The 63464-nt window shown below is 42.4% G+C and overlaps 1 long non-coding RNA gene across 1 annotated transcript; it reads right to left on the bottom strand.

Annotated features, from left to right (window-relative positions):
* Window positions 1–27311: 27311 nt before the first annotated feature.
* On the bottom strand, window positions 27312–31067 carry LOC113745014 (uncharacterized). The gene is made up of 3 exons (XR_003461944.1): window positions 31037–31067; window positions 27475–27546; window positions 27312–27372 (listed from the first exon to the last, which is right to left on the bottom strand). It is a non-coding gene; the product is annotated as an uncharacterized LOC113745014 (long non-coding RNA).
* Window positions 31068–63464: the final 32397 nt, after the last annotated feature.

Below are 63464 nucleotides of genomic sequence, written 5' to 3'. Positions count from 1 at the left end.
AAAAAAGAAATCTTTTTTTTGACTGGAATTTTGACATTGCTAAAAAAATAAGATCAGATTTACCACGTTCTCTCCATGCAGACATTCAGTTTAAATATCTTAACCGCAGGATTGCTTTTTTTTTAAAAACAAAAACAAAAAAAAAAAAAAAAAAAAAAAAAAAAAAAAACAAAGAAACTACTGAAATTGAATGAAACACTAAATAAAGAAAAAAACACTAAAAAAAAAAAAAAAAAAAAAAAACTAATAGACATCAAGTTAAAATTAAGAGATCTTAAAAAAAAAACGAGCTGTTCTGTTCACACTTTTCTTTATTGTCATTTCAATGTAATTTTATCTATGAATCAAATTGATAGTTGTTTTTTTTTGCCGAGATTTTCTCAAGTTTACTCAAATAATTAACCCTCTACAGAACTTCAGTACGTCTTCTTCTTCTTCTGTAACCAGTTTCGATTTTATCTTTACTTTTATGTTTGAAATGTCACCAAATCCTGATGAGTATTGTTTTCTATAGTTTTAGGTGTGTTTTATTAGCCTATATTCATGCCTGAATGTTAATTCAGAGCAAAAGTGTAATAACTGAACTCTTGCCTTCATCCCGGTGCTTCTCTCAGTTCGCGTCGTCAGACTATGAGTATTATTTTGCTCTCACTTTTAACATTTATCTGGTTTTTGGACAATGCAAAACCTTGTTTATGCATGTATAATGTTGTTTTTAGGTTGTGAACTGCAGTTTAATGTAGAGATTTGAAGATAAACGAACTTTTTGCCAAGTTAAAGTAGACAAGGAAAAAACGCTTTGATGACGAATGACTATGACCAGACTTGGCGCATTTCAAAAACAGTATGTTCAAATAGAGCCCAAATCCTTTGTGATATTATATAGTAATCAAGTCAATCAATCCATTTTATTTTAGGATGCAGAAGCGTTCTGTTATGTATTATTTAGCCCTCACTACACTAATATGAGAAAAGATGAAACTATAACAGTATTTAACATCTGGTGATTGTAATGTTTCTTTTGCCTTGTTGGTTATATTCATTCACCACATCACATCAATGGTTTTCCATTTTTCTATGTGCTGAAGCAACAATAACAGAGGCCAAGCAATAACCATGAGAGGAGTCTAGTTTTAAGTTACAACTCCTGCGACCTCATAGTTGAACTATTTTCATTCAAAACACGTAATTTAAGGTCGTATCAAATTTCTACACATGTTTTCATCAAAACAATAGATCTTTCACGCAGGGGAGCTGTTGCATATCACCAGTGAAACTTTCCCCACAGTTTGAGGAGCAGTGATCATTTGACTGAGGGTTGAATGTGCAGCAGCTGGAGCACGAAAATATTTTCTCCATTATCGATCCAGTTTCATCTAACAAATAACCGAAATATTGGGTGAGGTGCTACTTAGTGCTGTAATTAGGAATTCATTTAATTATTATGTGTATTTTATGATATAGTGTGCTGTTATACGGAGTACATTACATTGAAAGGTGTTTCTAATATTATCGCCCTCGCATGTATGTAAATGGATAATTTGGGTGGCCACATATTAGAAACACCTCTCATTAGCACTATTATAGAACACACTACAAACTAAACCTCAATAATAAAACAGAATAGTGAAATTAATACCTCTCTGGACAGTGGACAACACAACCTGAAAACATTACAGCACTTTTCATGCAAAACGGTGTAACCACAAAGTGCTCACACAATAAAACTGGACCACTCCACCCGCCCACCCCGACCCTCCACTCAACACCCACCCTGACCCTATCCTATAAACAAAGCACTGTATGCAAACGGGGGAAGCCCATGTCATCATGTTCAGAGTAGGAAACATCGGAGGCAGGTTGTTAAAAAACACACTAACTGAAAAAATAAAAATAGAATAGAACAAAAATAAATGAATAAAATAAAATCCATTAAAGGATAATGTAAGATGTAAAAACTCATTCAAATGTAAAAGATAGCTAGTAAAACAGATAAAAGTTAAAGTGCAATAAAAAAAAATATGCCTATACACAAAATCAAGCAAAAAACTGACGTGGGCTAGTCATTTTGCCAAAATGTCTTTGTAGCAACTAATAATGGTACTCAGTAGTTTGTATGCCTCCACTGCTTGTATGCATGCCTGACAACGTCGGGGCATGCTCCCAATGAGACTACGGATGGTTGTCCTGGGGGATCTCCTCCCAGATCTGGACCAGGGCATCACTGAGCTCTTGGACAGCTGAAGTGCAACCCGGCAGCATCAGATGGACCAAAACATAATGACCAGAGGTGTTCTATTGGGATTTAGGTCATCGTTGCATGTTTGCAGGCCGCATACCGTTCTCCACGGCATCTCCAGACCTGTTCACGTTCTATTACCTGTGCTCAGGTTGAACCTGCTCTCATCTGTGAATACAGAGCACCAGTGGCAGACCTGCCAATTGTGTGTGATCTGTGGCCAAATCACATGCCAGTCGGCTCCATGGTAAGGGCAGTGAGACAGGGTCCAGTACAGGACATCGGGCCCTCAGGCCACCCTCATGAAGTCTGTTTCTGATTGTTTGTCAGAGACATTCACACCAGTGGCCTCCTGGAGCCCTAGAAAGGGCTCTGGCAGTGCTCATCCTACCTGTTTCCTCCTTGTACAAAGGAGCAGATACTGTCCTGCTGATGGTTTTAAGGACCTTCTACGGCCCTGTCCCGGTCTCCTAGATTAACTGACCATCTCCTCTACACTCTTGATGTCCACCCTGGAGGAGTTAGGACTACCTGTGCAACCTCTGTAGGTCCAGGTACTGCACCTGCTACCCGTGTGATACTGACTCTAGCCTAATTCAAAACTAATGTCGCAGCCTCCACCTGTAAAACATTCCTGTTTTGGGGTTGTCTCATTGTTGCCCCTCTAGTGTACCTGTTATTATTCATAACACCCAAAACAGATGAAAATGTTAACAACCCCCCAGCTACTTACCAGACCAGAGAAGAGAGGAAGTAAGACTTCTCTAAGAGAAGTAGAGAAGTAAGACTTCTCTCCGAGAAGTAAGGGAAGTACGACGCGTAACGGAAAGTACGACGTGTAAGAGAAGTAGAGACTTCCTTACTTCTCGCGTAAAAGTAACACGTTTGCTTCAGAAGCATCATCTAGGCATAATCCAGTCGTTATCTATCCTATCTCTAGTTTACTGCCGTAAACTGCGATCATCATCCTAGCAGACGGGACTTGGTACTTTAACACTCTCTTCAGGTTAGGTTAGTCTGGTGTCAGTCATGGTCATGGATGCCCCTATGTTGGCAGTTGGGGCTTGGTACCCAACAAAACTCTTGGCAGGGATGATGTCATCCCCCGACTCTGACCTGTCATCCTGGCTCCCCCTCATTGTAGCACATTTATTGTACACTGTGATTGTGAAGCATATGATATCAGTTTCTCACACATATTTAGGAACACTAGGCTGTTATAGGTTAGCCCAGACCTTGTTCCATGTTCGAACAGCCTACCCCATGTGGGATACATGGGGTAGGCTGGTTCTGAGGACCTTGCCTAAGGGTCACCTGGATTTGAACACAATCCTCCCAAGTCAAAAGCCAGCATGTCATTACACTGAGCTATACAGTCAACTATTGTAGGGTTAGAGCTTTTTCATATGGATTTGAATAAATTCAATGGGCTATCAAGCTAGTGGGACATGAGCCGGTGAATAGATATAGTGTGCATACACTATCTACCACACCACTCCCCACCACCACCACCACAACTCCAGGTACCGACTGGGATTCGAACCAGCACATTTACACTGTACCTTGCAGTTGTGAAAACAAACCCACCACGCCCCAGGTATCCTTTGCGGTCAACCTTCACTGTGAGGCACTCTTAAGTCTAAACTTTGGGTGTTGGCCTTCAAACCAATGCACCTCATAAGACTCAAAACCCACGACTTCAGAACCTCAAGCAGCGCTCTATCCAATCTGAGTATTGGCCCACATATGTGTGATGTTTTTTCTCGTGGGTTTACACTCTTCCTTTTGGCGCAGCCCACAAAACCCACTGCACCTCATGAGTTCAAAACCCGACTTCACTGCTTCAAGCAGCGCTCTATCAGTCTGAGCTATAGGTCCACATAGCTTGATCACCTGAGTTTCCCACTCTTTCTTTGGATCCAATCCCAACCCCCACTTGTTACCCTCCCTTCACTCACATCCCCCGCCTGCACTATGATGTAACGCACGCCTTGATATACAACTGTCAACATGCAGGCCTACGACACCTAAAAGTCAACCGCTGAGTTTCCTGAACGAACACCAAACCCTTCTCATTTTTACACACGGCTGTATGGAAGCTCATTTCTGCAAAGAAGAAACAAAAACCATAGGATTCTGACTTTACTTTGCAATCGTCACAGCAATTTAGATTTCAGAATCAGCCTTTATGAGATAGTATTTTAGAATTTTGAGCCATCTCGCCACTGCTAGTTGCTGATTTCAACCCACCCGAGCCTCAACTATGAAGACGTGCAAAAGAGCCGGCGTGTGTAAACGGCTTGTAATATGACTGTTTTTATTTTCAGGTGATTCTGTAAATTGAGACCCTAAATCTGACACACTGGATCTTTAAGTAACAAAAAAAAAAAAGGAAGTGCAAAAGTTCCTGGTTAACTGTGGTTAAAAGTGTTGCCTACCGGCCGACCTGGTAGTACTCGGATGGGGGACTACCTGGGAAGACCAGTACTACAAGTGTTTTGTCAATTCTTACCCAGACAGCAGAGGGCGCTGCTGGACAACTCTGATACAACCATGTGGCTTTTTGATGGGCTGATGCAGCTTGACCTCATTTAGGTAACGGGCTGTATTGAAATATGACAATTAGTGGATTACTAAAAATCTTTGCCAATATATTAGTATATTATTAAAGAATTATATTTAGAATAGCATTAGACATCTAATAAGATGGAAGGTTCATGCTTGATGTTAGAGAGCTGTACATTTCTTGCCTCCACTTCTTTTCCTACCACATTTCTTGCCAGAGTTTTTGATACATATATTACACTGGATCTGAACACAAAAAGACACACAAACACAGCATGGTCAAATCTTTATTTAATGATAACTCAATAATGTTTTTTTTTTTTTGTTTGTTTGTTTTCAAGATAAATGAACTTAATAACCCGTAGTAAAAAAGTAGCTAAACTGACAGGGAGCTTATGCACCTCCAGTCCTCTAATGTGGGACAGACGAGCTTTCTGACCTACTGGCAGTGCGTCACATGCTTCACAGTGCTGCTTCCACAAGCTAATGTTCTTCGCGTCACCTGAACGCGAGCTCAAGAGATCCCCAAGAGTAAAAAACAAAACAAAAACAGAGCAGGAACCTGTAGCAACTGATAACTACAAATAAGTCATGTTTCACCACACTAATTCCAACCATTATTACATGTACAGGATGTATCTGTTGAGCGCGTAGAACTCTTGAAGATGCTGTATCTACATCAATAACAGTTTTTACTCGTCATTATCTGATCTGTTATAAGTTGCTACTGCGAGTCTCAAAATTACAAATTTACAGCTTCCTCAAGTCCAAGACGACGACAGACAATACTGGCCACAGAGAAAGAAAAAAAGCCATGTTAATGCACATGCGTGTGGTTTCTCATTCATACCAACAGTTATGTCAAGTGATGAGTTGGATGAGGATTGTCCTGCTAGTACCTTTTGTGTAATTCTATTATTACCCCGCCTGGTTATGAATGCATCTGTTGTCTCAACAGTCCTGATCAGTTTCAGTATGTCAGGGCCCTCAGAGAAACTTCACAACTCTGAGGCACCGCAGAAGAAACTGACTGAAAATGTAGAAATTAAAGTTCATCACTTTTTTTTGTTTTTTTGAGGTGACAGTTGTAGTTAAGACTGAACTCTTGTTAAGATTTAGCTCGAAAGCTAATAAGCGACAGAATGGGGAGAATACAGAATGCAGAAGAGCCAGAAAAGCTAATTGCAAAATGCAAATACATTAATCACCATACACCACACACACACATCTGTTAACACTGGGCTTCAGAGGTGTGTGTTTCACCAAATAAAGTTCAGTTTATACAGTTTTTAAAAAGCAAAGTGGTGGTAACAACATCATAATGTAAACATTAATGAGCAGTTCATGACAGTATTACCTGTCAGGACAAAAAAAGAGACTCACATACGTACAAGTGTTAAACCAGCTAACAGCCTGATGAATACAAGAAGACATGACAGGCGACACCCTATCTCCTTAAACTACACGGCAACTCTTATTGAAGGGACCCACCGGATAAGGCCTGAGTCATAGGTTAAATAACAGTTGCTTCAGTTGATTTTCCTCTGTTCAATAGCCCAAGTAGTTAGCCCTGTTTTGTTTTTTTTCATATTTTTTTTTTTTTTTTTTTTTTTTTTTACAAGCCAACTTACATGATGGTGGAAGATGAAGACCCTCAGATTACCCACGGGGCCAGAGTGTGTGTTCTACAATCAGATGAAGAAGCATTTATTTGCTTCAGTAAAATGTCAAACAACAACAGTTCTTAGCTACACTACAAACGCAGACGAGCAGGCAGAGTACAAAAACTGAAAGAATCCCGGTACAACACTGTTAGAAGTTACAGGAACGACACTGTTGCGACGCCTCATCTCCCAATGTAAGCAGTACACACCAGGCTCGCCTGTGAAAACGCGAGTTAAGGCGAGCGTTGACTTGGCTACATGAAACAGCAGTTGAGCCAATGAGGAGCCACGGCGTCAAAATGACCACGGGACCGAGTACACGCCGCGGTGTGTGTGAACTTACAGCTGACAGACAGGACAGACGGATGTCAGCACCCTCGCAAAAATGAACAGTTGGAAACTTCCGACAAATGGATTTTTAAAAGTCGTTTTCCCTTCCAGTCCGTTCCTCTGCGGGAGGAAACACAACATGACGGTAAGAATGATGCTGCATTCATGTCAGTGGGAGACTAATCGCATCTAATCACTCCTGAACAGGATTTTTATCGCGCCTGATCAGCTTCATCTTACAGAATACACGAAACTACGTTCAAAAAAAATGAAACAGACCACAAGTCTCCTTCGCTGCACAAAAACACGACATTTCATTTCTTACACTTCAAAATAATATTTCCTTCAATTCCCTCTTCCAAATTCACGAGCCATATCATTTAATGGATAATCTGAACAGCAGGAAGTTCATATCTCCTGTCTTTTCCCACGGACACGAATGCCCATTCAACACTTTTGTTTCTCTCTCCGTCTTAGAAATGCTCTTCTCAGGTCATCGCAGCACCCTCGGTTGCTTGCCTTCCCAAGTCCCCATAACCTTCTCCAAAATCCCTGAGAGCGGTTGAAGCTCTTGATCAATATCACTTCGGGATGAATGTACGAGCTTCGAAACACGCTTGCGGTGGTCGCTCACATGCTACCACTCCGGGTTGTAGTCGTTGGCGACCGTCTGAGATGATCTCGTGGCCGGGCCGGGCGGGGGCTTGTCGTCTGGTCGTGTCATCGGGGGCCGAGCTGTTTGCCTTCGCTCATCCCTCGCAGACGTGGACGACCACGCCTGGGGTGGTGGGCGTGGCCGGGTGGAAAGCTCATACTTCTCTCCTGGGAATGGAAACAATAAGAGCGGTGCGTCAGGTGATTTCACATGATGGCTTTCTGTATAATTATCAAGCCTCCGACGTCACGAAGCGGTGTGCGTCGCTGTGCTCCTTAAGCTGGGATGCAGCTGTGACCGCGCCACTGGAGACCTGATATTGACTGATTTCATGGGCACACATAATTGAAGTCTTTCTCTTACATCAGTGAGGAGTCACTGCTGACGAATCACACTTTGCCTATGAAAAGAGGTATTTTTTTAGCTTTCTTAAACAAAGCTCAACGCCCGGTTGGTTGTTACTTACCGGCTAGCTCCTATTTGTTTCCACTACTCGTGTTCATGGATGACCTTGTGTCAGGACGTACAGGCCCCCCCCCCCACGATGAATGACGCACAGCTACGTGCCCCCCAGGTAGCTTTGATGCTAATATCTTAGACTCAAGCCTAACATTCAGATGCCACAACCAAGCACAGGCCAGAGGGATTAACTTTTGGATGTCTGTGTCTGTGCAGACAAATCCTGGGCGGGTCTGGACGGGTTGCCTTGGAGGACAGAGTGAGATTTTTTTTTTTTGATCGCTTCATTAAAGAAATGGAGATAAATAAAGCTAAAAAGAAGTGGAGTAATCCTTTATCAATTTTCACTTTGGAAACTGACGGGCTGTGCACATCAGACGCACAGAGCGCACATCTTTTACAATGTAAGGATGCTGTGTGTGTGTGTGTCAGACTCCGTAAACATACAGTCCCAGCTTAGCGATGCGCACCACAGCCGGTCGTAGTTGATGACCGGGTGGGTCCGAGACTGTTCCCAGCCGACTGGAGGGGATGGCGGGGAGCGAGATCAGGAACTGCTTGTCTAGGTTTCGGGGGGCTCCTAAGCGAGGACTCCATATGTGGACAGACTGCAGACAAGAAGGAAGGCGTGATTTGAATGTAAGGTGTCTCAAAAATACCAAAGCTATCAATATTCATTAAATAATCTATAAATCAAACATATCTGAGCAAGGTTCTGAACCCGAACTGATCCCAGGGGCTGCCCATCACTCCACCAACTGTTACTTTAACCTACTTTAGTTACTGTATCTACTGTATATATTTTATACAAACCTGTTCATGTAATAATTTCATAAATGCCACAGAATACTGAAAACTTGGGACTTCCATACAGACTGGTGTGTGTGAGACACAAGGAGGAAGGAGACGTCACCTGGGCGAAAGTACAGTCTTCATCTCTTTGCCGTTGGAAGTCGTCTTGTGGAGTCGGGAGTCTCGCCTCGGCAGCAGCCAGAGCATCGCTGAAACTGCCCTGACCCGCCGGAAAACGACTTGACGTACTGAACTGCACCTCCGGTCGAATGAGCGGCGGCCACAAAGGCTTCAAAATGGCCTGGAGGAAACACAGAGAGGGAGGAGAGAGGGGGCAGGAGTGATGATTTATTAATTAAAAGCGGACAATGGAGAGCCGTTTCTGCACCATCTCCTCCAGTCCACTCCCATTTGCTCCCTTCTGCTCTTCTTCCTTTTCTTATCTATACATACAAACATGTGGGCCAGAGGTCAGGCCATGAATACAGATATGAGACTTGAAAGTTGCTTGAATAAAATTTTTAAAAAATAGCTTCTATACCCAGACTACTATTCTGTCCCTCGCCTTCGCTCAAGCAGCCTGCCAGCCTGTGTGTTGTGCGTCAGCGCAGCATAGCTCTGGCCTCAATTTCAGATGACCAATTCTTGTCACCGACGCTAATTAAGAGAGTAAAATAATAGACGGTGCGGGACCTTGGCCACTATTTCCAGCGGACCCACACACACAACACCCACACACACACAACACACACGGCTGACAGAAGTCCATTAACACAGACCACACACTGTTTGTTTAATCCAAACGGTCGCCCTTTGTGGAAACCATCTATCAAAAGGCAGGACCACTTAGCTGCTCAATGTGAGGCCTGTGAGGTTAGTGTGTGCACACACCAAGGGACTGAATGATGAGCTGCCAACGCGCCCCGGCAGCCTCGTGCCTGAGTGCAGGGTTCCCCGCATTAATGACCACGTCTACATGGCCTCGGTTACCTCTGTTTCTGTTCTGTGCTTCAGCTGCTGTGACGCAAAAAGCCTTTGTTAACCCCCGCAATTAACATCAGGGTCCCGAGTCAGGTTGGACATGCCGTCCAATGTCATTTTTGTCTCTGGCCATAAAGGTGTTATTAGTGCAGAGACTGGAGGAGTGGAGGGTGAACCTGTTCCTCATACGTCCACTAGAGGCTGGCTCCAGAAGGAGTCAGTCTCCATAAGTCCCCATGTTTCACCGCAGAAAAAACTGTTTACAGCTGGTACAATAAAACTGTTTGGTTCTGTAGCTAAATTTCCCCGTTCATGACAAACTGTACTGAGGGTGAATTTATAGAAACTCACCGGTTCAGGTTATATTAAGTCTTAGAGTTATGCAGGATTACGAGCATGGATGTCAGTGTGATGTAGGCAACATGGCGTACGGATACATTCTTCTTCCTGCCAGGGGTTGATTTATGATTAGTGCATTGAAATATTAGGATATAAATTGATAACCCATAATAGAGATATTTGACCTCATATTTCATATAGACATGTATCACATTGTTCTAGAATGTTATTTGAATTAATTATAGATAATGTTATCAAGCATTTGGTCTCCCTTTTTTTTTTGATTGGATCACCTCCACATTTCTTTCTGCTTATGAGTAAAAGAGATTACTAACTTGATATGTGGTCACAATTAAGCCTGGGTTTTTTTGTCTGTACTCTGCCAAAGATTGAGGTTCTTTAGTCCCAACAACAACAACCACTACCGATTCCATGTCTTCCGTCTCTCAGCTCAGGTCACATTCAAAAACCAACTGTTGCACTCATCACAGTTTGACATGCTCAGATCAAATCGCATTTCACGAGTCATTCTTCTTTCCTGCAGTGAAACAGGCAGCGTATTGTACCCACTGGACTGCACTGCAGCACAGGAGCAATCAGTGGCTGTGGACTAGTGCAGTGAAGTCATGATGAAGTCAAACGGAGGGAAGAGTTACTCAGCTTGGCCTTAGGAGGTCTTCAAACTGTTCTTATTGGCACAAAAACCCACAACACGGCAACTCACCTCACCCCCTGTGGTTCTGTTCTCTCTGAGAAAATTCTGCAATTCGTGTTTGTCCAATCACGGTTTCCCTTCCCAGAATCCTTGAGAAGGGGACTTCCGGCAGGGCGTCAAAGAAAAAATCCACAAGACGTTTAACATGCAGAGCTGACTGATGTTTGTATTATGAATGTACCCAAAATCAAGTGGTGGAAACAATTCCAACATTGTTTTCCCTTAAAAGTTTTCATGGGACTGATTTACTGCACATGATGACCCCAAGTATGTGACATCATCTTGTGTTACCCACAAATTCACTACAAGTTTGATAGAGACGTGTATTGTTGATCATGTATGGTCCAACGTGGGAGGTTTTGTTCTGCTTCAAGCGAAACGATGACATTGGCATCAATTAATCTGCAAACTTTGCCTCTTCTAAAAAAGGTGTTACATGTTCTGTTCAGCTTCTCAAATGTCTGAACATACACTCGGTATATTTGGACTTGAACTCATTTCCTAAATTCTGCCAGAGTCTCAAGAGGGAGACATTTTTAAAGAAGAGGGCTCACATTTGAGGGCCGCCGAAGCCTTGAATATCCTGACTTTTAGTCCAAATAGTGTCCAGGTTCCAAGCAAAAACCCTGGATCCTACATTCCCCCTACGCAACCCAATAGGCAATATTCTCGTCATTAAACCCTCCCCTGCCTGTTGAACGCCCACGTCTTTCAAAACTCCATTGCCCCGGTTTTATGGTTGCAGCTTATTGTTGTAAATTCTTCAGCCTCCAACCTCAAGCGTTACATCACTATGGACATCATCAGGGCTTTATTTGCTATATTCAATGTAACCCACAGTGCGACGTAGGTTTCTGCGTTTAAGGACCCGGTTTGCAAAAAGCAGCAATAGAACTAGGACCGCCGTCTTACCTGAGCCTCAGCGGCCTGCTCACCTTCCTGGTGGTCACCGCGGCGACCAGGCAGAAGTCCGGTTCCACTTGGTGGTTTGCTGTGCATGACGGGCGACTTCCGAAGAGCCGAAGCCTTTTCCCTGATACGAGTTCAGAGCGCAACGGGATGTCGAAGACGGTCCTCCGCGGCGGTGGGGATGACGATGGCGATGATGTGAAGCGGAAGGGGGAATCGGGGGATCGGAGGAGCGTTGCCCTTCCCCCTGGTTGAAAGACGGGAAGAAATAATCATAGATGGTCCTTAACAGGAAACAGGTCAGTTTTTAGTGGGACACGTGATCTTCTCTGTGGTGAACCGGTTTCTCTTCTTTGCCCTACAGTCGTCTCGGTCAACCACATATAACCTCCTAACCCCATTCCAAGGTTATCTATCCGGATCCTCCTGCTGCAACACTTGCAAACGAGAGACAAAATCCCTGCGCTCAGCGTGTGGAGCACTTAATATTCGGTGCTGGAGTCGGTGTCGGCGCTCAGCCTGCAGCAACCTGAAGCGAAACTGAAGGGAATTTTCCAGAGCTTTTGGGGTGGAGGCTGAAAATGTTCATTCAGCCTCTTTTTAAGCTCATCTCTCTCCCTCTTCTTCTGCTCCACAGCCTCTAAATGAGCCCCTGCCAGCGAGACGCATTTACCAACAATCTCCTCCCTCTCCCCGTGCTGCTCTCATTCATTCGTTCTGTTCCTGCCCACGCCAATTGAGCTGTGTGGCGAGGGAGGGACAGCTTCCTTTTTTATTTTTTTCCTCCTTCCTATCCCGATTAAGATACTAGGGCAATGCTGACTAATCAGGGACGGAAGAAAGGCAGCGTGTTGTGTGTGTGTGTGTGTGGCAGAGAGAGGATGTTGAGTGAGAGACACTGAGAACATGGCAAGTAATTGACCATTACCACTGAGCAACCTGACGCATTAATCTGCTTTCTGTTGACAGTTCACAGCTCGAGACAAAAATCCTTTGTTGTTGAATGGAAAATATGTGTGTGACAATGAGCCTTTCACCTCCTGATTCTCTGCCACATGCCAAAAGCGGATCACCTGACTCTCGTGGGTTGCACAGAGACGCCGTGGAAACAGGAAGGAAGGGGAAGGAACCACACATTTCACTCTTAGTAAATTAGGAATGTTAATGAAGGAGACAGGACCCAGCAGACAAAGGGAGGAGGAGCGAGGGAGGGAGAGAGAGTCCGGGAGATAGGAGGACATCTGGACAGCAGACAAAAAAGAGGGGAGATAGGAGATAGGCAGGGAATAGGAGGTACATAGAAACGGACAAAGAAAAAAAAAAAAAAAAAAAAAAAAAGATGAGAGAGAAGAAAAAAAAAAAGAGAGAGACATGACTGGTAGGAAGCATGAGGGATGGAGGGATGAGGGAATGGAAAAGCAAGAGGTTGGAGAGGTTCCGGGCTGGTGTGCTCCTGGAAGTCTTGCAGTTTGATTAACATGCTTTTATGAGGATAAATAGCCAGGCGCGCTTGAAGTGGAAGGGGGAAGTGTTGGAGAGAGCGGTGGTGTTTCAACGATTTCTTTTTTTTTTTTTACCTATCCCTGACTTGTGATGTTTTTTCGAACAGCAGTGGGCGGGGCATTCTACATCGAAGGCCAGGTATGACGTCATCAGAGAGTTTATAAGTAGTGAAGCATTCTTCACTTTGCTGAGGTTGTTTGCCAGATTTTGAACAGGTGATTCAGCATCGTGAGCGAAAGAGGACAGTGCACCATGTCTTGGACTGATACAATTCGGACACACATTGCAAATATCACGGGCCGGACAGAGGAAGAGGACTTCGCAGACAAGTGGAGAAGCTGCAGGGTCAGCTCCAAACAGTCAACTCCAATTTAGCACATGTGTTCACAAACCTGGAGTCAAAGGAAATCTTCAACAATAAGCTCAAGGAACAGCTTGTGTCTGTTACAAAGGAGCTTTTTGAGGATAAAGAACGGAGTCGGCAACAAGAAAAGTTGTTACCGCGAAGAAGAAGAGCCCACACAGATTTGAACATCAAAATAAAGACAGAACAAGAAATTACAGGACGAGTTAGAGGATGCACAGAAAGAGATTAGGAGCATGCAAGATAACCACATCATAATGACACAGCTGTTCGCAGAAGTTATGGAAAAATACTCTGCAGAACGAGAGAAAAATTCTGAACTAGAGGAGGCGCTGAAGCAGAAAGACCTCCAGCTGAAAAGTGTCCCTGAAAAATTAGAAGAGGTAAAACAGCCTTCACTTAGCCCAGGAGAGGATGCAGAGGAGCAGCCTCCTGTTTCAGATGAAACAGATGTGGACCGGTCCACATCTGTTTCACCAATCCCAGAAGAGAAAGCAGAGGAGCAGCCTTCTGTTTCAGATGATGTCGAGACATTTTCAGAGGACACAGACACTGACGACAGACGGCCCCTTCTACCTGAACCGGATTTTGACCAGCACCTAACTGTTAGGATAAGGAAAAGGGTTCGAGACTTTTTCAGAGGTCTGTTGTAACCGGTGTCCCCAGGTAAGTGGGACCGATAACTAATTTAGTCAATTACTTAAAACTGGGCAATATCAGAATTCTAGGTACGACTACGGAGCCTGAAGTAATAAAAGGTCAGCAGAGAACACAAAACAGGTAAGTTTAACATGTGTATATATATATATATTGTACAAAATCATAAACAAACATTTACACTCCCTGCCTATCTAAGCCGGCTTCCTAAGTGCACAGGTGCACGATACTGGGCCCAAAATAAATAATTTTCAAATTGTCCCTCAGCAGAATTTAAAGAAAATAAAGCTGCTTCCTTGAGTCCATGAAAGTTGGTGATGTGTGTGTATGTTAAAGTATGTATGTTCTCTTCACTACCCGGGTAGGTTTACGTATGATCTTATCTGGATTTTAAACAGGGAAATGGGATGGTGATGGGTCGAAAGATGCCACGGCTGGCCACACCAGGCTCTCCGTCCGGTCACCGCCTCGCCACTGACCGTCAGGATCAGGCTCAGAAGATCTCTCTCTAAAAAACCAATCTATGCATACAGTACAGAATGCATTAGTCGCTATTACCTCATTTATGTTTAGATCCAATTAATGTATCTCTATCATTTAAATGTCAAATCAAGTAATAACCATTTGTAAAGGATATAAATATTCTAATCATTATGTAAATGAATAGATACACATCACATCACTTAAGATACGTCACTTCCAATGGACAATTATTCAATCAGTCAATCATGTACTTCCATCTCACAGCATAGAAATGAGATTATGAAAGTTATATAGAATTAATATATCTAATTATGTTTTTAACCTTTAAGCCTATTTATGCATCTTAATAACATTTTAACCATCACATTTTAATATATTCATTCTATTAACAGTTAAGATGAACTTCTATTTCTATATTTATATTAAACATATATTGGCAATTAAATGAAACTAAATCACCATCGTCTTAACTGTGATAAACAAAAGGGTAATTACTGTTACAGAGGTGACTTAGCTGAGTTAGCAGCAGAGGTAACCAAAGCAAATCACATTTACATAGCTAGCGATTAGCATGTGGCTAGCGCTGATTAGCATGCGGCTAGCGCGATTGCAATCTTTTATAAACATTTAAAACACATGAAACAATCTGAATCCGTGTCTATATGATACCAAACACTAAACTTAGGGTCACAACTCTGATTGGTTTTATAAGAATTTAAATAAGAAAGTACAATACGGTATAATGACGCTAGCACAGTTAGCATGACACAGCATTAGCATCCTTACCGGAGCTATCTTGGTGAACACGCACAATTTGTGCAGCTCTGCTCTCTCTTTCTCACAGCTTTTCAACCAAACAAACAATATACATATTTAAATGTATTATTTATTAATTCACTTGGTATGGGATTTTTTGTTTTCTATCCCTCAGAGGTATTTTCATACCAGTCTTTGGCAATGTCTCCAGCGGAAGAAAGAAAGCGCGAGTGTCTCTTAATGATTCACAGTGGCGTATGCGCCACCCTCTGGTGGAGTAGAGGACTGCACTCCACACTTATGCTGTATTATTTATTGACGCTTGGCCAAGGAGAACTAGAGACACTCTCAAAGTACACCTGAAGTGCTTGAGTCGGCTCGTCGATTCTGACAACTCGTGATGGTGGAATACTTTAAACCCAAGATCACCCACCCAAATACTATACGCCCCAGAATTAGTCAAAGAGAATGTCTTTACTCTTGGAGGTGTTATTGTCAAATATTCTAGTCTGGGGACACAGATGTCCTTACGCAGATTGGAACGTCAACAACAAGCTATCTATTATGCTAGGAAAAGCAACAGGCCTCTTCGACCCTGGCCACCACAGTGTTGAGATATGGTGGCACCTAGTCAAAGACAAACAATTAATACTGCCGAGGACCACAAGGCTCACACGTGACATCAAGTAACCTAAGAATCAACGTAATAAACTTTCGCCCCCTTTCAAAATAAAACACAATACGCAGTTCATGTAGCTTTTTACAACTTCACATCAACGTTCGTCATGACCGGTGGCACCAGGTGATAAAGATCGATCAAGGGTCTCAACGAGAGACTATTGTTGAAGTGGAACAACACACCAATCATTTATGACACAACAGATGCTTTTTATAAATCTCCTCCACGTCGGAGAAGCAAATCAGCTGTTTGTTGTTGTTGGTTTCTTTATACAAAGTTTATCGCGGGGTCTCGGTTATGTCCAGGATTCTCGCGCTGATCTCGTGATCTCGCGTGAATATGGCCGGCTCACTCCGCTGCCGTTCCGCTGCCGTTTCGCCTCCTGTGTGAGCTCTGCAGGTTAGACAATGGAACCCTGACTGCTATTAGGTATCAGAATGAAATCCTTGGACCCATTGTCAGACTCTACGCTGGTGCAGTGGGTCCTGGGTTCCTCCTGGTGCACGACAATGCCCAGCCTAATGTGGCGAGAGTATGCAGGCAGTTCCTAGAGGGACGGCAATTGATACATTGACTGGCCCCTGTGCTCGCGTGACTAAAATCCAATAAAACACCTCTTGGTCATTATGTTTTGGTCCATCCGATGCTGCCTGGTTGCACTTCAGACTGTCCAAGAGCTCATGATGCCCTGGTCCATCTGGGAGAGATCCCCCAGGACACCATCCGTGTCTCATGGGAGCATGCCCCGACGGTTGTCAGCATGCATACAAGCACGTGGAGGCCATACAAACTACGGTCCATATGAGTTGCTACAAAGACATTTTGGCAAATGGACTAGCCTGCCACGTCATTTTTTTGCTTTGATTTTGTGTATATATTTTTTTTTTGCATTAACTTTTATTCTTTTTATCTAGCTATTCTTTTACATTTGAATGAGTTTTACTATCTTACATTATTCCTTTTAATGGATTTTATTTTTATTCATTTATTTTTTGTTCTATTCTATTTTTATTTTTTACTTTAGTGTTTTTTTAACCTGCCTCCATGTTTCCTCACTGCAACATGATGACATGGGCTTCCCCAGTTTTGCATACAGTGCTTTGTTTATGATGGGTAGGGTGGGTGTTGAGGTGGAGGGTCGGGGTGGGCGTGGGAGGTGTCAGAGTTTTATTGTGTGAAGCACTTTGTGTGTACACGTTTTGCATGAAAAGTGCTGTAATGTTTCAGGTTGTGTTTGTCACTGTCAGAGAGGTATTATTTCACTATTCTGTTTATTATTGAGGTTATAGTTTGTAGTGGTGTTCTTATCTATAGTGCTACTGAGAGTGTTTTTCAAATTTGTGGCCACCCATATTATCCATTTACATACATGAGGAGGCGCGATAATTTAGAAACACCTTTCAATGTAATGTACTCCTGTATAACAGCACACTATGATCATAATAATACACATAATAATTAAATGAATTCCTATTACAGCACTAAGTAGCACCTCACCCAATATTTCGGTTATTTTAGTGAAACTGGATCAGATATGGAGAAATATTTTCTGCTCCAGCTGCTGCACATCAACCCTCAGTCAAAATGATCACTGCTCCTCAAACGTGGGGACAAGTTTCAACTGGTGATATGCAACAAGCTCCCCTGCGGAAAGATCTATTGTTTTGATGAATACTGGATGTAGAAATATTTGATACGACCTTAATACTTAGTTTTGATGAAAATAGTTCAACTATGAGGTCGCAGGAGTGTAACTTAAAACTAGACTCCTACTCATGTTATTGCTTGGCCTCTGTTATTGTTGCTTCAGACATAGAAAAAGAAACCAATTGATGTGATGTGTGATAATGATATACCAACAAGGCAAAAGAAACATTTACATCATACACAGATGTTAATACTGTTATAGTTTCATCTTTTCTCCATATTAAGTGTAGTGAGGGCTAAATAATACATAACAGAACGCTTCTGCATCCTATAAATAAAATGGATTGATTGACTATAAATATCACAAAGGATTTGTGCTTATTTGAAACATACTGTTTTTGAAATGCTTCAGTCTGGTCATAGTCCATTCTTCATTCAAAGCTGTTTTCCTTCTACTTCCATTCTGATATGCTGCACGACTCATGTGCACATGTCTACTTAACTTGCAAAAAGTCGTTTATCTTCAATTGCACATTAACTGCATGTTCACAACTACTCATTTTTGCACAAAACAGGTTTTGCATTGTCCAAACCCAAATAAATGTTTAAAAGTGACGAGCAAATAAATACATCATAGTCTGGGCGAACTGGAGAGAAGCACCGGGATGAAGGCAAGAGTTCAGTATTAACACTTTGCTCTGAACTTAACATTCAGGCATGAATTAGGCAAAACAACCTAAACATATAGAAAAACAATACTCATCAGGATTTGGTGACATTTCAAACATAAAAGTAAAGATAAATTTAAACCTGGTTACAAGAAGAAGAAGAAGACGTACTGAAGTTCTGTAGATGGTTAATTATTTGAGTAAAACTTGAGAAAATCTTGGCAAAAAAAAACAACTATCAATTTGATTTCATAGATTAAAAATTACATTGAAATGACAATAAAGAAAAGTGTGAACAGAACAGCTCGTTAAAGCATCCTGCTGTAAGATATTTAAACTTGATGTCTGCATTAGAGACCGTGGTAAATCTTATCTTATTTTTTTAGCACATGTCAAAATTCCAGTCAAAAGATTTCTTTTTTTTTTTTACCTATCCATGACTTGTGATGTTTTTTCGTGCCTTCCAGGGGGACAACTCCAAGGGCCTTAACATCACGGAGGAATGGATGATGTTTATTTATTTATTTATTTTTATTATAAAGTAAAGGTTAATTTTTACATTATTTTTTAAGATTTAACAGAAAAAAAAGCAAAAATTCTCACATTTTATGAACCGATAACATTGGGAGATCTTAACAATTTCCCGTATTAATTTCATGAAACTTTTTTAGAGTATTCATTTTCTTAAGCAATAATTAAAGCGCGAGAATGGCAGGCAGCCATAGCAACAGTAACCAAGAACAGCAGTGGGCGGGGCATTCTACATCGAAGGCCAGGTATGATGTCATCAGAGAGTTTATAAGTAGTGAAGCATTCTTCACTTTGCTGAGTTGTTTGGCAGATTTTGAACAGGTGATTCAGCATCGTGAGCGAAAGAGGACAGTGCACCATGTCTTGGACTGATACAATTCGGACACACATTGCAAATATCACGGGCCGGACAGAAAGGAAGAGACTTCGCAGACAAGTGGAGGAGCTGCAGGGTCAGCTCCAAACAGTCAACTCCAATTTAGCACGTGTTCACAAACCTGGAGTCAAAGGAAATCTTCAACAATAGCTCAGGAACAGCTTGTGTCTGTTACAAAGGAGCTTTTTGAGGATAAAGAACGGAGTCGGCAACAAGAAAAGTTGTACCGCGAAGAAAGAGCCCAACACAGATTTGAAAACATACAAATAAATGACAGGAACAAGAAATTACAGGACGAGTTAGAGGATGCACAGAAAGAGATTAGGAGCATGCAAGATAACCACACATATGACACAGCTGTTTCGCAGAAGTTATGGAAAATACTCGCAGAACGAGAGAAATTCTGAACTAGGGAGGCGCTGAAGCAGAAAGACCTCCCGTTTTTTTTTTTACACACACACATAAACAGGAGGAAATTGGCTGGGGCAGCTGCTGCTGTTGGGGCGGCTGCTGCTGCTGCTGCTGGGAAAAACAAACATCAAGAGAAAACAGGGCTGCAAATTAATGGCAATGTAATGATTTAGTTATTCAAAGAAATTGATTATGGACAGATTGTATATTTGCTATTTATTTTTCATTCACTCACCTTAAGGCCAGCAATACGTCTTTTCAGACACTTTATTTTGGCCGCTTCCTCCTTCCTCTCCCTTCTGCAGCCGGGGTTTTGCTGGGGGTGGGAGGTGGAGGACCCCTCTCCTGGGTCCTCCACATCGAGGTGAGTGGCCATCGGTGGCTGAGGGTTGCTGGCCCTCAGGCTAGCCAGGGCGGCAATGGCCGCGGCCTTTTTGGCCTTGGCAAGCTCCGCCTGAATGCGCTGGACTGTGATGTCCGTATGGGCTTTTAGGTGTTTTGCCACATGCAGGACATGGGGAGTGCAGCCAGCGATGGGGCAGGGTCCCGGGGGGATCACGGTTCGCCCCGTGGCCATAGAATTCAAAATGGCCCTTTCTCTAGGGTTTCGCACCATGTGGGTTTCACGAATGTGCTTTGCAACCATCTGCAAAGCCTTGCCACAGATGGGGCACACTCCGTTCTGCTTTGTTTTCGTCATCTTTGAAATTAAAGAAAGAAAAACTAGGTCCACTGAACAGGAAACTGTCTAGCAAATTACAGATGGTAATTACAGATGAATTTAGGCAAAGCTTCGGCAAATACTGCATATTAAAGTCACGTTTTTACTCACAACTACTGCCTCAAGATGTTACTACGCCCGTAATAACGGTAAAATAGTCCGTCATCCGACAGTCATAAGTAGTAAGTAAGTAAGTTCAGCCTCAGAAAACATTAAAACAGTTAATAATTACAATATTTTCGGCAAATACTCACTTTCACTTGCTCTCAAAATCGCTGTCGGACACTCTTCAATCTTCTCCGGTCCTTAGGGGCGTAGTAAATTGCCGTTACACGGGACTCACACAGGATTCTCCGGTTCGCACACATTTATTCCCTGTCAAAAAGATTAGGGATGAAGGCCAACCAGTGAAATGGTGATTTGTACAAGACCTACAAGCTGTGAATGCTGCAGTACAGCCACATGCTCCCAATGTTCCAAATCCCTACAATATTTTATCACAAGTGCCTGCAGATGCTAAGTTTTTCTCAGTGGTTGATCTCTCAAATGCCTTTTTCAGTGTGCCAGTGCACCCTGATAGTCAGTTTTGGTTCGCTTTCACCTTTAATGGCAAACCATACACATTCACTCGTTTGTGTCAAGGTTATTGTGAGAGTCCAACTATTTACAATGCAGCTCTTAAGGACAGCTTAGAGCCTTTAGTCCTGACTCCCGGGACAGCATTGTTGCAGTATGTTGATGATTTGATGATTTGTAGCCCCACTAAAGAGCAGTGTGAGGCTGATACAGTGACTCTGTTAAGGCATTTGGCTGATCATGGGCATAAGGCCAGTTTGTCTAAACTTCAATTTGTACAGCAGGAAGTTGTTTTTCTGGGTCATGTGATCACAGCAGAGGGCAAATCCCTCTCACCCAAACGTGTAGAAGCTATTCAAAAATTGCCCAAACCTCTGACAAAAAAACAACTAATGTCTTTTTTGGGAATGTGCTCTTATTGTCGACAATTTATCCCTAACTATGCTGAGTTAGAGGCCCCATTGGGAGCCCTAATTTATGGTAAAGGTCTACAATCTTCAGACCGTTTGACCTGGACTCATGATGCAACACAGGCATTCACTGATTTGAAGCTTTTATTGCAGTCAACTCCTACATTAGGCCTCCCAGACCCACTCAGGCCTTTTACTCAGACTGTGGATGAAAAGAATGGTTGTATGACATCAGTTCTTTTGCAGGAACATGGAGGGCGGCTGAGACCAGTGGCCTATTTCTCTTCTAAGTTAGAGCCAGTGGCTGCTGGACTGCCCCGCTGCCTCAGGGCAGTAGCGGCTCCCCTTCCGTTTCTGGTTTGTGTGTGGAGTGTGAGTGGTGGAGTTTTGAACTGGTTTTCTGTCTCTGGTGTTTCCATCTGTTTTTCGTGCATGATCAGGTCAGGGCTTTTTTGATACTTTCTTGTCGAGTGTCGGTGAGGGCTCCGGTTCTCTACCAGGTGTTTTTCGGGAGGAATGGCGTCCACCGAGACGCCACCTCCATCCATCCGGCAGGGAGTGAGGATAGTCCCGCCGGATGGCAGCGTCAGTGTGGAGGAGGTGTTGTTGGCTGTCGGTGAGCAGGTAGGGCATGATAAACTCTGTTACGCATCACGGATGAACAAAGCGGTGGTTGTTTTCCTGAAAGATGAAGCGCATGTTCATCAGCTGATAGAGAGCGCTGTGTTTATCAGGGACTTGTTTGGACAGGTGTCCCCGCTGTCTGTCCCCTCTGTGCGGATCACCGTGTCCGGTGTGCCGCTGTTCATACCGAACGAGCTGCTAGAGAATGAGCTCCGGAGGTTCGGTAAATTTGCCAGCGGTTTTAAAACGATCAGTTTGGGCTGTAAGGACCCCAAACTGAAGCACGCGCAGTCTCTGAGGCGCCAGGTGTTCATGTTCCTGCACTCACCTGCACATGTTTTAGAGTGAAACATGGTGATGGCTCGTACATGGTCTATGCCAGCTCCGGGCACATGAGATGCTTTGAGTGTGGGGACGTGGGGCATAAACGGTTTGCGTGTCCGTACAAACAGCAGGTGGATGGGGCCGGTGCTGCGGTGGCGGACGCTGCCGCTCCCGGTGCAGCGGTGGCGGGCGCTGCGTCCTGCGGGGCGGGCGGTGTCTCGGAGATGGATTGCGGTGTTGTGGCTGCAGAAACTAGTGGTGTTAGCTCACATGCTCATGATAGACAGGGACAGAAGCAGCTGCTGACTGCACAGACTGTGAGCAGAGCTCAGTCTGCAGGCAGTGAAGTGCAGTCACAGTCAGCAGGGAATGAGGAGGAAACAGCTTCCACTAGTGCGCTGTGCAGTGGACAGTCTGTGGGGAACAGCCAGGCTTCACATGAGGAGGACTTGTCAGAGCCAGAGTCAGACACAGTCTCTGTTGGGGACTTCTCTAACAGGAGCACTGAACTCTATTCTTTAGAGGAGATCAACCAGTTTCTGGATGAAACTTATAAGAAGTCTGTAAAAGTGAGCGACTACTTCAATGACACCGAGAAGTTTGTGAGATCTGTCAGCATACTGAAGAGACTGGTTGGGTTTGACCTCCTTGATGAGAAGAAACGGTTCCGTCTTAAAAAGCACATGACATCTTTGAGAAAGGCAGCACAGAGTAGACCTGTTAGAAGAACCAGGAAGTAAACATCATGCAGTATCACAAGGTGGCGCTCTTTTCTTACTGCGCTCTGTCTGTTCCGGCTTGTCTGCTTCTCTTTTCTGTCCTCTCCATGCCGAGCCTAAAAACTGGGTCTTTAAACATCAACGGGGGGAGAGACAGGCACAAGACGGCTCTAATCTCTGAGGTCTCTGCTCAAAACTTGACTTGATGTGCTGTTTTTACAAGAAACACACACTACTGCAGCCGACGAGGTAGATTGGGGTTTATGGTGGGAGGGTTCAGTCTTCCTCAGCCATGGCACTAATTTCAGCGCAGGAGTAGCTGTCTTGTTTAAAGAAACTGCAAATGTAACGATCCTATCTTCAGCTGAGATTGTGAAGGGTCGGCTACTGATTGTCAGGGCAGAAATAGAGAGTGTATTCTGCTTCAGCCTATACGCCCCAAATCAGGGAAGAGAGAGTGGGATTCTTCAACCTGCTTAAAAATGAACTGAAGAATCATCTTCAAGATCAGCTCATCATTGCTGGTGATTTTAACTGTACTTTAGATTTCACTGTAGACAGGACAAGCGAGGAACCCCACCCACAGTCAAGTCAGAGCCTATGCAGCACCATTACACATTTGGACTTACTGGACACATGGAGAGTCAAACATCCACAGTCCAGACAGTACACATGGGTCAGGATGAACAATAACAGAATCAGTGCAGCTAGACTGGACAGGATTTATATATCCAAAGCTCTTAGTTCCAGACTAGTGCAGGGCAACATCAGCCCAGTTGGTTTCACTGACCACCATTTGGTCAGTGCAGAGCTACTGATTACACCAGGCGAGAGGATCAGGTCTCACTGGTCTTTTAACAACAAACTCCTGCAGGACAGCAGCTTTTGCAAAACTTTTGAACATTTCTGGCAGCAGTGGAAAAATAAGAAACCTGATTTTAGCTCTTTGAAGATATGGTGGGAAGTGGGTAAAGCACAGATTCGTGTTTTTTCATGTTTTCTGCCAGCAGTACACCTCCCATTCCACTGCTAGGATTAAGGCAGCTGTCAGAGACCTAGAAAACAGTATTAAGATCATTGAGGAGAATGCACACAGCAATACTGATCCCACTGTTGGTGACCTGCTTCGGGAGAAGAGGTTGGCCTTGAGCTCCTTCCTGCAGGAGAGAGTGAAGGGAGCTCTCGTCAGGTCTCGGTTCCTCCATCTAAAGGACATGGATAGCCCAAGCTCTTTCTTTTTTAATCTGGAGAGGTCTGTGGCACAAAAGAGGCAAATGGTTTGCCTTGAACTTCCAGGGGGCAGAATTACCACCAGTCCTGGGGAGATGAGGAGCCATGCTATAGACTTCTATACTGACCTGTTTGGGGCGGAGCAGTGTAGTATGGAATGTCGTGAGGAGCTTCTGGAAAGGCTTCCACAGCTCAGTCCAGAGGAGAGGGCTGCTTTGGACTGCCAGCTGTCTTTGGAGGAACTGACCGAGGCAGTGAATCAGATGACATTGGGACGGGCACCAGGGATTGACGGCCTCTCCACTGACTTTTATAAACATTTCTGGAGAATTCTTGGACCTGACCTTCATCTTGTGTTGCAGGAGTGCTACAGGACAGGATCCCTTCCTGTTTCTTGTCGGAGAAGAGAAGAGTTGCTGCCCAAGAAAGGAAATCTGGCCTTACTTAAGAACTGGAGGCCAGTTTCCCTACTCTGCACAGACTACAAGATTATTTCAAGAGTTTTATCAAACAGACTCAAGGACATCCTTGAAATAATTGTGGCCCATGACCAAACTTACTGTGTTCCGGACAGGACCATTATGGACAACATCTTTCTTGTGCGAAATGTAATTGAAATGTCTAAATGTGGTAATATTGACTTTGGTATTGTTTCTTTGGACCAGGAGAAAGCTTTTGACAGGGTGGATCACTCTTATTTGTTTTCTGCACTTCGGGCTTTTGGTAATGGTGATGGGTTCGTGGACTGGGTTAGTTTGTTGTATAAGGGTGCACAATGTATGGTGAAGATGGGAGCTGGGCTGAGTGGGCCAATCTCTGTACAGAGAGGGATAAGGCAGGGGTGCCCAATTTCTGGGCAGCTGTACAGCCTCGTCATTGAGCCTCTGCTGTGCAAACTGAGGAGTCGTCTCGGTGGTCTCTCACTGCCTGCATCCCCCAAGCCGGACCGTCCACCTACTGTCTCTGCTTATGCAGATGATGTCAATGTTTTTGTTTCGAATCAGGGGGATGTGAAACATTTGCAGGAGATCTTGTCACTGTACGAAAGGGCCTCCTCTGCCCGGGTAAACTGGGTCAAAAGTGAGGCATTGTTAGTGGGGCAGTGGAGGGGGAAAACTATCCCTAGTCTGCCTGGAGGTCTTCAGTGGGGAAAGGAAGGCTTGAGAGTGTTGGGAGTGTTTTGGGGGACTGAGGGCTTTCAAGCTAAGAACTGGGAGGGAGTGAAGGAGAAAGTGTGTGCCCGGTTGTCTAAATGGAAATGGTTGCTACCGCAGTTGTCATATAGGGGAATGGTTCTGGTTGCCAATAATCTGGTCGCCTCAACTCTTTGGCATAGACTCACAGCTCTAACACCACCAAGAGGCCTAGTGGAAGACATTCAAAGAGCCATACTGGATTTTTTCTGGTCTGGGAAGAGCCCGGCTGCTGCTAAGGAAAGCTGGGAGGCTGGGTTACGATAAACAGCTTTTTCTCCTGCGCCTCGGCGACGTGGATCTCACTGGGTTAACGTCTTTTTACAGCTCTGTGTTACAGGCATGGCAGATTTTCCGGGTTGCTCGTGTGGAAAACGAGACTCCAGGTATGTGGCTGTTTGAGGAGCCATTGTTTTTTAATAACTTTATAAGGGCCCAAACACTGCTGTCTGCCAGCCTGAGAGTCAGCCTTAGAGAGGCTGGCTGGACCAAACTCGGCCACCTGATGAGGATGACGGCAGGCTCTGTGGACACCTTAAAGGAGAGGAGTAACATCACCTCAAAAAGACTGATCAGCAGAGTGGTGGAGGAAGTCTGCGCTGCCCTGCCTCCATCCCACAGAGCATTTGTTAAGAACCCGGCGTTATGTGACCAGTGGAGTGAAGAGGGTGAGTACAGCTTTCCCTCTTTATCTATTACTCCAGCTGTGGGTGAGTGGCAGGAGGGAGGTGGTCAGCTGTTGTCCTTCTCAACTCCTCACTTGGACAGGTTCCAGGTTGCAGGGAAGAAGGAGGTCTATCAGAGCTGTGTGAAGGTTCTGAACCTGCGCTCCTTGGCTGGGACAAATGATTTGAGGTGGGCTGAGTTTTTTGGTTCAGATATTTCCCCAAAAGGCAGCTGGCGGTCCCTGTACAGGCTGCCTGTTGAAAAATGGGCAGCAGACCTCCAGTGGAGGATTGTACATGGGACAATAGCTACGAACAGATACAGGGCGCACATGGATCCGGAGCTGGGGGAGGAGTGTGTCTTTTGCTCTCAGGCTGAGACCCTGGAACATTTATTTTCTCTTTTGATTTGTTCATTTTTGGTCCAAAATACTGTGCTGAAAGAAAAGCTGTGCACACACTGATGAACTTTTTATCTGCTACTGCAAAGCTGGCCATTTGGCTGACGTGCAGGAACCGGACTCAGGGTGATGGTAGTGTGCAGCTGGTGCTGGTTCTGGAGGGGCTGCTGAAGGCCCGTCTGAGGGTGGAGTATGCATATTATCATATGATGGACAAAATTCAGGCTTTCAGTTGCATATGGTCTGTTGGGGGTGTGTTGTGCTCTGTGGGGGAACATGGGGAGCTGGTTGTCAATTTTTGAGTTTTTTGGGGTTTGTTTTTGTTTTTTGACCTGAACTAATGATGTGAACTGACCTGTTTCTCCTTGGGATTGTTTAATAAAGGGACTTTGAAAACCAAAACCTCTGTCGCTCCTCTCCTCTTCTCTTCTCCTCTGTCGCTCCTCTTCTCTTCTCCTCTCCTCTTCTCTCCTCTGTCGCTCCTCTTCTCTTCTCCTCTCTCCTCATATTCTCTTGATCTCTGATTGGCTTATTAAAGCAGTATTCACACTCGTACATATTGTCATGGCCAACTGGTCTGTAGTATTCACCTCCATTGTACACATATACAGACCGCCCATGAACAGTATGTTTGTAAAGATCATCAAAGGATTTGCATGGAGGCAGGACTTTAGAACACTTGCAGCATCTCAGGCGGTCGCCCATGTTACTTCTGAAGGTACATTCCCCATTTTGATGATTTATCCAGCAGTCGTGTGGTGACTTTTGTGTGCAACTTGTGTTTTCCTGAAAGATAAAAAATATAAATTGTAATAACTTTATGATATAACAACCAACTTATAACAGAAAGTCCATGTGTATACATGTACAGCAGAGTACAGTACATACCTGTTAATTAAAACTCATTTCCAGGTGATGACCTCATGAAGCTGATTGAGAGAATGCCAAGAGTGTGCAAAGCTGTCCAAGGAAAATAATCTAAAATATAAAACACATTTTGTTTTGTTTACAAATTGTTTTGTTCACCACATAATTCCATATTGTGTTATTTCATAGTTGAAAACATGGATGTATTGAAATAATGGGAAATCTATGGGGTAATGTTTGAAAGCTGAAAATCATGCCTAAGTGTTCAAACTTTATGGTCAGCTGTAGAAATGCTTAACATATTAAACCAGAGACTCATAGCACCACCATGTGGTCAATTATTTCTTTTTTTAAGTCATGAAACATGAGGAGTTTCTTTATCAAGCTAAAGATCAAGCTAAACTAAACATGGACGTAGCACATTTTGAACAGTTTTTCTCCAATTTACTTTGGAAATCATGAAAAAGACAAATTGCATTTGGGGGGCTGTGTTGGCAGGAGGCCATGGTTCTATAGAGTGGATCTAAAAAGTCTGCACACCACTGTTAAAATGCCAGGTTTTTGTCATGCAAAAAAATGAGAGAAGATAAATCATGTCAGAACTTTTTCCACCTTTAATGTGTCCTAACATGAACAATTCAATTGAAAAACATACTGAAATCTTTTAGGGGGAAAAAAATAAATAAAGAACTTATAGTAACCTGGTTGCTTAAGTGCACACACCCTTAAACTAATACCACCTTTTGTTTTATTACAGCACTGAGTCTTTTTGGGTATTATATGCTATTAGCATGGCACATCTTGACTTGGCAATATTTGCCCACACTTCTTTGCAAAGGTTCTAAAATCTGTCAGATTGTGAGGGCATCTCCTGTGCACAACCCTCTTCAGTGGCCTGAGTTTCCATCCTTGGCCATCCGGGCTGCAGTGGAAGAGCAGGAGAAGGAGGATGGAGCTCTGCTAACCTTTAGAACACCAGAACTACCAGACTTCTCTAAGGTGTCGAAGAAAGGTCTGAACGATGAAGGTTCTCAACAGGGCAGCATTAACCGGTGTCTGGGAGTCAAAGAGATTTGACGTCTTTGCAACGGGGTCTCTAGGTCTCTCTCTGTGCTCTCTCGCCAGCAGGTTCCATGGATCGTGGCCCGTGGTCCTGCACAACGTCCACTACATATACTGGCATTATTGTTACCATATCTCCATTACAGTTTATAGTTATACTAACTATAAACTGTAATCTGCCCCTCTGATGATGAAGCTGTTTAAATGGCTGAAATGTTGCTGGTGCTGGAGTAAATGTACTTAATTACTTTACACTACTGTAACTTACACATGCAGATAGATTCTTTCAAAATAAAAGACTGACAGTCTCAATAAAACCCTTGTAGAAGATAGTAAAACAGACATTAAAGGAACTCTCTTTGATTTGAGTATTAATGACATTTCAGAATAAACTAACATAAAACTAGTCCCTGATGGAGGAGTGGCTCTGGGGTTCATGCAGTAACATAGGACTATTGATTTGATCAATTAAAAAGATGAAAAGTTTACATTTCTTATCGTCCTCTGACAGACCTTTCACCGACTCAAACAGCTGTTCTCTGACTTCTCTCCACAGACTGAACACTGCCTGAGTTGATTTGCCTAATGAGTAACACTTCACTGCATATCTCCAAGATAATACAGGCAGTCTATGTGCTCCTGATAGCGAGTGAATCATTAAAAACTCATTTAAATGATGGTTGGAGAGCAGTAAGCAAGTATTACCTGCTGGTGCCACCTTTGAGTGGGGAAAACACTCCACCCACACCTGCTCTGTAAACATGATGGAGGCAACACCTGATGCTGGCGTTAGCAGCCAGCCTGGACCTGGACCAGGCGTTCAGATGCAGACTGATGAAGTCTACTAATGACTGATTAACGAACTGCCTCACTAAATGGACTGCAGGTCAGTGTCAGTGTTAGAGGACAGGCAGAGGTTGACAGAGAGCATCCTCTGAGATAACTGAACTTTATTTTGACACAGAAGAGTTGGAATAAAGTCCTATGTCACAGAGCTGTTACTGTGCTGTCAGTTGAGGTTAGAAGTCTGCTCTGAGATGCTCATATTGAAAATGAACAGTGAAAACTTTTTTTAGTTTTTCATATAGAACATATTTCATGTTTGATGTATTTTTTCATAGATTTCTTCAGCTACTAAATTCAGTCTGATCTGAAACATGTTTGAATAGGTTTGGATGCTTTTCACAGAAAAAGAATATGTGCGATTAATTTAGATTAATTAATCACACAGCTAAATTAATTGACAATTTTTTTAATCGATTGACAGCCCTAATATTAATGCATGTTACTAACTAAACTTCTTCCCCAGAGTTTCTGTGCTCTGTCGTCCAGCAGGTTCTCATGGATCGTGGCTGCTGCTGTGATCCTGTATGACGTCTATCTATCTATCTATCTGTCTATCTATCTATCTATCTATCTATCTATCTATCTATCTATCATCTATCTATCATCTATCTCCCCTCTTCATCTCCCCTCTCTACTAACTCAACCGGCCGCCAAGTGCTTGCTCATGGTGGAACTGTTGGTCTCTGTAAATAATATAAAGAGTACGGTCTAGTGACATGAGACAACTTGTTATGATATGTCGCTATACAAATTGAATTGAATTGAAAACTGAACTGACAGCTGTCACAGATGTCACAAGTTTTAGTTTGCAATCACATTTTAGTCAAGATTTTAAAATATGAACACAAAAGTCAACGGAGGGAAGTGAAAATGAGTCAAATAGATGAGTTAGTATCAGTTCTCTTACTTTGTGCCTGAAGGTCCAGGTTCTTTACTGAAGCTCATAGGAATATCTCTGGACCTGTCACTCTGCATAGACAGACAGCTGTGATAGGAGACTCTGGAGTCAGAAGATAGAGGAAGAGGAGGACAGAGCAGTCAGTCTGAGAGGTGAAACAAGTTGCACTTGAAAACACCATTCCATTAAAATGATGTTCCCATGTCAGCAAAGGGAAAACCAGAAAACATTTTCTCCATAAAATATGATCCAATGTCACCAAAATCAATGAAATAGTTGGTGGTGTGTGACTCACTAAGTTACACAGTATGAGAACAGACGCACGAATGACAGAGACACCAGTCACCTGATTAGTCATCTATTTATCTATCCATTACAAGTCTGTGTAGATTAAAGACACTGACAGGAAGAGAATGCCGCACCAAATCTCATTTGGCAGTGTTGTGAACGTCGTGTTGATGATGAAACAGGTTCAGAAAGTTGTGAAAAACTTCTTTTTAGTGTCACTAAATGTTCACAAGTTTCTCCACCGTCTCTGAAAACACGACTGAGTACGTAGAGAGGAAAAACTAGAGGCATTCACGACGACAGCTACGTATTCTCCTTCTGTTTGAAACAGCTGTTTTCACTGTGTCACACTGACACGTTCAGTTGACGGCCACCAGTTAACACGGTCACTCGTTGAACCGAAACACCTGGGAATCAGAGAAATCAAGTTGTTTGTGTTCAGACATTAATAAAATAATGTAATAAATCAAATGTTGGATTAACACTCACCCTGCCTCAGCATTCACTGCTCCTCGTTCTGCTCTGTGCACTCAAGATAGAGTCTGAACTAGAGTTGCACGATACCCACGGTATACCCGGTACCCCGCGGTGCCAAATCATAACCGTCGCTACTATACTACAAATTTTACACGACGGTCCTACCGTGGATTACTATATTACCGGTGCCAGTCTCCGCTACATAGCGGCCGCCTCTGCTCTCCTCCCAGCTTCTCACTGCACGCTACTCCTTTGTAAACAAACCAACGTGGAACCGCAACCGAACTACACAGCTTCTGAATGATTGGTTGTTTGCCTGTTACTGGTGACGTCCAGGGATATGATAGGCTGTTTCCACACGCTGGGTCCGCCCGTCTGTTAGCTGATTGGCTGTTTGTGCGTTTCTGCCGGCAAGAACGAACTCCGCGAAGACAGCTCCGCTTCGATAAACTCGCTTCAAAACAACAACAGCTAAAGTTCTGTCTCGCCCAGACACGAGACAACACACTCACCATGGCAGAAGCACCGGGCCCGAGCAGCGAGTTGGCCGTGGCGTCTTCGTCAGTGGCAACACTAATTTTGCTTAAAAAACAAACGTCGTTGTTTCAAACTAACTTGTACAAATACATTGCAGTTTATAAAAATAATAATAATAAAAAAGGCCGCAGTATCGCGATAATACCCGGAACCGCGATACTTGTGTTGGTATAGTATCGTGGTTACTCATTTTGGTACGTGAACAACGCTAGTCTGAACAAACACCATCACTTCTACATTTATAGGAAAACGTATGTGTGGTGTGTGTGTGTGTGTGTGTGTGTGTGTGAGCTCTGTTGCGTGCAACTTTGAACTTTGAACATGTCTGTATTTCTTCTTGGCCAAGCTTCAATAAATGTTACAGCATAAGACATCACAGGCTCCTGAACACTTTCTTCCCTCCTGACCTCACCATTGACCTTTGACTTCAGTGATTTCTCCACAACAAAACATCTTGGAAAGACAATTTGCTCCTCAGTCTTCACCTTGTGAACCGATTCACCTTGTTGATAGTCACAAGGTTCTATACCTGTCTTTGCTCCAAAAACTGTGATGAAGCTGTTTAAATGGCTGACATGCTGCTGGTGCTAGAGTAAAGGTACTTAATTACTTTACACTACTGTAAGTTACACATGCAGATAGATCCTTTCAAAATAAAAGACTGACAGTCTCAATAAAACCCTTGTAGAAGATATCATACGTGCAAGGTGTGTGTTTTATGTCTCTCCTCCCCCCTTCCTTGTGTTTTTTTTTGTTTTTACTAGGTGATTGCAGTACAAATACTTCTCACCTGTGAAGGCAGGCAGGCTGCTGCTGATCACTGGCTCCCCACCTCCCCAGCTGGCCTATGGTGAAGGAGAAGGCCTCTTAAAATGGAGGATGCCAGCCTTCTCTCTCTTGCTCTTTTTTTCCACTTGTGCTGCCCTTGTTTATTCTTGTGAACCTTACAGAGTTGTTAGAGGTGGCGGGAGGTTTTTTACTTGGGACTAGGTAAGATGGGGTACCCTATACACTACCACACACGTAGGCATTTTTTGTTATCTCACTAGAGTTATTGGTTGTGCCACTTTTGTACTGTTTTGAGAAAGAAACAATTAGGAATTAAATATGAACAAACCCCTCGTGTATTGTAAAATTCAGAAATCTACAAATAAACTAAATATTTACATAAAAAATTTTTTCTATAACATGAGTGGGTTTTTGACATCGTCTTTACTCTTGTCTGAAAAAAGACATTTCATGGAGGCAAAATAGTCCAAAATCATAAAATGAAACAGTTTCAGTATGCAGTCTCAGCTGAAACTATACTATCTAATAAATCATTTATGTCACACATTTAAATAAACAAACGTTGAACGTTGTCTGAGGGGAGGCCCAAAGTCTTTGACTTTGAAAGCCTGCACTAGAGGTTAGATGTATGCAGTCTCAGCTGAAACTATACTATCTAATAAATCATTTATGTCACACATTTAAATAAACAAACGTTGAACGTTGTCTGAGGGGAGGCCCAAAGTCTTTGACTTTGAAAGCCTGCACGAAAAAAAAAAAAAAAAAGAAAAAAAAAAAAAAAAATAGAGGTTGATGGGCACAGCCTGTCACTTGTTCCCTGGTAGATAAATGTGTCTGTGTTAACGAGGAAAGAACAGAACTCTATGGGTTGAAAGGGCTCAGACATTTATGTTGCTCAAATGTAATTATCTAAGAGAAGTTCATTTTTTGCAGGAAATGTGAAATTGACATTATTCGGTGCTGTTTGTTGCATATTATATCCTTGTAATTCTAACGTGTGTGTATTGTTTCAGTATCATGTGGAAATCCAAGACCATAACTACAGCATGTCGGTCAGAGAGGACAAAGAAGCCTGCAGCTCACAGGCAGTGTCTGGGTTTTATTTTTAATAGATTTATTTTTCAATGGTTTATGTCCCAAATTGTTCAAAATGCCATTCTCCAGAACGAGAGAATTAGACTGCTTGACAAAATGTAGAAATCCTGACAGAATCTATTTTCAACACTGAGTGTTTTGAGACATTGTACAGGCAGATTGCACTGTATATAGCAGTCATTTACATTTACATGAGTGTAATAAGCAGTGCATTTCCATCTAATCTTAAAACTTTGCTCTGTGAAATCTTCACTTTTCAATTTCAGCTTGTTTAGTAAGTAAATTTACTGAAGCCTGACATCCTCTTTCTTAATTCTCCAAAGCACCAGCACTCTGCTACACCTACCAGCCTGCCCCAGAAGAGGAAGCGGACCTCTGTAGCCCGTCCTTCCCAGCCTTCTCCTGGGCTGCTGAGTCAAGTTTTCACTGCTTCTACCAGCTCGTTGGACATGGTCCCAAGTTGCCAACATGATTTGTTGAGGTATGATTGGACAAAATCTGTTTTTTCAACACATTTCAACATGTGACTTTTTCCATGAAATAGATCATAATTGTTTCATTTCTGTTTCTCTGCTCCTCACAGGTACAAGAATGGACACCTGCGTCCAAACACTTTAGAGCTGGGACGTCGGATCAAAACCGAGCTGTGGGAGCGACTGGGTCGTCCTAGCTTCACAGAATCAGTCAGTGAAGATGGACTGGTGCCTATCAACCAGCATTTTGGGGTCGGAGTCCATCCTCATCATTATGATATGGACATTTCTGGCGAACCAAAGCCTGGCAAGCCAAAACAGAAGAACAGAGAGCCAGGAAGTAGGAATTGAATGCTCCATTCCATCCTCTACCTACAACCTCCTACCTCATCAACCTACAGTTTGTATTGTTTGTCATGCTAAAAGGATTGTCAATAAATCACCAAAAAGAAAACTGTGGAGTTTTTTGGACAAAGACACGCGTCAACTACATCCTCGTGCTCCATAGCTTTAGAGTTTGTTTAAAAGTAAGAAGCAACGAAACCACACTAACATTAGTCAAAAACTAAGCTCGTTTTGAGAACGACGCATACAGACGGATACCTCGACAGAAGAAGAGGATTATACAAGAAAGAAAGAAGACAGAACAAGCTAGGTGCACGTTCTGGATGTGGATAAGCCACTAAGTGAGTAACGGGGATATCGTTACAGCGCCGAGCGGGAGCAAGCGTCCAGCTGAGCCTGAAGCATCACACAGTTAAGTTACGGTGGACATTTCTCAGAGCGCACATTAAGTTAAAACTCTTGGAAGCTTCCCCGGAAACATTTTAGAGGAGTAAGAAGCTGTCATTGTGAATCAAGAGGACAGTTTGTGTGCTCAAGCTTTTTAAGAGCGAAACCGTAAACAATTGAAGTTGCGGCAGACGGCCACAGGAGGGCGCCATAGCCCACGGCAAAGTCTGTAGAGGAAAAAATGAACAGGCTTAAGAATGAGAGAAAAGGCAAGTTGTCTCAGATTACTCGTAAAAGGAACGATATTGAAATCCTAAAGAAAGACAGAGCTAATGTGGAAGTACTTAAAGAAGAAGCACTGTTTTTTGCATCTTTGGCAAGTTTTATGGACAATTTAAAGAGATTAATGCTGAGCTATTAACTCTTCTTGAGGTTGGAGATATGAAAGAGGACCAGGAGAACTGGTTTACGCACAAATGTGGAGAAATTGAGAACTTTGTTCAAGAAACAGAGGACTGGATTGATAGGATAATGAGTTATCCTGAAGAAGAAAACAACGATGAAAACGGAGGTGACGATGATATACAACCGAGTGACATCATCTCAGGTTATCGGTCGCACATCCAAAAGGGAGAAAAACTGGCTCAATGGCAAGTCGCTTATCACAGGTTTCCAACACGTTCCACTCGCTTAAAGCTAGAGGCAGAATGCAAAGAACTGCTAGCACAAGCTGCCTTTTAAAACAAAAAACAAGAAATTGAGATCGAGGAGGCACGCATAAAGGCACGCAAGGAACAGTTGGATCTACAGGCCAAAATTGCTGCAAAAGATGCCAAGATAAAGGTTTATGCAGATTATGAAGATGGTCAAGATGGAATGACTGAATATTACAAATCAGAGCGCATGCATAAAACAGGTCGCAGGGACACCTGTCAAGTAAAGATGAGGATAAGGAGATGCATACTCGTGTGAGTTTCACTGCACCTATGAGTACACATCAGCCACCTCAGCCTGGTTATGTTCATCCCAGGGCCTCAACACATCCACCTGTAGGCTCACAGCAACCAGCTCGGACTGCTACTGTTCGTGTCAGGGCCTCAACTCAAGGAGCCGCCAGTTCAGCAGCACCTACAAATCACTTGCAGCAAGCAGCCACATCTGATGGCATTTGTAAAATAATGCAGCGGCAAAATGATATAACAGAGATGTTAGTGAAGCATCAACGCATGTTACAACTCCCAAGGAGAGATGTTCCAATATTCTACGGAGACCCACTCAGCTACCACTCATTCATAAGAGCATTTGAACAAACGATTGAGAGTAAGACTGCCAATGAACAGGACAGGTTGCTTTACCTGCAGCAGTTTACATGTAGAGAACCTTGTGACCTCGTTCTTAGCTGTGAACACATAAGACCAGATGATGGTTACAGCACTATGGGGACGAGCTGAGAGTAGCCGCGGCTTTCATGAAAAAAGCCCTTGAATGGCCCCAGATAAAAACAGAAGACAGGAAAGCCTTACATGCCTATGCTTTATTCCTAGTAGGGTGTAGAAACACAATGAGTAATGTGGACTTCATGGTTGAGATGGACAATCCTAGTAATATGAAGGCTATCATCTCAAAGCTACCATTTAAGCTTAAAGAACGATGGAGAAATCAAGCATATGAGATCCAAACAAGATCAGGAAGAAGAGCCAGGTTTTCTGATGTAGTAGATTTTATAAACTGGCAATCAGAGGTTATCAATGATCCACTATTTGGAGATATCTTGGACCTCAGTATTGAAGGAAAAGGGAAGCCCAAGATAAACATTAAGAGAAATACCAGCAAGAGTAGCTTCGCTACAACTGTCTCTCCAGCAGGAGGACAGAGTGGTGCTCAACAGTCACTACAGAAGGAGTATGGTCCAGTCAAAGCAAGGTCCTTGCATGTACTGTAAAAAGAGCCATGCATTAGAGGTCTGTGAGAAGATAAAAGAACAGACTCCCAAAGACAGAATTAGATTCCTGGCAACAAAAGGTCTCTGCTTTGGCTGCCTCACACAAGGTCATCTGAGTAAGAGTTGCCGTAAAAGGATGCAATGCAAGGAGTGTTCAGGAAAACACCCAAGTATTTTGCATGTCACAAAGGATGCTCCAGCTCTGCAAGAAAGGGCGGCAAATAGAAACACAGAAGTTGCTGGTGAGGTGACTAGTGCCTTTGTAGAGGCAGAGCATGAAGGCAGAGGACATACTGGGGCAGGTAATAAAGAAACTATTCTCCCCATAGTACCAGTAAAGATAAAGTCCAAAAGAAGTGATAAAGTAATGCAGGTCTACGCATTTTTAGACCAAGGAAGCACAGAAGTGATGCACCAGCTTAACCTCAGAGGGAATAAAACTGAGCTTTTACTCACTACCATGGGATCCGAGAAGAAGGTAAACACCCATGTCCTGTCAGATCTGGAAGTGTGTGGCTTGGAAGAGGAGAACTACATAGACCTTCCACAGGTATTCACTCAACCAAGTATACCAGTGAAAAAAGACAACATACCTCTGAAGAGCGATGTGGACCCATGGCCTTATCTGCATCGCCTTTTGCACATTGAAGCAGAAGTTGGCCACCTTATCGGCACTGATGTCTATAAAGCCATGGAGCCTCGGCAGATAATAAACAGTAGAGGTGATGGGCCCTATGCAGTAAGGACATCCCTCGGATGGGTTGTCAATGGCCCACTCAGAGGCACTGCTGCAGCTAACCAAGATGTTGTGAGCCACTCAGTTAATCGCATTTCCGTGTCCAATGTGGAAAATCTACTGACTCAGATGTACAATGCAGATTTCCCAGAGAGAGGATATGATGATAAGTCTGAGATGTCACAGGAAGATCTTCAGTTCCTTGCCTCAGTCAAAGGATCCACACAGCTGGTCGATGGTCACTATTGTATTGGATTACCACTGAAAGACAAAGAAGTAAAAATGCCTGACAACAGATCTCTAGCTGAGTAGTGCCTCACAAGCCTCAAAAGGAAGTTTTACAGAAATCCTGACTTTCACAATGAGTACAACTGGTTCATGAGAGGGTTGGTAAACAAAGAATACGCCACTAAGGTCCCGGAAGAAGAACTATACCGTGATGATGGGAGACTGTGGTTTATTCTTCATCACGGAGTCTACCATCCCAAAAAGAGGAAATTACGAGTTGTTTTGATTGTACTGCATCATATTAAGGAGTATCACTGAACAACAAACTCCTTCAAGGGCCTGACCTCACGAACACCCTTGTTGAAGTTCTGACAAGGTTCAGGAAGGACACGGTGAGCATGATGGCAGACATCGACTCTATGTTTTACCAGGTGAAGGTACCAAAAGAGGATTCAGACTTGCTGCGTTTATTATGGTGGCCGGACGGCGACCTGAGCTTGGAGCCAGCAGATTACAGAATGTGTGTGCACCTGTTCGGCGCGACGTCCTCCCCCAGCTGCGCCTCATATGCACTACGAAGGACAGCTGAAGATGGAAAGGAGTGGGCTGCGTCTGAAGCAGTTAAGACAATCTTAAACACTTTTTATGTGGACGATTGTCTAAGCTCAGTGTCGTCAGATGAGTGTGCTGTTGCTCTCGCTAAGGATTTGAGGACATTATGCCTCAGTGGAGGATTTCACTTGAGCAAGTGGATGAGCAACTCCAGAGCACTGCTAATGTCGATTCCAGAAGAAGACAGGGCTTCAGGTATTAAAGATCTCGATCTGGATAATGATCAGCTACCCACAGAGAGGGCGCTAGGCGTCCAATGGTGCACAAACTCTGACACGTTCAAGCTTAAGATCGAAGTACAGCAAAAGCCATGTACAAGAAGAGGTACTGTATCTTGTCAGTTGTAAGCTCAGCTTTCGATCCTCTGGGATTCCTGGCACCCTTTGTCCTTCCTGCCAAGCTGCTCCTGAGGGAACTCTGCAAAGAGAAAAAAGCATGGGATGATGAAAAGACCAGAAGTTCACCTCATTCATGGTTGGGAAGTCAAGAGTGGCACCGCTCAAACTGGTCACCATTCCCAGGATGGAGTTGACAGTGGCCGTGATAGCTGTGAAAATGGATAAGATGCTTCAGTGTGAGCTGCAGCTACAGCTGAAAGAGTCAAGATTCTGGACAGACAGTGTGACAGTAGTTAAGTACATTGGAAATAATGCTGCACGCTATAAAACATTCGTAGCCAACAGAGTCATATTCATTAAATATAAATATTTCAATATTTATCATCACAGTAACAGTGTTACACACATTAGTAGCTGTAAACACTCAGCATTAGAAAAATACATACGTTATTTTGGTGCTTACATAAGGTGTAAACATTTATAATCATCACTTTAAAAGTTACATACGTTGTTTTTGGTGCCTGTTTGTTTCCCAGATATATTAGTGTGTGTGTGAATGGGTGTATAAGAGACATTAACTTAAAGAACTTTGTAGAAAGACGCTTTATGAAGTTCAGTCCATTTCCTTGTATTAGTTTACCGGCAGATCTGCCCGATCCAATATGGCGGCGTCGTCGACGTACGATTCAGCGCTCAATGCGGCGTCTATGTATATATGTCTATGGCTACACCTACCAGCCTGCCCCAGAAGAGGAAGCGGACCTCTGTAGTCCGTCCTTCCCAGCCTTCTCCTGGGCTGCTGAGTCAAGTTTCCACTGCTTCTACCAGCTCGTTGGACTTGGTCCCAAGTTGCCAACATGATTTGTTGAGGTATGATTAGACAAAATCTGTTTTTTCAACGCAACACGTGACATTTTCCATGAAATAGATCATAATTGTTTCATTTCTGTTTCTCTGCTCCTCACAGGTACAAGAATGGACACCTGCGTCCATACACTTTAGAGCTGGGACGTCGGATCAAAACCGAGCTGTGGGAGCGACTGGGTCGTCCTAGCTTCACAGAAGTGAACATTCCCATCATCCACCTTAAGACTTTACCTTTACCTGCAAGCCTCCTCCACCTGCAGACTCCATCACCTGTAACACAAGCCTCTGACTACCAACCTCAGCCAACAAGCTATAGAGCTTCTCCACCTGCAGACTCTGGAAAACAGCTGACTCCTGGCCCTCCACCAACCAGCTTCAACCTACAACCTGTAAGCCTCCTCCAGCTTCAAATTCTGAACACCACCCACTGTCTGTCTCTGCCAACGACCTGCACTCCACCTCCACTTCCACATTCTGGCAACAGACAGACAGATTCTCACCACCTGTAGCACAAGCCTGTACTTGCCAACCTCTGTCAATGACCTGCAGGCCAACTCCACCTGCATATATTGGCAGAAAAGTACACCAGATCATCTATGAGCCTCTAAGAACAACCTGGAGGTCCTCCTCCTGCAGATTCTGCAGTAGCTGACTCCTGGCACTCCACTAACCAGCTACAGCCTACATCTTTGAAGCCTCCTCCACCATCAAATTCTGAATACCACCTGTACCACAAGGCTCTGCCTGCCAGCTTTTGCCAACGACCTGCAGGCCACCTCCACCTTTACATTCTGGCAGCAGGCTGTAGCCTGACCCTCCATCTACCAGCCTCTGCCAACAGCATGCAGCCCGCTCCACCTGCAGACTCTGGCAGGCAACTGTAGCCTGACCCTCCACTTGCCAGCCTCTGCCTCCACCTGCAGACTGTGGATAGAAGCTTTAGACCAGGGGTGTCAAAGATGCAGCCTGCGGGCCACATCCGGCCCGCCTAGCTTTTTCATCTGGCCCGCGGCACATTTTTAATAAAATACAATTTTATTCCATTTTTTTAGAATATCGTGATGCACCGCTGCGCGGCTCACTAGAGGGCGCACATGAAGGCTTGGTTCTTTGAGAGCAGGTAGACACTTCGTTTCAATCTTGACACCCTCGTTGGAAAAATGTGGCTGTCCAAAAAGAGAAAGGTGGACACTAAGTGTTGGATCTTCCAGGAAAAATGGACTAATTCGTATTTTTTCACGGAGATGAATGGAAACCTATGTGTTTGGTGTGCATGCAGCCAACAGAGATTGCATGTTGTGCATGCAATCTTAAACGAGTTCGGTAAAGTTGGAAAGATATTCACAGATTCGGACTTCCGGGATCAATAAGTAAGAGGCGAAACATTCAAACACAAATGATGCCTCTTTCACATTGTAATAGCATATACTACGAGCTACAAGAACCAAAAACCCGTTTTCATCATTTTGGTGAATTTTTATTACAAATATTAATCAATAACTCCACTGTTATACAGTATGGAGACTCCATTGTTTGAGCTTTTTTGCACGTTTTGTGAACTATTGTGATGTGTTACTGCACAACTTGAAATTGCACTTACTTTGAAAGCCTCAGGTTGTTACTTTTTATTTTATTGAAGAAAAAATCTTTAAATAAAAAAGATTTTGTATTGCACTTGTTTTTAGCACTTATATGCAACTTATATATAGTTGTATGCGGCCCCTGGACCAAAATGAGTTTGACACCCCTGTTCCATGCTCTCCCTCTTCATGCTACTCACCTGTGCTCCAGCTCCAGAAGAACTCCTCTCGCCAGCCTGCCCCCTGCCTCACCTGTCTGCCTGGTTTAGTTTCTTTGGTTTTTTAAATTAAAGTATTTTTTGTTTTCACTCACCGTGTGTGTGTGTGTGTGTGAGTCTCTGCTCTGGGGTCCACATCTCTGCGAACTTAACACTGCCATCTTTAACAGGGAGGATGTCATGAAAGAGCTCACCTCTGCTGGTGCACAGATCATATTTTTTCCTGTCAATGATCCTGAACATATTACTCACAGTGAAAAATGTTTTCAGATGATTCATAATCTTGCATCAACCGTGAATTTTCTATCCTTAGGTTACACAAGGTCACGTGTGGGTCTTGAGGTCCTCAGCAGTATTAATTGTTTGGCTTTGGTTGAGAACAGGAGGTGCCAGTCTATCTCAACACTGTGGTGGCCAGGGTCGAAGAGACCTGTTGCTGCCTTCCTAGACATAATAGATAGCTGGCCATTGACATTTCTTTAACATAAACAGACATCTGTGTCTCCAGACTAGAATATGCTGACAATAACACCTCCATGGGTAAAGACATTCTCTTTGACTAATTCTGGGCGTGTAGTATTTGTGCTGTTATCTTTGGGTTTAAAGTGGATCCACCAGGATGAGTTCTGCAGAATGTGAGACTGACTCAGGCACTCCTGATGTACTTTGAGAGTGTCTCTAATTCTTGATCAAGCGTCAATAAATAATACAGCATAGGACATCAGAGGCTCCTGAACACTTTCTTCCTTCCTGACCTCACCATTGACCTTTGACTCCAGCAATTTCTCCACAGCAAAAATTAGATGAATCATGCACAAAAATGAAATATTTTCTGGACATGGAAATTGCAGTGTTCCAATCTTTTGACAGTCAACATTATTTGTATAAACATTGAAGACATGCAGAGCAGAGTGCTGAACATGAAAATAATGTGTGAGAGGATGTGCTCTCTGCCGAGCTGCAGAGTTCTAAATGAGCTGAAGTCTCAGTGTTTTTTGTTTCAGTCAGTTTTTCAGCATTTAATAATAGTAGCAGTATATAATAATAATACAGTATATAGAGTATATAATAATAATATATATACTACTACTAATAACAGTATAGTAATGTACTGTATAGTAAAGGATAACACCAACTTTTCACATCAACTTCTAAAATGAATTAGAAATCAAACATGGACATTAACTGCAGTTCTCCATCATTCCACAGGGTGGCGCTGCTACAGAAAGCAAAGCAGAAAAATCTGTTCAGGTAAGAGTTCATCTGTATGTAACCCCTACTCTATGTATTAAGGCTGACTTACTCTCCAACACCTACTCTTACTGCTTGCCTTTCAATAGAAGGGGCCTAAGTTCATATGACTTTTATGAATTAGTATTTTACTTTTATTCTGCGTTCCTTACCCCAGCAATCATACAATTTATATAAATTAAGGACGCAAACCACTGTGCTTTAAATCCAAATTATCCTGCATCAGGTATTTATTTATAAACAAAACAAATTTGAAAATAATGTAAAAATAAATAAAATAATATCTTTCTTCTTTTCACAGTTCGTAGAAATCAAATTCACAAAATACAGATTTCCTTAAGTACCCTGTAGTTCAATTTTCAACTTCATTAAATACCTTTTTATCACATTCAATGTATTACCTGTGGTACCACACAAATGAAATAAATGTAAATGTATACTGAAACTTTACCGGTGTTTCTCAAAGTCAGTATAAACAAAGTGGCGTCCAACCGTAGGCGAGGAAATGTCAAGGCGAGGATGAACAGCAGCGAGGGAACAGACGGGAACAAAAGGCCTCGGATGTGCGCCATCCTTATGGGAAACTGCAGCCAGCACGGGTCCCACTCACGGCGTCTCCTTCAACACATTAAAGTCTCTAAATGTCCATGCCATCACTATTTTGGGGTAAAATTAGCGCTAGCAAGGGAAAAACTAACATGACGATAGCATTTCACAATTTGAATTAGCATGGTTAGCCACAAGCGGGAACTAGCGACTCAATTTACCACTAAACTTGACTGTAACAAAACATCACAGTAAATATTTACCTGGGAAGATGAATTCTAAGTAATTTTCGGAAAAAAAACTTTTCGTCAGCTCCAATTAAAATATACTTTTCATCCAAAACTCCCCTCTGCCGGACAACTCTCTCTCGGGCTTTTCTCAGCTTGTTGGCAAAGAAATAACACATTGACACTCACGGACATTTTCTGACCCAGCAGCCAAAATCCCGCCCCTCAAACAAACAACAGACGCCTATTGGCAGGCAAAACATTAAACAACCAATGAATGAAAACAACTCAAAACCAAGTTCGATCTAAACCTGGACAAACGCTATTCAACCTAACATGAAGGGTGTGATGCATTCAAAGACCATAGTAAATATAAACCTCACTTTTGTTTTAAGGCAACTGCATCTATTTCAGTTATATATTTGATCCCATTACCCTTTTAACACATGAAACATAAAAATACACATTAGCATGTTGGTTGTGAAATAGTCTAAACTCATATTTCAACCAGTGGGCTACATGTAGTTATGCTGTCATGAACAGAACTGCAGTTCTCCATAATTCCACAGGGTGGCGCTGCTACAGAAAGCAAAGCAGAAAAATCTGTGCTACAGAAAGCAAAGCAGAAAAATCTGTTCAGGTAAGTTTTCATCTGCAGTTATGTTGTCATGATCAGAACTGATCTGTAGAAGCTCTTTGGGTTCACAATATATAAATAAATGAAGAATGTCACATGATCATGATCATCATGTGTGTTCCAGAGGAACACACATGATGATGGTGGACTTGACATTGTGTCTGACAGTGGAGCTGATCTCAGAGCAGTTCAGACTGCAGCACTGACAGTCATCTCCACTTGTTGTGATTCCTCCGTCAGTCTCTGCTGGATGAAGCTCTCCTCTCCACTCCACCTCCCAGTAACATGGCCCAGTCAGAGCTGATGCTGCTGCTTCAACCTCTCTGGATCATCAGGACTCAGCTGATCCTCTCTCAACACAAACACCTTTCTCACCACTCACACTCTCACAGAGATAACCACCACATCAATCTGATGAGAGAAGCAGACAGACAACAGAAGTCATGAGTCAGTGTTTACAGAGACTCCCTTCATCAGTTGTCAGTCAGTGATGCAGCACATCCAGTATAAAGACCAGCAGGGACCACAAGCGGAGCAGCTGTGTAGCGTAGCCAGCTTCCTGTCAGCTCTCATGTTAATGTGTTGGAGTGAAGCTCACAGACCTGCATCAAGTCTGTTGACTCTGCACATTTCACTCAAGTACACAGTGGAAATAAAGTGCTGACAGTCCCTGAATGCATCAAACATGTTAATATGGAGTCTGTTCTAAAAACATTTGGACACATGGACAGATAAATATATGATGTTAAAGGTCCTACATGTTGTTACGGCCGCCGCCGTTTCACCCCATTAGGTCTGTCTATATCCCAGTAGGTAAATGCAGGTGTGCCGGGGCCGGTACACCTGATTGGTTCCTGGAAGCCCAGAGGTTTGGGATTGGTGCGACGCCCTCTGCATCCTCTTCCGGCCAGCCAATCCGATGTGTCCAATTGTCCAGGCCCAGGACATTTAAACTGCAGCCGCCGGAGCATCGTGGCGGCTTTGTGTGTGTGTGTGTTGTTTCAAAGCTTGCCTCGTATTTTGTGTCTTGTAAAGGTTGGTGTCGGAAGTTTTGGGATTGGGCAGGGTTTAGTTTTGATTTACACTGATTACTCATGAAGAGATTTTCTGTTAGTTTCACTAGACTAAGGGGTGCTGTTTTTGATGGTTTTGTTATTGATAACAGTAGGTTAAATAGTGAGGTTTTTGTTTCTGGTTTTCTTCTGTGGTTTAGTAAGATATAGGCTCTGTTAGAGTTCTCTTTTTGTTATATTTGTTTGTTCTTTTAAACAGCACTCGTGTGCCCTTTCTGTTCCCCTTTCCCTCACCTCCTTTTGTTAAATTAAGAAAAATAAACGGACAAGCCTAGAGCAAGTGTCATTTTTCCTCTTTATTTCTTATCTCATTCAATGTTACGGCTCACATACCGAGCCGGGTCGTAACAATGTTCATACAAAGACTGAAGCTGAGGTTACTGGACTTCAGCAGAGGTTCTGCTCTGTACACAGAGTTAAAAATGCACTTTACTAATTATTATTTCCAATTTGTATTTGTAAGCTATTTATCATTTTATGATTATTTTGAGTATTTATGAATTTTATCTCCATTTGTCATTTTCATTTACCATTATTTTATTCATTTTTCCTGTTTAAATGACTTTCCTTTTCTCCCTCCTGTTTTTTTTTTTTTTTTTTTTTTTTGTCCTTTTGGTTTGGTTTTGCTTGCACCTTATTGAGGTGCAGGGTTATCACTATTACTATTATTATTTTACTATTGTTTAGTTGTTACAGTCAATTTTGGACTGTCTCTATTGTCCATTAATGAGTCATGTCTTTTTGTTGTAACTTGTATTCTTGTTCAGATAAAAAAAAATTGATCACTAAAAAACAACAGTTGTCTTTACATCCACCAAAAACACATGATCACAACGAGCTTCTGGCTCATCTGATTGGCTGACTGTTCTCTCTCTCTCTCTCTCTCTCTCTCTCTCTCTCTCTCTCTCTCTCTCTCTGTCTTTCTGTCTTTCTGTCCAATCCTGAAGCCTGTCACCGTTCTCCTCTGACAGCTTCACTGATGAAAGCAGCAGCTGAGAAGGTCGGAGGTTTACAGGAAATACTGGATCTGTGCTTTGATACTGTGTTTAGTACAATAGTGCTGAGACCAACATGGACTGACTGCAACCATCTACTGACCTCAGAGTCTGCAGTCTGCACTGTGGACTCTTCAAATAATCACACAGCAGCTTCACTCCTGAATCCAGCAGCTTGTTGTGGTTCAGGTCCAGCTCTGTCAGATGGGAGAGGTTGGACTTCAGAGCTGAGGCCAGAGAAGCACAGCTGATCTTTGACAACCTGCAGCACTCCAATCTGAATAAAGAATAAATGATGTTGATAAAAATCCATTTATAATCCAATCAGATGTGCTCAGGTTTGAAATGTGCAGCTCAACATTACTATGTCCTAATCAATGAGCTTTTCTCTAGAATGAGTAGAAATAAATATTTCTACTTCAACAAGTAAACTTGATCATTTCAAACAAATCTGAGTTCAGAGGATCTTCTGTATACAGATGTGACCATTTACCAACAATTCTAAACATCCATTGACTTTAACCACTAACAGAGGACATTTTCTACAGTTTCTTTAAGAAACACACAGTAGTTTCCTCCTGAGTCCTGAATCCAGAACTGGCCTCAGAGTCTTCAGACTGCAGTGTGGACTCTCCAGAAAATCACACAGCAGCTTCACTCCTGAATCCTGCAGGTTGTTTCCACTCAGGTCCAGCTCTATCAGATGGGAGGGGTTGGACTTCAGAGCCGAGTCCAGAGAAGCACAGCTAATCTCTGACAAACTGCAGCACTCCAATCTGAATAAAGAATAAATGATGTTGATAAAAATGAATTTATGATCTAATCAGATGTGTTCAGGTTTAAAAACACAAAAATACATTATTTATGAAAATGTAAAATGAGCAGAGTGACTTTGTCACTGACCATTTACAAACAATTCTAAACATTCATTGACTTTAACCACTAACAGAGGGCATTTTCTACAGTTTCTTTAAGAAACACAAGTCTTTGTGACTGCAGACAAAATTTAATACAACAAACATGAAAATATGAACAAAGGGACATTTACAACTTCATGGATGTAAGTTATGTCTGAACATAAATCGACTTCAATTGTTAATTAAACATCAGATCTACAATAGTAACAGAGAGTCAGTGAACTGACCTCAGAGTCTTCAGTCTGCAGTGTGGACTCTCCAGAAAATCACACAGCAGCTTCACTCCTGAATCCTGCAGGTCATTGAAGCTCAGGTCCAGCTCTGGCATTATTTATGAAAATATGTTGCTCAATCAGTTTTTCATATATACGATCAGGTATTATTTGTGGAAACATTGAAATTAACAGAAACCAAATAAATATTTCTACTTCAACAAGTAAACAGAAGACCTCAGACATCATTATCAGACATTTGTCCTGTTTCAACAATTTCATGAAAAATACTGAGAGAGATGTTTTCCATAGAATTCAAAAAAGCCATCATGTAATTAATAAATAAGACTTAATTAAATAACTGTTCATTTAAGTCAAAACAAACCTTTCTAACCCTCTTTAACACGTGTCCCTGCACTTGTGATGCTTTCATTTCACAGCACAGATTTAGACTATCCTCATCACCACTGTCTTCTCCATCAGCACACAGCTGACTGACTGTGAGCTTCTTCCTCAATCATCTTCAGAACTGGATCAAATGTGCAAAGTGACATGAATGTTGTCTTCCTCTCTATACAAATATAGTGGATTATTTATGCTCCTGTTTACTGGTTACTGGTTTACTGGAGTCCCAACACAAAGTGACATCATTACATGTTGAAGTGTCGCCTGTCGTTGGTGACAGATCAGACATGATACTTCACACACTGCATTTGGAAATCTACTTCACACTCGTCACAAACATCAGCACAACATTCAGACAACCATTCATGTCAACACAGATTAATAACATGCTGCTGGTGTGTGTGTGTGTGTGTGTGTGTGTGTGTGTGTGTGTGAGTGAGTACAGACTCATTTCAAACTGTTCACACTGACAAACTTTCAAAAGACGTGTGTGATTTGTGCTAAGACAAACATGGAAAAGAAGAAGACTGAAAGAAATGTCAAACTTCTGACTGGATTTAAATTTGGTAGAAGAGCAGAACACATGACTGACCTCAGGTCGCAGTCTACAGTTTGGACTCTCCAGTCCAGCAGACAGAAGCTTCACTCCTGAATCTTTCAGGTAGTTTGGACTCAGGTCAGTTCTCTCAGATGGGAGGGGTTGGACTTCAGAGCTGAGGCCACGACTTCAGAGTGAGGCTCTGAGAGTCCACAGAGAGAAAGTCTGTGATGACAGAGAATATAAAAGTTGTCAGCTGGTCAGCCATTGATCACAAGATTGTGGTTTGAAACTTGAGCTCCTCCGTCCACATGTCAAAGTGTCTCTGAGCAACATAATGAACGCAGCAAATTGTAACTTTTGTGTTTACTAGGACTTTTTCTAATTTCTGGGATTTTTATTAGGAATATTAATCAATAACTTCAATAAGATACATTGTAGTGTCACCAAAATCACTACACACTTAATTGGTCTGCTACAGATTACACTACAATAGTATGAAAAATGCCTTTCTTTCAAACCAAGAGTTGTAGTGTAATCTGTAATCTGTGTATATCAATTAAGTGCGGTGACACTACACTGTATTATAATGAAGTTATTGATTAATATTCAGATTAATCATCAGTCCTTATTTTCCCTAATAAGTGCTGTAGTTTAGCTGTAGAACATTAGGTTGTAGCTCGTTTTGATGAACGTTAGGTTGTAGCTCTTGTGATGACTACATATGTAGCAACTTAAGTTCCGTGTTTCCTCCGTGACGGAACCGTGACGGGACCGGTGGCTGGTGTCCGAGACGGGTCCTTCAAGGTTCCTGGCTGGTGCGTGACCGAAATGTAATCCCCCGCGATGACGGAGTCAGTGAGGCCCCGACTGGAAAACGCCCCTAAGCAGTCCTGTTTGAAAACCAGTGCACATGCCTCATTTGTCCACGGGGAGGAGCAGTGATGTTCCGCTCTCACCGTCGACTGTCTAAAGACACATCGGAACAGATACGCCGGGGTGAGGCTGATCAGCTGATCAGCGGATCAGTTGATGGAAAAAAAAAAGTGTGAATAAGATAACACTGAGGCAGCAACAAAACATGCCAACATAAACGCGTATTAAAGAAAACTCCGCTCGTAACGTCCGTAACATAGCCTAGATAGCAATGATGTGTTGTTGATTAAAAAACAGTGACCTAAGGCTAAGGCGTAAAGCGCAAATCGAAAGAATTACGGGTGAATCAAGTATGAAATAAGTCAAGTATTTTTGGTTTTAATAAGTTTGCAGTTCAGCTACGAAACCACAACATATATTTTAGGCATTCCGAAAGACTTTATTCGCAAGGAGGCTGCCAGGCACAAAACGGAGCTCGTCGAGGACATACAGCGTTTTGGCAAAGGACGTCCCACCGTGGACTTTTGCACAGACTTCTCTCTGGACTTTAAAAAGCTGTGCCGTGTATTATTATAATGGGAGGGAGGCATAGTGAAAATAAACAGTGGTGTCCATGTAGAATAAAAACATAACATATATACGCAAACTTTATTAGAACCAACATACTTCACTTATTCGACATTTGGTAACGGGCTGTGTATACACTGTGGCTGTTGAGTTGTGTTCAGTAAGTTAGTGCTGTATAGGGTGACGCCTGGGGGGGTGGCGTTGTTAGAAGGCTGTGAAGCCTGTCAGTCATATGCAGTTTGCCATGGCGTGAGGGGCACGAAGTAGCTAATGTGTTAATGTTATATGCGCTGGGCTTGCCTGGTTTTATTGTTTTTTTGGCCGTTGGCTACGGCCACAGGAGCCTGTGTTCCAATTTAGAAGAATGTCCAGCAAACCAGTTGCTTCGTAGTTTGTCATTGTCCGGTGGCACTACAATATTCTTTCCATTCGCCATTTAGCCTATGAATGGAGGACGAAAATGAAAAGGAGTACATTCATGTTGCATGACCACCTCAAATCACAAGGCTACTGTATAGATGCAGTACCTCAAACCAGCTGCATTCTCCGCTCTTGATCGTGACACTGAGGAGACCAAAAAGCCCATCAAGTGCAAACATGAGATGCTAATGAGGTTGTATGGTTTACCTGGCCTAAAGCGTGCAAGCGACAGTAATACCTGTATAACAAAGGGCTTTCCAAAACGCTCGCTCTGCAGCTCTATGTCGCACAACAACAACGAGCGCCCTCCCCTTCCAAAAACTGTTAATTAAAATAAACCATCCGCTTTATCTTCAGGTCTGACACACAGCCTGGCAGCCCTGAGACGTCCGAACCTTTTTTGTAACTTTTTTAAGGTTAGTTGTTGTTTACATGCAGATAAACGAGAGAGAGGCGCGAACACAAGAGAAGAGACGCTCCGGAATTATGCAAAGACTAGGTGGCCATAGATTAGTCCGCCAATCAAACAGCTGATCCCGCTAATGCCGGCCGGCATTAGCGGGTCAGCGTTTTCTCTGAGTAAACAAGGCAGCGTCCAGTGGAAGCGGGCATTTAAAAAACATCACCAGAAAAACAATGAGAAAAAAACACGACAAGCACAAAACCTCTAAACTGCTAGATAGATCAGGACTCCACGGAGTTTACAGTGAAGAAAACAAAAACGAACAAAAGAGAAAAAAGTAAAAAAGCGACCTGAGAGCTGGAACAGCTTTGGCAAATAGATTAATGGTGATATTTTTTTATCGCCGAATAAGAGTCTCACGTTAACGCAGCACGTTAGCAGATAACGGCCCACCACCGCTAGTTAAAAAGACAGAACAGCCCTAGAGTTTTGATTGGTGAATGCTGACATGTTTAGATATAAACACCTTAAATTTAATTTCAATTCATGAACACGCTCAAATCATACGGCTACATGTCCAGTATGCAGTAGTCAAAACCAGCTGCATTTTCCGCTCTGTGATCTGTAACACTAGGGAGACCAAAAACCCATTACTGTAAAGCGCAAACAAAAGTTTGAGCAACGAGAATGTCTAACGAGGTGTGTAAGCTACGTCATCTCCGGTAGAACGAACTGTAAAAAAGTTCTGTTGAGAGAAGCGCCATCTCCTGGTCATACCCGTAATTACACGAATGGGTGGAGTTACATAAAAAATAGAACACGCCCGGAGAAGGAGGGGGGTCTCCTTCCTCATTTCCCGGGACTTTGCGGGAACCGGCTGGAACTCAGCTGGAAGACGGCTGCCATTCAGCTGGCGTCATCTTGAACGGGAACTTTTAAGTTGCTACGACTGTAGGTTGTAGCTCATTTGATGAACATTAGTTGTAGCTCTTGTGATGACCATTAGGTTTGATAGCTCGTTGTATGAAACATTAGGTTGTAGCTCGTTCTGATTGAAGTTAGTTGTGGCGTCTTGTGATGAACGTTAGGATGTAGCTCGTTTTGAGGACGTTGGTGGTAGCTCGTTGTGATGAACATTAGATTGTGGAACTTAGGTTGTAGCTCGTGTGATGAACATTAGGTTGTAGCTCGTTGTGATGAACGTTAGGTTGTAGCTCGTTTGATGAAACTTGGTTTAGCTCGTTTGATACATTAGGTTGTAGCTCGTTTTGATGAACGTTAGGTTGGTAGCTCGTTGTGATGAACTTAGGTTGTAGCTGTTGTGATGATTAGGTTGTAGCGTTGAACGTGTTGTAGCTCGTTGTGAGAACAGTAGGTTGTAGCTCGTTGTGATGAACATTGGTTGTAGCTCGTTTTGTAAGTTAAGTTGTAGCTCGTTGATGAACAGTAGGTGTAGCTCGTTGTGATGAAAACGTAGGTTGTAGCTCGTTGTGATGAACATGGTTGTAGCTCGTTTTAATGAACATTAGGTTGTAGCTCGTTTTGATGAACATTAGGTTGTAGCTCGTTTTGATGAACATTAGTTTTGCATTTGTATTTTTGCAGTTGTGTTTTGTATTATTCTTATTTTGTCCATGTGTATGTATGGGGGAGGGGGCTAGTTAGGATTGGTGGAGCATTGTGGTGTGCGAATATGTGTGAATGGGTGTCTGCGTCTTTACATTGTATCATGTTTTGTGTTCATATTGTGTTCATATTATTCCTGTACTATTGATGACCTGTTTTGTATCTCTGTTGGCAATAAGGACCCCCTCGAAAATGAGATGGTACATCTCAAGGTTATCCTTTGAAAATAAAGTACAATAAAGTACAATAAATGCTACTGCCAGCGAGTCAAATACAACTCTGATGACTGTTAAAATAAAAAAATAAAAGACAGATGTCCATAACAGCAGCAGTTGCCGTGGCAGGTCAGTGGCAGGTGACTGGCCCCAGAAACCAGGAACTACCGTGACAGGTCAGGCTGCCACCGGAAGTGCCACTACTAGCTGCCGCTGCCACAAATTGAGCCAGCCCATTTTCCGGCGATTTCCGATGGTCGGGACCAAAGGCTCGGTTCGGGTCACGCTTGATTTTTAAATAAACAATCTGTCGTGCGGCTCATTAGGGTATCTGCTACGCTCAAGGTCACACAGACTCATAATGATAGGTCAAGAATAAACTCACTCTTAACACCAAAATATATACATATTTTTTTCAGGTGTTCGTTTAGCACAGGTTGGTAGAGCAGGCTCTCCATGTTCGAAGGCTGAGTCCTTGCCACAGCAGCCCATGGTTCAAATCCACCCTGTGGAATGTAGAGTGACACAAGGTAATTGTCAATTTTTCATTCATTTATTGAGGAAACCAATTTTCATTCAACAATTGCAAAAGTTGGAACTTGAGAATTAGGTATTTTAATGATCTTTTTTAAATGTTTTTCATGACTGATTCCTTACATGAGTTTAATCACTTCTCCCTTCACAGCGGGGGGTGGGCTGGTTACGCTCGGGCGCATGGCGCATCTATGGCGCACGAGAAAAAGGTTCGCCTCGGGGGGGGGGGAGAATAACACTAGGCTTGTCACCACTACATTTCTTGATTTTCGCCTTCCACATCATCTTTTGTGTGAAACATCTCCCACCTCAAATTTCATCCCTTTGTTAAACCTTGTGGCTTTCGGCCTCCATCAGGCGGATGTGATGTATGGGAGGAGGACGACGTGTTTACTAGTTTCTTACGGCTAACTTTGTTGTGTTTTGTTAGTTTGAGAAGTTATATTTATAATAGAGCAACATGTTATGGAATTTTCTATCCTTAGGTTACACAAGGTCACGTGTGGGCCTTGAGGTCCTCAGCAGTATTAGTTGTTTGGCTTTGGTTGAGAACGGTAGGTGCCAGTCTATCTCAACACTGTGGTGGCCAGGGTCGAAAAGACCTATTGATGCCTTCCTAGACATAATAGATAGCTTGCCATTGATGTTCCAATCTGCATAAACAGACATCTGTGTCTCCAGACTAGAATATGCTGACAATAACACCTCCAAGGGTAAAGACATTCTCTTTGACTAATTCTGGGCGTGTAGTATTTGTGCTGTTATCTTTGGGTTTAAAGTCTATCCACCATGTGAGTGGGGGCAGAATGTGAGACTGACTCAGGCACTTCTGATGAACTTTGAGAGTGTCTCTAATCCCTTGGCCAAGCATCAATAAATAATACAGCATAAGAACAGAGGGCTCCTGAACACTTTCTTCTTCCTTCTCGACCCACCATTGACCTTGACTTCAGCTATTTCCACCATTGGTATGGTGTGTATGTCATAAGATTATCATTAATGTTGCTGTAGTGTGGATGTGCTGGAGTTTACCTCTCAGGGTCTGAAGGGTGTGTTCTCTTGAAGAAAACTGTCCCCCAGAAATAAAACTGACTGACAAAGACTTTGAATTTTAGTTTTTTAATTTTCCCTAACAGTTTGTATATTCAATACAAGAAGAACATTAAATAGAAAAATTAAATACTGTTGGTTCTGTTCAGTGCCTAGATCTGGCCATACTATGGGTCCAAAGTCATTGTGATGAAATTTTTGGTCACATAAATTATTTACTTTTTTATTATCTAATCCTCAAATTGGGTGACATCAATTATTCAGTCAGACAAGTGTCAGGAGGCTTCTGTTTTCTACTAGACTGTGACCTCTTGACACTGCTACTGTTTCTGACTAGACCAACAGTTTCCTGAACAGAGCCCGTCTACACCATGAAAGGAACTTAAAACTTACAATAGAAACTTTAATACACTGTAATAACTCACTTACATGTTAAATAGTGATAAATAATTGTAATAAGCTAAATATTCAGTTCAGTGATTAACTAAATGATAATAATAAATGAGTAAAAATAGATGTAAATAGAAAGGATTGAAAAATAACACCATCCAGGGATATCATTTAAGTCTATCTTATTTCATCTTTTGAAAAATAATAATCAACATAGAACAAATAGAAGTAAAAGAAAAAAGGGGAACACAACACAATCTGAATAAGTAAATGTTTTAACTTTAAAACCAAATTACCAACTCACAGAAACACACTTTCTATCATGAACTCCACTAAAATAGAGTATATGGGAGTATATCAAACACGTATTTATGGAATATATTCAATGAATGAACATATGTAAATATATTAAAATACAAATATTGACTTGTGGCTTCATCTGACAATATTTTATTTCTATTGAGGATCCTCAATGAAATAAAGTTTGTATATTCAATACAAAAAGAACAATAAAATAGAAAAATTAAAATATTGATTTGGTTCTGTTCAGTGCCTGGATCTGGCCATACTATGGGTCCAATTAAGTCATTGTGATGATTCACCAAGGATATCATTTAAGTCTATCTTATTTCTTTTTTTTGAAAAATAATAATCAACATAGAACAAACAGAAGTAAAAGAAAAAAAGGTAACACAACACAATCTGAATAAGTAAATGTTTTAACTTTAAAACCAAATAACCAACTCATGAAAACACACTTTCTATCATGAACTCCACTAAAATAAGAGTATTATAGTAGTATATCAGTATATTTATGGAATATATGTCAATGAATAAATATATGTAAATATATTAAAATACAAATATTGACTTTGTGGCTTCATCTGACAATATTTTATTTCTCATTGAGGAATCCTCTGTTCTTTTTCTTTGTTTTTTGGTCTTTTGATTAATTTCTAAAAAAAAAAAAATAATAATAATAATAATAATAAGCATCCAGGAATAAAACAACAACTGCATAAATTCTCCTCCTCTAGACACTCTCTGTTTTCCCAGACCATAAATCAAAATATATTATCTGGACCACTGAATCTCCTCAACATAAAATGTTTAAAAGGTAAGCTGACTTTAGAGATGAGTGAGTGAATTCCAGGGACACCATGGCAAATGGACAGTAACATAGTACATTTCGATGAGGATGTTTGCCCACAGAACCATATGGTTAGTGACATACTGTTAGAATATAAAATAACCATATTATATTAATTTGCCAATTAAACAGTCAATGTTTTATTTTTTTATGGAGTTCAAAGAGATTTAAAGTTGAATAAACTTTAGCAAATTTGGATTTTTCTTGTCTTTCACTTTTGAGATGAGAGGACAGGTAGTTAGGATCTCTTCTGTAATCAAACCCCTGGATAGTAAACTAAAGTTATTTTGAATGAAACCAAAAGGAAACACAATCCTCATGATACATATCAGATAGGTCTCTTGATGATTATCAGGGAGGTGGAAGATCTCTGTAGTTGTCATTGTAGTTGTTCATCAGTCATATTCTCAGGTGTCGACACACTGTAAAGAAAACACAAATTCACTTTGGTCAACTGCTCACCATGATGAAATAGTTTCTTAATGTGTACCTTTCCAGTACATATAAATACATATACAGTATATTAAAAAAACTCCCACAGACTCAGAAGGAAGTGACTGCACAATGAGAATTTATGATTTTGGACAGTAACAAGACAAATGTGCAAAATGTGCAGATAAGACACCAATCTTATATTTCTAATGATGTTGGAGGACAGCGTTCCATTCATAAAACTGGCTGGCTGGCCAAGAAAGGTCACCAGACAGTGATTATATCCCCCTCCCATCCAGCCAGGGATGGGGTGGGAGTTGGACCTTTTTTAACTATAATACCATACACTCATGTATGAATGCTGTATGTGTGTGTGCTTTATTTTAGTATCATATTTACCTTTTCATTTTAGATCGATTGGAGGATTTCTCCTGTGTGGATCATTTTGTCATCGTAGCCCCGGTGTTTGATCCATTCAGTAATGGTGGTACGATGGTCATGGTCATGACTCCTTTGTCTTGAAGCAGGTTATACCATCTGTCTGTACCACTTTTCACTGTGTTGCTGTGAAACTGTTTTACAAAAATGGCAGCAAGCCTGGTTTGACTCACTTTATTGTCCTTGAAGTTTTTGAAGTTCTTGGTGCTGTCCAACTGAATCTCGGTTCGCGGTTCCAGTTTTGGCGCTCACGGATGGTCCATGTTTTGACTGAGCCTACAACCCCCCTCATCTTCTTTTCGCTTCTCGGTTGGAGCTAAATTATTCTCTGCAAAGGATGTGATTTTGGTTACTGGGGAAACTCATAAGCATTCTTTAGGGCCCGAATCATGGTATGCAACAGCTCACTGAATCCAGGCCCAGAGATTGGTGGTGGACAGTTAGATACATAGTCTCGGATGCAGGGGAGATTTGTTGTTCCACTTCAAGCAGACATTTGCTATTTGCTATTCTCGGTTTTGCGCTAGCTTCCAAAAATACTATCCACTGGTGGCTGATGGTCTCCATTGATACAATGTCCAATTCCTGGATTTTTTCTCAAATCTTTTTTCCATTCTCTGTATGTTTCTCCTTTTCCAACATATTCCGCAACTTGTTTTTCGTCAAATTTTTTCTTGCGGTTAGTGTGCTGTGTATTGGTCTTTTTCTGACGTTCACCTCCCTCTGCCAGGTACCAGTCACCTCCTCTGATTGCTTCAGTCCACACTTTGCGCTTGATGAAAGGTTCCCATTGGCCTGGCTGTTTGAGGAGAGTGTTAGCCACCACAGATCGGAGGTGTTCAGCTTCCAAAGCGTTCTCCTCTTTACTGGCTTTTGCGTTCCTGGCTCGTGCCAATGCATGAAACAGGCAGCTCTTGTCATCATTTTCTATGTTCACTGTCTGGTTATTGGACACATCATAATGGCCATTTGGGTATTGGGCACTCTTTGGTCTATAGATCAATGTCACAGTTTCACTGGCATATTTAGCGTCTGGGCCCAGCTCCTGCATTTTGGTAAGTTTGCCATGGCTATTCTCAGTTAGGATAACAACCCTAGTGTTTTTAAGACAGTCTGTTTCTGACAGAATTCTGATATCAAGAATGGTGCCAAGAGTGTCAGGGTTCCTGATCTTTTCAGCATGTGACTGTGAGTGTTTACCTGCCTCTCCTGCAAGTTCATGTTTAGAGTTCTGGTCTACTGGCATGTGCACAATATATCTGTTGTTCTGTCCAGCTCTGAGTTTTTCTTCTGTTCTGTCACTCTTTAAGCCTTTTCTTACATAGCCACTAATAGTGCTGTTAATTTCGTTTTGAGCTTGAGAAACAAGATGACTGGAGAACTTCTGGTGATACACTTCTACTAAAGCATCAGCCAGTACAGTAGAGATGGTGTCAGCTAAATCCTGCTTGAATTTTTTCAACATCTCAGTGTCTGAAGTAGACAGTTCATTTACTTTCATTTTCTGTGAAAACTCATTTTCTTTCTTTTCTTTTATAGATTTGTTCAGCTGTTCATGAAGGTTTGAGAAAAACTTGCTGGACAGGCTGTTCACTGCTTTGATGGCGTCTACTGCCAGTGCACCTAGATGGACCATTTCAATTGCTGTCAGAATTTCACGTGCTGTTCCTTTCACTTCTGCTTTAACTTTGCCAGTCACTTTGGAGATGGATGAGTTAAGCTTGTTCTGCCACCAGAGGTCTGCATGAAATGGTTGTACTGCATTATTGCTTAAGTCTTTGAAAACGGCCAACAGTTGATCCGTCTGTTCTTGTCCTCCAGGAGATCATGAAGTTGCTTTTCATTATCAACGTGTGAGAGGATAATGATGTCTACTAATTTAGCCAAGGGTTCTTTTTTCATGTTGGATTTCACGTTGTCATCAATTCCCCTTTTCACATCATTTTTGATGCTGTTAAGTAGTTCTGTCAGTATTTTCTCTTCTGCCTTCCCTAATCCATAGAAAATGATTTCCTCAGCTATTTTTTTAGCAGTGTATTTTGCTGCATTCTTCATATTTGTCTTTGCTACAACACTTAATCCCTCTTTAACCTGTCTAGAGAGAAACTTTGGCATTGCCTTCAGCTGTTTGCCGAATCCCTTAATTGAAGTCATTGAAGCTTTGAAGCCTTTTGCAATCAACTTTCCAACTCCAAATGAAATCAGAGATACACCAATAGAAGTAGCTTTTTCTATCGCCCATGACTTCCAGCTGAATTCTCCTGTCACCATGGCCTCTATGCCAGAGATGCAGTTCGATATTCCTTCAGTGATCAGTCCCATACCGACTTGAGCTAATGTACCAAACGTAAATGCAGTGAGCAGTGTTCCTCCAATAATCTGTAAAATACCAAGACACGAACACCAGCAGACCTTCCCATGAGAAACGAGGCTGCTCTTCCACAGAAAATACATATCTCAGACCTCCACTGTAGAGGTTGTTGGCTTCCACTTGGAGATCTTCATCCGCATTCGACACCAGGGAGATAATTGGTGATTTATTGGCCTTTGCATCCCTTCCTCTTTCTTTTATTTCAGTCCAACTTTTGGATAGCCTCATCAATGTTTTTGTCAAAGTAACTTAACATCCTACACTTGGTTGTTAATTGTTTTTCAAGGCTGGTTGGGTTACTGTTGCTGAGTTTGCAGAGGACATTTTTACAAACTGTAGACAAACCATGGATTCCTCACTGAGATACTTCAGAGATTCCTTTGCCTTTACTAGATCATTTTTGGCCTTGAGGAGGTAATCTCCATTCTGCTGCTTAATAGTGCAGTAAGCATGGTTGTAAAAAGCTATGGCTGCCCAACTTTCATCTTGTTTCATGGCTTTTTCAAACAGGCTGGTGCTGACATCCCATTGTTTTTCACTCAGTGCTATATTTCCAAACTTGATGTAGTGATAAATGCTGGAGCACGGTGAAGTGTGACTTTGAGACTGACTTTTTGCCCATGACAAATCAGCTTTCAAACTGTTTTGCAATTCATTTCTCTTTATCTGCTCAATTTCTTCTGATTTAGTTTGCAACCATATCCCCCAAAACTCATTCATGATGGCAACAACAGCTCTTTTGTCATCTCCATCTGTATTTTTATGAATATCTTGAAGAGTCTTGCAGTACTCTGAAAACAGGTCTTCCCGTAGTTTCAATTCAGCAAGATCATTCATGATGTGATTTATCTTTTCTGCTGCAAACCTGTCCCTCATGCTCTTAGCTTCCTCTAGAGAAGACACTGTCCTGAAAGAGTGTTGCCTGTGTTCAGAGGACATGATTACCTGAGCAGATCCAGGTTTACCTTTGCGCGCAGTTCGACCAAAAGCCTGGAGTTCCACTCTTGTGTTCTCAGAAAGGAAGGAGAGGATCACAAATAATCCTCCATTGTTGTTCACCTGTTTGGACACTTTAATGTCCGTGCCACGCCCGGCAAGGTTTGTGGCAACAATAACATCACCAGGAAGCAATTTGTTATTTATTTGGCTCAAGCTGTCTCCGTCATTGCGACAGTAGAGAATGACTTTACCTGGGATGCTGCTTTTCAGATCTTCATGGATCTCTTTGGCCTTGTTGATGGTTTCACAGATAACCAGGGCTGCTCTTCCATCTCTGTATGAATTTGGGGAAATCTCAGCCATGACCACACGTTTTATTTCAGATTTCCACTCTTCATTTGAAGTCTTCAGAGTACCTTTCACCTCAAATAACTTCCTCCTGTTGAATGTTGGCATTTTGCAGGCAGAGAGATTTGGATATAGGTCCTGCAAAAACAGAATATCTGCTTTGCTTCCAAGTGTCCCTGTGGTTCCATATATTTTCCCATGGTACTTTTCAAAGAAGGAGATGTTAGAAATGTAGTTTGTCACTATTGAAATTGTGCTCAGTTTAATTTGGTGTTTAATCTCAACAAACTGTTGCAGACCATCACCCCATTTCTTATTTAGTTCTACAATACCAGTGGACCTGAAATCCACTGGACAGACATTATCATTTTCTACAACATACTCACGTCCTTCCTTCAGTCGCATGGCCAGAAAGGCATTCTGAACCCACGCTGACATTTTCTTATCCACTAGATTCTTCAAGAATCCAGGAATGCTGATTTTGTCTTTGTTGTTTGTGCATGGGGTGTACTGAACCTTCTCTGAGATTAAATCTGCAATGGCCTTGATGAGAATTTCTTCTGAATAATAGAGAGCACAACACAGGCCTTCCTCCAAAACAAGAAATGTAAGCTCCTGAATGTCCTGGTTGTTGTTCTGGCTGTTCTTTCTAAGGCAGAGCAATCCATTGTCATCTAAAGTGTAAACTGTAAAACCATAGGGGACATAGTTCTCAATTTCTTTGAAAAAATCGACTACAGCGTCCTGACTCACAGTTTTCAGTTTACTAAGAAGTTCATCCTTTTCACTTCTGTAGAGTTCCTCTGTAAATCCTTTTGGCACAGTGTTCAATTCTTCAGCGATATGTAAAATGTCCATTGGATCATTGATTTCGTTTCTTCTGTGTCTATTGAGTCAAAGATGGCCTTGAAGAATGAAGCAGGAGGACCCTGTACAAATGACTGGTGTCCTGTAGACAGGAAGCCATACTGGCTGACGTTGCCCCAGATCATGGCCAGAATAATGTTCAGGTGCTGCATGGAGACCATGGGGCTGGACAGGTAGGTCAGCTGCACTCCCTGATCCAGCAGCAGTGAATCCACTTCATCGATTATAATACACTGATAGCTGCGGTCAGGCCTCACATCCTTCATCTCAAATATCTGGCGAAGGTGATCTGCAGCAAAGGCTTCGATAGTTCCATAGACCACGTCCTTCTGGTAGCATTCTTTTCTATCTTCATCTGTGGTTTTATTTGTGTTATGTCAGCTGTCACACCAAAGTACTTGTAGAAGTTGGTCCATTCTTCTGCATCTCTTTGACATAACACAGAAGAGCTGGACACCACATCTACTTTTTCACCTCTAAGTACACGCAATACTGCAAACATCGCTATAACACAAGACTTTCCTTCTCCAGTGCCCATCTCCAGGAGCTTCCCAGTGTCAGACAAGACCAAGAGGCACCAGCTTATCATTTGAGTGGCTCTGGGCCACCACTTCCGTTTAGCCTTGTGCAGGTGTACAGCATTGCACAAAACTGCCAGGAACTCCTGAAGGTCTTTTGTGTCCGTGCTGTGACTCAGATTCTTAGCCCGTTGTAAATCTGTGTGGTTTTTAATGTCACCTGTTTTGATCAGGTTTGTGACATGAGTTACTACATTGTATGATTTAATCAGTGTTTGTTCATCAATGTCTTTCATCTGCCGTAATTCATCAAAAAGAGTCTCAATGCTTTTTGTTTTCTCATCTCTAAGGCTCTTTTCTAAATGCTTGATCAGATTCACAGTTCTAAAAGAATCTAAGAGCTCAAGGAGAGATTGGTTGTTGTCATCTGTCCACTTGGTAGAAACCTGATAAGCTGTCATTAAATGTAAAATCTTCATGATGGAAATACAGTCTTCATCATGATGATGGTCAGTTAATGCTCCAAGGAGGTTTAAGGCCTCGACTGGTGACCAAAGTCTTTGTGCTTCAAGGTTTGAAACTATCTGGAAGAGTTCTTTTGTAGTTGCTGATGTTTGGAATTGCTCTGCACAAGCAAATAAAATCTCCAAGCACCATTTGCTGGCTGGAGATGTTTCCTCACTTTCTGTTTCTTCAGTAACCACTTTAAGGAGTTCTCAGGAAAGGTCAGAATGAAGACCCGATTAGGAGGCAGTCCCTGTCCAGTAATTTTCTTTAAGATAGTGATGATTTTATCATCAGTGTTTGTGTCTTTGTTTAGGTTGTGGAGCACCTGAAAAAGAGCCTTAATAAACTTGTGTCTCAGTTCCACACATTCACTGTGAAATTTACCCATGAGGTTTTGCAAGACCTCTGCAGCACACAACAGGGAATCATTGTCCATGAGCTTCGAAAGTTCCAGATTATGGAAAGAAGTGAGACTTTGTTCTTCAATGATAAACTGACGACTAAACTGAGGGTTTCCTGTTTCCATCCCCTCTATGCTGTACTGAAGGTAATCAGAGACAAAGTCACTGATGGTACCATACACAATGTCCATTTCATAGACATCCCTGTATGACACATTAGTTTTCTTCATGTTTGTGTTGAGAGAAATTTCAAAGTATTTGTAGAAGTCAGACCACTCCTTAGTTTGTTTCTCTGAGTGAACATCAGAGCTTAGCATGATGGCCAGTTTGTTTCCCATACAAGCTTGTGTGGCTGCAAACATGGCTGTGACACATGGGTCTTCTTCCATAACAAGTACCTGAATTGCTCCACTCTTCTCAGTCAGCACCAACGCACACCACCGCAGCATCTGGCTCACTGTGGGCCACTGGCCTTTTGTCTTAAAAACAGCTCTGCAGAGCTGAAACAGACAGTTCTGTCTGTCATCTGCATTCAATGTAACACCTTTGAAAGAATCTTTCATAAATGGTGCATCTTTTAAGTCATTTTCTGAGTATTGTTGGATGCTAGTGGTAATGTTTTTTATCATATCGATCACAGAATCACCTAAATTCTTTAACATTTTTAATTCTGCTTGAGCTCCAACTTTCTATCATCTTTGCTTCCGAGAGTCTTTTGGAAATCCTGATGCAATCTCTCAGGGCCAGCAAAGTCAAGAGCCTGGATGAGAGAATGACCAGACTCATTCGTCCACTCTGGTGATATGTCATACACTTGTACCAACGTAAGGACTTCAGTTATTGAGACATCCTTGGAATACTTCTGTAACAGTGCTTTGAACAGAGTCATTGCCTCTGTTGGGGTCCTGGTTTGTTTGCACAGTCTGAGGAGCATTTCGGTGGATTCGAAGTGGGTTTCCTTGCCATTTAGATTTTTGAGTGTGGATAAGAGAAGCTTCAAGCACTGGATTTCCATATTTAAAATCAACACAGAGGCTCTTTCAACTACATTCTGCAGTGATGCTGTGAGTGTGCTGAGGAATTCTATTAGAAAGAGCTGCTCAGTGGAAAGCTCATCTCCAGCCCACTGTTTGGCCATAAGGGCTGCATCAGTATCAGAGCTGCCATAGTCAGTGCAAAAGTGCATCAGGTTGATATACAGGGCTTGAGTCAGCAGGAAACTCTCAAAAACATTACATGCTGATTGGCTGATGGACTCCACCAGGGACTGCACGTGATCAGAGATGATTTGTAGGGAAACTCCCTCAGGTATCTCCAGAAACAGGGCACACTGCTCTGTGATGAACACTTGAGCGTGCTGCAGAGTGCTGAGGGATGGGGGAGCACCAATCCATTCATCAAACAGGAGCTCGTCCAGGACTGACCGGATTTTCTCAAGCT

Source organism: Larimichthys crocea, unplaced genomic scaffold (genome assembly GCF_000972845.2).
Source record: "Larimichthys crocea isolate SSNF unplaced genomic scaffold, L_crocea_2.0 scaffold374, whole genome shotgun sequence".
NCBI classification, from domain to species: domain Eukaryota; kingdom Metazoa; phylum Chordata; class Actinopteri; family Sciaenidae; genus Larimichthys; species Larimichthys crocea.
Note: the sequence above shows the minus strand (reverse complement) of the source record. Positions and strands in the feature narration are given on the sequence as shown.